This window comes from Monodelphis domestica, chromosome 4 (genome assembly GCF_027887165.1).
Source record: "Monodelphis domestica isolate mMonDom1 chromosome 4, mMonDom1.pri, whole genome shotgun sequence".
NCBI lineage: Eukaryota > Metazoa > Chordata > Mammalia > Didelphimorphia > Didelphidae > Monodelphis > Monodelphis domestica.
This window is the reverse complement of record NC_077230.1, coordinates 310,734,331-310,806,419: the sequence shown is the minus strand read 5'-3', so window position 1 is coordinate 310,806,419 and position 72,089 is coordinate 310,734,331. Positions and strand designations below refer to the sequence as shown.

General features: G+C 37.6%; 1 protein-coding gene, 1 non-coding gene and 1 pseudogene across 2 annotated transcripts; 1 reads left to right on the top strand and 2 right to left on the bottom strand.

The window, feature by feature from the left end:
- Positions 1-8,172: 8,172 nt before the first annotated feature.
- Positions 8,173-8,279, bottom strand: LOC130454251 (U6 spliceosomal RNA). The gene has a single exon (XR_008911914.1). It is a non-coding gene; the product is annotated as a U6 spliceosomal RNA (small nuclear RNA).
- A 22,717-nt stretch (positions 8,280-30,996) lies between these two features.
- On the bottom strand, positions 30,997-68,900 carry SERTM1 (serine rich and transmembrane domain containing 1). The gene is made up of 2 exons (XM_007495345.3): positions 68,368-68,900; positions 30,997-33,822 (listed from the first exon to the last, which is right to left on the bottom strand). The coding sequence occupies exon 2, from the start codon at positions 33,632-33,634 to the stop codon at positions 33,311-33,313; it is 324 nt and encodes a 107-aa protein (XP_007495407.1). The 5' UTR covers positions 33,635-33,822; positions 68,368-68,900; the 3' UTR covers positions 30,997-33,310.
- LOC100027202 (14-3-3 protein zeta/delta-like) lies at positions 36,656-37,367 on the top strand (annotated as a pseudogene).
- Positions 68,901-72,089: the final 3,189 nt, after the last annotated feature.

Below are 72,089 nucleotides of genomic sequence, written 5' to 3'. Positions count from 1 at the left end.
CAATCTGTTCCCATTCTATTTTCCCCTCTTCCTTGCCACCTTAACCCATAATTTTGTTCTAACCAAGACCCCCAATCTCTCAATCTTAGTTCATTCCCAGACTATCATCCTTGCAATGACTCCACTCTTTTCTCTTCCCCATCTTGATCCCTCCTTGATGAACCAGTTTAAATATGCACTGTTGTCTTCTTTTGAATTCTCTGCATTTAATCCTACAGCCAATCTCTCTCTGCCAGTCTTCAGCCTTGGATTACTCCTATGATTTGTTGCCTTTATTCTCCTCATATACAGCCAAAAGGAACTGGAGAAAATCATAAAGCCATGCTGACTGTATACATTACAAGTTTATGTTGTGTGATCTTAACTGGGCCCTCACTGCAGTAAAGCAATTCTCTTCTTAATTGATTCATCATCTCAATCACCACAGATGCTTTTCAAAATATTTTTATCACTGGTCAAACCTTCCATGACTCCTTTTTCCTACTCCCTAAGCTGAGAAGCCTGCCTTTTCATTGAAAAAACTGAAGACATTCAGATAGTTTTCTCTTCTCACCTTTGATCTCAAATTGCCCATATGCCTTCTGCCACAATTGCCACTTTTACTCCTGTTTCATATAATGAAGTGATCCTTTTCCTTGTTAAAGTAAACCCCTCTCCATACACAAGTGATTGCATTTCATACCATTTTCTTCAGCAGATTTCTCCTCTAATCATCCGTACTAGCTCCTTTATCTTCAGTCTTTCCTTATCTACTGGATACTTTCTACTGTTAACAAACACACCTATGTCTTCTCCATCCTGAAAAACCTCAGTTACATTTTAGGAAGTGTGTCCATCACTTTTAACTATTGTCCTATATTTTCCCTCGCTTTTGTGGCTAAACTTCTTGAGAAGGTCATCTATAATTATTACCTCCACTTCCATTCCTCCTATTCTCATTTTACCTCTACAGTTTGATTTCTGACTTCATTATTCAAATGAAACTTCTCTCTCTAAAGTTATCAATGATCTCTTTATTGCCAAATCTTTTTTTTAATTCTCATCCTACTGGACCTCTACAGATTTTGATATTGTCCATAATATTTTTTCCTTAATACTCATTTCTTTCTAGTTTCTGGGACACTAGTGATTCTCTTCCTTCCTTTCTGATAGCTCCCCAGTTTCTTTGGTTGGATCTTCATTCAAGTCATATTCATTAACCATGGATTCCTGTGGCTCTGTCCAGAGTCCTCTTTTCTCTCTATACCATTTCATCTAGTGACCTCGTCAGCTTCTAAGGATTCAACTACTATCTCTATGTAGATGATTGTTAGATCTATTTGTTTAGCCTTAACCCTCTCCAGATCTGTAACTTTTCAGCTCTAACTGCCTAGTGAATATTTCAAACTGGACATCTTGCAGGCATCTTAAACTCAATATATCCAAACTGAACTCACTATCTTTCTCTTCAAACTTCCTAATTTCCTGTAACTGCAGAGGATAACAATATCCTCCCAGTAAGCCTGGGAACCTGTCTGTAATCCTAGATGATATTATCCTTTATTGATCACTTTCTCTCACCTCTATATTCAATCAGCTGTCAAATCTTATCACTATATCTTCACAAAAATTCATCACATACAGTCCCTTCTCTTCTCTGATTCTGCCACAATGCTGGTGAAGGCCCACATCATCTCACCTAGATTATTTCAATAGCCTGCTGACTGGTCTTCCTACCTCAAGTTTCTCCCCACTCCAGTACATTCCCTACTTAGAATGAAGTAGCAATTGTATCTGGTTTTATGGAGCTTTAAAGTTTGTAAAGTTTTGTTGTTATTCAGTTGTTTCAGTCATGTCTAACTCTTAATGACTCCATTTGGGAATTTCTTGGAAAAGATATTGGAGTTAGTTTGCCATTTCCTTCTCCAGATTATTTTTTAGAAGAGGCAAGTGAGGTAAACAGTGACTTGACCAGGGTTATACAACTAGTAAGTGTCTGATGCCAGATTTGAACTCAGGAAGATGAGTTATTCTGCTTCAAGGCCTGACACTTTATCTACTGTATCACCACTCATCCTTTGAAGAGCTTTATATACATTGGCTTAATTGAGATAATACAATTTTTATATTTTTAGTAATTTCCCTTTTTGTTTTACTTAGAAATTGATACCCAAGAACTTTCAAAACTGAGTTTCCTGTAGCATTGATTCTGTTCCCATTTCTGAATTATTTTTCTTGTCTGCTATTTCTACATCCTCAGAATATAGAAGGCTGAAGTATTTGCTTGGTGATTTCATCATCATATATTAAGAAAATAGTGTGCTTTAGAAGGCACAGTAGTCCTATTCTATCTCATACCTATTTGTTGTCTTTATAATTTTGTGTATAAATGCTCTTGGGGACATCTGCAGTAGTTTGTTCTCACTCCCAGCCTTTCTCATACTAATTTCCTCCTCAACTGCTTTTTTACTAACTTGTGAGGCAATAGAGCTCATCATAATCTTCCATCACACTTTTATGTAATATTTTTTTTCTTCCTCCATAATGTTTTCACAAGTAAGCTTTATTCTAAATAAGTTTTTCCATTGACTTTCAGACTTCTCTGGCAATAAGATCAAGGGTTTGTTGGCTGAGATGATTTCTGGACTCTTGATTTTCTATAGATTTGTGAAAATTGTTTTACAATGGTTAAAGGTTTCCAAGGAACAGCATTAATTCAAATAAATATCCATTGAACTTTATTTACCACTTTTTGAGTGAACAAACTATTTAAATACATCAGGGTGGAGCTGTTGTAGCTGTACAGTGTCTTCTTTTCCACTTTATCTTTTTTCTAATTTGGTATTAATTTTTGCTGTAATCACTTGATGGTCTGACTGCACAGACAGCTGATTCTGAAATGGCTCACACATCGCCAACTAGACATTTTGTGTTTTTGAAGATATGGTCAATTTCATCCCCCTCCCCAGTAATTTGATGTTTGACCCATCCCAATCAGACACCCTAAAATACCAGTTTGAACTTATCACTATTGCTCAGAAACTATTCATAGGTTCTTATTGTCATGGGAGAAAGTCCAAACTCCTCAAACAGGCATTTAAGATCTTCTCTGATGCATTCACAACCAATGTGTTTATCTATTTGGGATAAATCAATCCCCTTTTTTAAGCATACTATTCCCAGTATCACTTATAATCTGTGTGAGGTCTTTTCTTATGCTATTCTCTATATGTAGTACCTTCTCTACATATAGAAAAAAATTCAAACAAAAAAACAAAAAAACAACCTCTAAATCCTAGCCTCCCTTAAAGGCTCAGTTCAAGGATGTAAGGAAGTTTAGAATCTTCTGACCTCCTCTGCCTTTGGCCATCTTTCTCTTCTCTAAATTCCTACCATACTCATTTTGAATTAGCATTGATCACTTTTTATTTTTGGTCACCATTTAATATATATTCTGTATCCTTCCTCAAAGTGCAATCTCTACAGGGAAGAGACTATGTCTTATACTGTGTCTTTGCATTTCCAGCTCCTAGGATGGTGCCCAAAGCACACTAGACTAAGCAGTAGATTTTTGTTGATGATGATGATGGCAAAGAACAACCTTATATGTAACAAACTCAAATCAAATTTCTGCCTATTGGGCTTCATTCCTAGATGCAATGATCCACAAGCCAGCTCCCTAGACTCTAACATTTATTTTCCTGTTCTACCTTCTATGTTATTCAAAGCTCAAATTGTATGAAAAACCAAAGTCAGAATGATTACATGGATATGCAGACCTTATTCATGAAGTGTCAGAGGTCATATATGAACCCAAGTCCACCTAACTCTAGGCCTGGCTCTCTTTCCACTGAGCTACCTAGCTTTCCAAATTCAACTTAATTTCATAAATGTTCATTCAAAGTCTACAATGTTTCAAGCACTGTGCCAGGCATTGGGAATATAATGGAAACAACTACAATAACAGAATAGTCCCTGCCCTCAGGGAGATTACATTCTATGGGACTCTTCCTTCTTCATATTATAAAACAGAATCCATTTTTATTCTATGACATATAACAAGAATTCCTATACACGAGTAGTTATTTTTCAAAATGGTAAGTTTGTCATTGGTTCCAAAGTACTACTTGCTGTGCGCTTAACCTCCATGAAAATTCATGAGCATCTATTCGCACTAAAGCCAAATTGCTGTTGAAGTAATTACTTAACAGGTCTTTTACATTTTGTTAGTTCAGACACAAATTAGACCCAGTTTTACAATCAGAATCCTGATTCAGTCTGGGATGCAGCATAGAAATTCTTGCTTCAGACTCTTACTAGAGTGTAACCCCTTTCCACTCCCCCCCCCCCCCAATGAGGACAATCAAAGCATCTACCTCTCAGGATAGTTGTGAGAATCAAATTAGATGACATTTGTACAACATTTTGTAAACATCAAAGCACTATGTAAATGCTAGCTATTGTTATCATTATTATGAACAATCCTTAAGGCTTTTGATATAGCCATGGAGAGTTATAATAAAATTTACCATTGTCTTGAAATTGTGAAACTTCTATGCCAATAACAGAGGTTAATACTATTGATAAATACTTTCTTGGTGCTATTTTAGAAAGAATTCTGAAATCCTGCTAACGAGCTTATATCAGGTCAGAGAATACTCCTTCCCACTATGCATAATCCATCAATAAACATTTAATAAATGCCTCCAATGTGCCAGGAATTGTGCTAAGAATAGTGAACTGAGACTTCAGTGTGACTCTGAGAAAGAACTTGATGCATTAAAATCCAACAGGGCAGCCCACTCTGCAAAACCACAATTGCCTTTTGCCAAGGGATAGACAAAGAACTGTGGAATCAGAGTTCCAATATCCCCTTGGGTACTTACTATTTGTGTTACATTGGGCAAGTCACTTCTTTTTTCTGGGCCTCAATTTCCTCTTGTGTAAAATTAGGGACTTGAACTAAGTGACCCCTGGTGTCCCTTCCAGCTGTAGAGTTATGATCCTATGAAGTCCTTCTTGGGGTTTGGGCTGCTTTCCTCCAGGAAGATGTCTCATAGTTGCTATTAAAAAAAAGAGACAATATTGTTGATCAAAATATGGCCTTCTTGCTCATAGTCACTGATACAGCCAATCCCAGGTGCCTCATTCATTGCTTCAGTGGGTGAGAGAATTCCCTCAATATGCATAGTGTATAATTAGAATTGATTACCCTAAAAATTATGATCCTCAGCAAAACTATGATTCCCAGCAAAACTATGATTCCCAGAACCCCACTCACTTCCTGTGATCATCTACATCGTGCTGATGTAGACAGGATATAAATTGGGTGGAGGTCTCTCTCCCTCTTTCCTTCCTGTCTTGGTTTTGATGGAGCAGGGAATTTTGAGCAGGTAGACAATTACAGAGGTAAAGTATAGGGCTAGTTTCCGAAAAATAAGATTCATTTTCTCTTTGACTTACCGTGATCCTCAGTGTGAGTGCAAATAAGGCAGATAAAATGATGTGAGTGCAAATGAGGTAGATAAAGCAATAATACATTCAAGAAAATCCAAAAAAATGTAGTAGAGGCACAAAATGTTACAAAAGGCACATCAGGTCAATATAGGTCACTAATACAGATTTTCTTCTTTGAGGTAGTACATGTGTTGCCCTACAAGGCAACTTGTACAAATAGAAGGATCAACCAAATAAAGTGCAACAAAATAGTACAAATCCAGCAATAAAGAAGTTTAAGCACAATCAATAGTCATATACAAGCAGTGCAACCAATTATTCATCATCAACAGAAGGTACTTGCTTTACATGGCTACAATGAATCCATGAGTCCCTCTCTCCAATTTTTATGGTTGTTGGTATAGTTAGTAGGATGTGGAATGGCCCATCATAAGCAGGTTCAGTTGACCCAGTATGTTTGAAATTCTTTATGTACACACTATCACCTGGGTCTAAATCATGAAGCGAGAAATCTATGGAGCCTGCTTGAACAGCAGCTTCAGAGTCATGGAGTTCTATCAATTTTGTTTGTAATTGTCTGATATATGTAGCAATGGTTGTATCCCCTCCTAACAGTGAGGTATAGGCAGGGGCAAATGGTTGTACCTGAATAGGTGGATGTCCAAATAGCATCTCAAATGGTGAGATGTACAAATCACCTCTGAGTCTGCTTCTGAGATAAAATAGAGCCAGAGATAGAATTGCAGGCCACTTTAAATGAGTTTCCGTGCACAATTTGCCAATCATGGTTTTAAGTTCTTTATTCATTTGTTCAACTTGGCTTGAGCTCTGAGGATGAGCACTTAGCTGGGGTTTGGCCAAGCTGCTGGTAGGAATGGCTGATCAGGCTGATTCGGGCTGCTCTCCAGGCCATGGACTGGGAGCAGCTTCTCCACCAAATTCCCCAAATTAAGGCAGCTGGGCCAGTAGGAGAATAGCCAGCAGGTCTGGCGGGGTGGAAAATACAGCTGCTGGAGGCAGCAGCTCCTGGAAGTGAGGGAACTAGCTTCAGCTGGGTGGCTGGGATGGACGTTTGAAAACTCCCAGCAGAGAAGTCCTTAAAAAAGTTCTCAGTTCAACCCCTTTGTAGTGAGCCAAAAATGTAAGGAACAAAATTAATATTCAATACTCCAAGTATTATTTTAATACTATTTATTAAAAATTTACTTAGAGCAAAGGGAAAAGTAAAACTAGAGAAAAAACCCAGCAACTCTCTCTGGGAGAGAGAGTGAAAAAACTTGCACAAAACTGAAACTGAATACAAAATTAACCCATGATGTACAACAGGAAAAAGGAAAAGGGGATTGTGGGAAATGTAGTCTCTAGGGTTCAAGATTCTAAATCAATACATCTCTATATTAATTATGTAATGTGAACACTAGCCCAGTCCTTTAGCATGTACAATAGACTCTGCCCACTGCCAGTCCATGCGGAGCCTTGGTAAGACTGCTTTCAAAAATTCTTGATGGAGAAGACCTTCTCTTCCATCTCTACCTCCTTCACAACATATTTAGGTATCCTCATTTTACTAAATGGGGGAGAAAATCATTTTAATTAACTGCTGAACTGAAGATGAGTGTGCATACAAAAGACTCAAATTACTTATTTTCACTGTGGATTAACAGAGCTGTGAGCCTGGTTTGGGGGCGAGGTAGCAGCTAGGAAGTAGCAGAAGGCTTGGATGCCTTTCAGTTTCTCTAACCAAGCTACTATGTCCTCATCATGGTGCCACTGTTCTGATTGAGTTTATTCTTTCAGGCTTTAAGCTGAGAATCAGGGAAAGAATGACCCATGATCTTACGAACTTCAAAAGGTCAGAAGAACCATCAAAAGTCTCCTCAACAATTAGAATGGGCAGCAAAATTAGATAAGTCTTGTAAGGAGTTGATCTAAAAGATCAGCCACTTCACCCAGCCCAGAAGTGAATGAACCAACTCAGCTACCAAAACTATGCAAAAGTGGCAGCCATCCATTGGCTAGTGTCCTACAAGAAAGTGATAGAAGCATCCATTAACTATGCCATGCCCAGGAGTGAAGTAGAGAGGTGGGGAGGAACATGTTTCACAATCACCATTTTAAGTTGGAGCCTGCTCTCTCCAGAGATCAAGGTGGTAGAGGGAGTTTGCTCCTGGTTTTCATTGTACTTCGGTTCTGACTATGCCCTTTCAGTACATTTCCTTTTAAAAAACCTAGTTGATGCTAACTGCATAAATGAACCAGGGGAGATATTATCTGGTTATATAGAGAGGAAAATTCTTGATGGAGGCTCATGAGTGACTATATTAGAACCTCTTCTGTACCCCCTGCCTCCATAAGGATTATTCTAGATCCCCTAAGGGGTGGGGTAGCCAGCCACTTCCATATTACTTCCATATGGAAGTCTCTGTATCAGGACTAGAAGTTGAGGGAAGGTGTGAGTCCATAATAGGAGATTTCTAAAATGGGAGTTGTATGTAGCCACTGTAGTTGGTCAAAAGCCTTGTCCAATCAGCAACTACAGTCATTTATTTATTTTTATTTTATTTTTAAAATTAATTAATTTATTTATTTTTCCCTTTTAAACATTATTTTATTTGGTCATTTTCAAACATTATTCATTGGAAACAAAGATCATTTTCTTTTCCTCCCCCCCTCCCACCACCCCTCCCATAGCTGACACACGATTCTACTGGGTATCACATGTGTCCTTGATTTGAAAAAAATATGGAACGCTTTATGAATTTGCATGTCATCCTTGTGCACGGGCCATGCTAATCTTCTCTGTATCATTCCAATTTTAGTATATGTGCTGCTGAAGCAAGCACAACTGCAATCATTTATATGTTTGATATAAGGTCAAAATAAGTCAGGGCAGTGAGAAGCAGCTGGATGTCTCAGTGGATAGAGAGTCAGACTTGGAGATGGGAGATTCTGGTTTCAAATCTCAGATATTTCTTAGCTGGGTGATCCTGGACAAGTCACTTATTGCCCATTGCTCAGCCCTTACAGCTCTTCTGCTTTGGAATTGATATTCAGGATCAATTCTAATATAGAAAGTAAAAGTTAAAAAAAGTCACCATGATTGAAAAATATAGGCTGTCATGACATATATCTATTGTCATTAATTACTCAGGCACTTAGCTTAAGTTATTATTCATAACAACATTAAACCATATTTTTCTCAAGTCACAATTGTTACAGATAGAGCAGTGTGTGTGTGTGTGTGTGTGTGTGTGAATTTTTATGCCTAGGTATGGTAAAGTATATTATATGGTAAAACGGGAAAAAACTCTTGACTTTGCAGTCAGAGCACCTGGTTTTGAATCCAGATGCTACCGTTTCTTATCTTTAAGATCTTGGACAAGTTGGTTGACCTTCCTGGGCTTCATCTGTAATACGAAGAGACTGTATGCAGTGGCCATAGCTCAGACTCCCATCCTTCATAAGCTCAGCTCATCCTCTGACCAAAGGACCTTACATCAACTTTGTCTATATTTTGTAAATACTCCTTGTAGGACATATTGTTTCTCCCTGTTGAATGGAAGGCAGGAACCATTTGGCTTCCAGACAGCTCAATGGGTAGAGCCCTGGACTTAGGTTCAGGTAGCTCTGAGTTCAAAACTGGCCTCAGAAATTTCTTGGCTATATGATCCTGGGCAACTCCATTTCTGGCTATCTCAGTTTCCTTTTCTATAAAAATGGGGATAATAATAGTATCTTCCTCTCTCCCTCCCAAGATTATTGTAAAAAATAAATACTATTTGTAAAACATTTTTGCAAACTCTAACATACTTTATAAATTCTACAGCTATTTTTATTTTGAATCCCCAACCCTTAGCACTGTGTCTGGAACATAAGGAATTCTTTTAAAATGCTCACTGATTGACAGTCATTTATTTTTTTATTTGGACATATATACATCTTCTGAACTATAGGAGCTAAGGCACATTCATATATTTATATATATATATATATTAGATATATATATATAATATATATCTAATATATATATATAATATATATATGTAAAGTCACACAGTTAGGAAGTGTCTGAGGTTAGATTTGAACCCATGACCTCTCATCTCTAGGTGTGGCTCTCAAGCTACTGAGCCACTTAACTGCCCCCTCAAGTGAAGATTCTTTTTTTTTTTTAATTCTTATCTTCCATCTTAAAATTAATACTATAAACAGTGAAAATTTTTTAAAAATTAATACTGCATTTTGATTCCAAGGCAGAAGAATGGTAAGGAATAGGCAATGGGGGTGAAGTGACTTGCCCAGGGTCACACAACTAATAAGTGCCTGAAGTCAGATTTGAACCTAGGACTTCCCATCTTCAGGTCTGGCTCTCTATCCACTGAACCACCTAGTTGCCCTCCAATTTAATTTTTAAATGATCATTTCTCAGGTTCCTATACAGACAATTCTAAGCAAGACATTTCTAAATGACACCTTTATATTATCTATAATCCCTCCACTGGAGGGTGGGCTGGTGGTGGTGTTCAGAGAAGTTGGTGCTTAGCCACCTCGTCTTTATTTTTCAAAAGGGGTTGGGAGTTGTTTGATTTGGGTGTTCACGGTTAGTTGTCAGTAGCACCTTGCTTCAGCAAACAGGGAATGGGGAGTTAATTGTTTTTGATGACACTGGAGCACAAGTTACTGTAGCGGATAGTCTTTATCACAGCCTCCAAATGTGTATTTAATGAATACTGATGAGCAGAATGTCAGAGAGGCCCTCAGTCACACTTTAGCATCTCTTGGAATCTTTCCCAAGTCACTGCAGGTGCTATTAGCAAACCTATCAAGCCAGTCTTTCTTCATTTTGAGCTCAAAAATGGAGTCCTTTAGAAAAATGATTACAGGAAATATGGTTGGACCCAGTTGGCCCTGAGTACACCTGTAGAATGAATATCACATATGAGAATTACAGAGGAAAGGCTAGAATATCTATATTTTAAAATTGATCCTGATCCATAAGCCATCGAATCTATGCTTTCATATTTGCAAAGCTAGTGTTAGTTGTAGGATGTGTTTTTGGGAAGTATAAAGAAGGGAGAATCTGGGATCACTACTATGCAAAAATTATAATGGATAGTCATTAAGTACTTGAATGCAACATGAAAATTGTGTAATAAATCCAAGGAACATTTATTAATGTTCCTATATCTACTCTGTGAAGAATTTTGTGCCAGGTACATGGGAAGATATTAAGATTAAATAAGACATGTTTCTTTTTCTTTTCAATCCAAGTGAATAAAGCACACCCAGGAAGAGAGATCATAAAATAGGATAGAGTGAGCAAGGCTTTTCTTGGGGCACTAAAATTCAGAGGATTATAATTGTACTTGTACTCTTTCAATAGGAAGAAACAACTAAACGTAGAAACTAGTTTGTAGGAATCATTAGCTAAAATAGGAAGCCATCAGATAGCTGGCCTCCTTTCTTCTGGCTCCATTCCAGGTGAGCATCTCCTATCTTGCTCCCTTCCCAAGTGGCAGCCTCTTCAGGGCCCTTCATGAGGGCTCAGGGTTCTTGTATATTCTTCCCCAAAGGTGATATCTTTGGATCCATATCTGCCATGCATGAACTTCTGTGCTCCAAGGTCCAAGTTCTCCCTCAAGTCGCTTCCACCCCAAATTAATTTGCCTTGAAAACACTGATTTGAGATGTTATATACTCTAGGTTTCAAAGTTTCTAGTTCAGATTCTATCATAGAAGGACACAAGATAGATTCAAAAGGAAAGGGTCCTGGAAAAACCTAAGCTGCCATGGGTGTGCTGACTTTCTCTGCTAGAGGATCTTCCTACCTTGGGCTTCTATCTAATTCATCATCCTTTGTCCAAAGTAGGACAGCATCACTCTAGCACATTGCTGACTCATCATTGCCCCTTCCTGCATTAACAATCTGCTGAATTCTATCACTACATCTTTCCACCTCCAAGACAGGGAGTGATTCTGCCCTTAAAATTATGTTACTGTTGTTCAGTCATTTTTCAGTTGTATATGACTTTTTTGGTGACTCCATTGGGGATTTTCTTGGCAATGATGCTGGAGTGGTTTGTCATTTACTTCTCCAGCTCATTATACAGATGAGAAAACTTTGGCATAGTCACTCATTGGATGTCTAAGGAACTTTGATGTCAGGAAGATCCATTTTCCTAACTTCAGACCCAACTATCTACCACACCATCTAGCTGCCCCTAAAAGCTCTGTAGCTCCCAATTTACTATTTGTTCTAATAATGAAGCAGAACATTGAATTGTGACATTCCTATTTATTGGCTGGAATTATGGTGTATTCCTTAGCATGAAATTAACTACTTAGAAGGGGGAGTAGTAATAATTATAATAAACATTTATATAGCACTTATTATGTGCCAGGGACCATTTTCAGTGCTTTTCAAATATTATCTAATTTGATCCTCACAACAACCCTTTGGAGTAGGTGCTATAATTATTTCCATTTTACAGTTGAGGATACTGAGGCAGAGAGCAGCTAAGTGACTTGCTAGGGTCACCCAGCTAGGAAGTGTCTGAGGCTGGATTTGACCTCAGGTCTTCCTGACTCCAGGCCCAGTACTCTATTCACTATGCAACCAATTGCCTCGCTTTAGGGTACCCTCTGACTTGCAAGCACATCTTTAACTGTGACAGGAAATCATATTCATTGCCTGCCTCATTGGTAAAACTGAAAGGGAAATGTTTGAAGTGGAGATAATTCAAGGGGAGAGAGAGAGAGAGAGAGAGAGAGAGAGAGAGAGAGAGAGAGAGAGAGAGAGAGAGAGAGAGAGAGAGAGAGAGAGAGAGAGAGAGAGAGATGCTAAGAACAGCTTTCTAATACCCCTCTTCTCCCACTGCACTTCTCTCCCCTGACCACTCACTTGGGAAAGTTAGTAGCCACTGAAGGAACAAAAACAAGCTGAAGGTCTTATTCACCCTAACAACAGTTTAAACATTCCTATCTACGGAAGTGCTCATAATGAAAAATGCTTAGAATATACATACTGATGTCTTAGATAATCTTCCTCCTCTAACATCTTCCTTTGGTATTAGAACTGGAAACATTATCTCAAAGAAAAAGCATGAATAGATTGCAGTACAGAATTCCCCCAGGATTTAGCTTCACCAACATTACAAGTCTAGACAGCATTGAGTAGTCTGAGAGAATAAGAGCAGTCTAGGCTGCTTCACTGGTCCTGCTCGAGCAGGGTACAACAAACTGAAGGACCCCAAGTTTAGAGGGAGCTTGTTAAGGGAGAATTAAAGAGGCAAACACAATCCCTTCAGAGAAGAAAAGCCTTTAGGGTGAATGAAGAAGGAAAGCATCAGAATGAAGGAGGGAAACTGATAAGAAGAGTTAAAATAAATTATCCGTGGAAGTGAAGGGGTCCTGTTCTAGGGGGCAATGGCATGTCTGAAGGGAAGAAGAGAATTCAAGCAGAACCATGAGATTTGGTTCAGAATCCTAAAGAGTGTAGGATAAATTGCCTTTAAGGTCACTGAAGCAAATAGAACAAATAAGCTTGAAATGCCTAGATGTTGATATAGAAACAGCTGATTGAGAGCTTCAGGAGCAGAGTAAGGAGGATGGGTTTAAAATTTTCTAAGAGGGTAAAGTCACTGGACCAGATAAATACCTTTTCCCACTCCTGCTATCCTTTCTGTTCTTTGACTTATTATCATTTTCCTTCTGAACATCTGCTGGGCATCTCAGACACCTATTTCCGTCTTTATGCAATTACCACATTGCACTGACACTCCTTAAGCCCAGTCACAGTCATGCATTTCCAGTCTGAGCTTTTCTATTCCTTTCCTCTACTAGACACTATTTCCTTGGATGGTTGATATGGCCCCCAATGAACTGTGGACAGACAGAACTGTGGTTGTGCTCGGAACTCATTCAATCAGTTCCTTAGGTTGGTTGTACTAATATCATACTGAAATTGTGCCTAATGGTTTCAGTTCTCCTTCCATTCTTAAGGCTTCTAACTTTCAAGGACCGGAGCAGAACAGTTTTCATTAGTCACCTCATGTATTTCCTAGCATGGCAGGACTTAGGACTAGTCGTCAGAGTAGCTGTCAAATTCCAGAGCCTGTTGGTCCTGAGATGGGGCTAGCATGACAAAGATCAAAAGGTATGCAGTCAACATCCCAACCACCACCTGGAGGTGCTAATGGACATGACCCCCAGAGTCTCTCATTTCCTGTCCCTTACCAGGACTGGACCACCAAATCCCTTTCTGGCCTTTCCTAAACTTGGCTACATGATTAGAGCTCACTGCCATGCCATGTCTACTGCAAAACTGATTGTATCTGTGTAGCTGGGAGCTATTTTCCCCACCACATATTGATCCCAAGATGGAAGGCTGCCTATGTTTGATCAGGAGATTATGGAGAATCCCCTAAAGAAACATGGTTTTGTCCCTTTGCGAAGCCAAGGAGACGCTCTGTTCCCTTCTCTTTTTTCTCAATTCTCCACATCTATTCTGACCTGGATCTTGGTACACCACATACTAATCATATTTTCACAGACAAAAATGAATGGATCTCAGTTGAAAATGATATTGTGAGGCAGTTAGATGGCTAAGTGGATTGAGAATCAAGCCTGGAGATGGAAGGTCCGGAGTTATACTTCCTAGCTGTGTGATCCTGGGCAAGTCACTTAACCCTAATTGTCTAAACCTTACTGTTCTTTTGCTTTGGAACCCATACTTAGTATCAATTCTAAGACAGAAGGTAAGGGCAATTTTAAAAAATGGTATTAAAACAGTGGGAATAAATAACTTTGCACAGGATGTTTAATATGCCATTTTTTTACCCTTACCTTCCATCTTAGAATCAATAGTGAATATTGGTTCCAAGGCAAAAGAGTGGTATGGGCTAGGCAATGCAGTTTGTGACTTGCCTAGGGTCACACAGCTAGGAAGTGTGAGACCAGATTTGAATCTCAGGACTTTCTGTCTCCAGGTCTTGCTCTCAATCCACTGAGCCACCCAGCTGCCTCCATAATGTGGTCTTTAAGAAGTTGGAATGAAACTGAACAACTAATGGATATGGAACTTTGGAATGTGTGAAAGCTTCCGGTAAACTCCATTCTCCACTAAGGAGAGGTAACTGGAATTAATGTGGCTCTTGTAAAAGATCCAATAGTCATCAACAAATCTTGTTGACTGATCCAGAGAAGCTGAGCAACCCTTCAGAACTTGATGGATTGAGGATGTATGTGTGAGATATAGAAAACCAGTTGAGGAGTGAAAGTCAGATCTCAAAAGAAGTTAATATAAGAACACAGCCCAGCTTAGGTTTGTCCTAAATTAGCGGTTTATGGAAAGTCAGCAACTTTAACACTTCTGAAAAGAACACTGTGGCAGGAAAAAAATCCCTTAATTATTCATAAATGACTGGATAAAAACACTTACTATTTGTACTTTTGGCACTTCTTCCTAGTGATTTTATTAGATCAATGTCTGTCTGGTTCTGAATTCACTTCATCACGTGTGGTAAAAATGAGTTCTGAGATCATATATGGCAAAGAGAACATTGTTATCTGTAAAAAGCCTTCAATCACTGTTGTAGAGGCTGCTCATACCCATCCATCACCATAATGTGCATTTGGTTTTCTGCCCATGGGAATAATTATGAGTACTGAGATTGTTTGGCTGTCTGGTGTCAGATGATGAGGAATATCATCTTAACTTTTGAATAAACTGTTTTGCTAAAGGTATTTGATTCAAAGGAGATTCATCTTGTAGAAGAATAATTAACAGATTTTAAAGTATTTTTAAAAGGATATGAGGAATGAAGGGCAGAATTAAGCTTGTTATAGGACTGGAAAACAGGGATTTTAAGAGGTAATCATATGATTTCAAATTAGTGCAAACCTGATTATTGGAAGGCAATTTTATTTCTTAATTTAAGAAAGGTTTAAATATACTCCATTAGTGACCAACTTTAAGCATTCTTGACTGAATAATGTAGCATTCGTCTATTTCTTAATAAAATTAATTTCTATTAATACAATTTCTGAAAAGCTTTGCAAGATCATGAGCCTTCAAGAGCCAATGGCAAATGTATATGTGCTTTTACTTTCAGATGTTTTTACGTTTTACTTTCAGATATCTTTTTTTCCATTGCATCTGCTTACCTGAGGCTGTGTTGGTATAACATCAAAACATATCACCAATTTGAATGAGTGAAAAAGAAAAATCAAAACTGTTTTTTTCCCAGATAGTCAAAACAACTGGCTGGCACCATTTTTCAACTAGTAGCCTTAGCATTTAGTCACAGCATCTGAGTATATACACAATTTGAATACGAAGGATAAAATAATGAGATCCAAATACAGTATTAAATGACTCACTTTTTTTCTTCTTTGACAACCAGATAAAATTTTGAAACTAATTCATTTCTTCTGTGGCATTGCTTTGACTAGACCATTGGGCACAGATTTGGCTAAAATGTCCAGGAGAGCTTCTGCTTGTTTAACCTACGGTTTCCTAAAGATCTTAATTTATTTTGCATTGCAGTTGCTATTTGCAGAACCTTTTGCTCCATGTGGTCCTGTCTCTAAGCCTCTCAGCCAACTTATTCTGTGCTGAGAAGAGGCATGAGGAGGTGCAATTTAGATGTGAATTTGAGTAGCTGGGTTCTCTTCATTGCCCTAAAGAGATGGTGGGTCTGAGAATTAGACCAAAGAAGTCTCTCATTTTGGCACACTCACCATTGTTTTTCACTGGATTATCAAAAGGAACCATGAGATAATCTCTTCTGACCTCATCTCACCAATGGGGAAACGGAGGTCCAATGAAGTTAAAAGACTTGCTGAAGATCATATATGTAGTGAGCAGCAGAACATGGCTTCAAAATAAGTCTTTTGACTCCAAGTCCTTGGATAAGACTGAAGTACCTATTGTCAAGCCTACCCTACACAGTAGCAAAACTTGGACTGAAGTATTCTTCATGCCATAATATCCACACTTGCTGACTCATTATCTTCATACTTGGGCAAGCAACATACTGAAACTGGCACATTTATGCTGTGTACTTAACATGCAAGGTTGCTGTTGAGAAATATTTGGCCTGGTCTGCATTTGTGAACTCATATTATTTTTTTCCATATGAATCTCACTAAAAACCATCAGAATGAATGATTATCATTTGGACAACCTTCCCTAGCTGACATATTCTAAATGAAACCAGATTGTCATCAAAAGCATGCCATTCAAGCAGATATCAGAACTCCCATGGCCAAAAATGTTAAAGAGAAAATCAACCCCAAGAGCAATGGGAAGCTTTTAAAAATAAAATTCTAAAGTCACATATAAAAGCATTTCTAGAAGAAGAAAAGGAAGCTATCTAGAGAGACTGATGTGGTTTAATGGGGAATTTATTGACTGACTTAGATTTTAAAAGAAATGCAAAGATGATGGAAGGATGAATAGGTAGAAGATGAATGGAGAATGAGGATTTGGTTCTATGAGAATGGTGTTTGGGATGCCAAAGCCCCAAGTGAGCTGGGGCCCGTGATGAATGTTAACAACAATAACAACAGCAAAACAAAGCCAAAACCCCCCAAAAGCTTATGTTGGGGGAACAGAAGGAGATTAAAAAAAACAAGAAGGACCACTGTTCAGGGTGGATGGGGTAATGATAACAGCACTTAGCATAGTGCCTATTTAATAAATGTTGATTGATTGATAGAGGAAAGGCAGAAATATTCATTTCTTACTATTATCCTGAATTTTCTAGCATTGAGAGTTATCTTTGAACTAGAAAGGACAGAGTAAATATGGTTAAAAGTAAATTGAAAGTTGACATATTCAAGAAGATAACCATAATTAGTTCAAGGTCCCAGGCCTATTTATTTTCAAAGGTACAAGAGAGTTCCAAACAACTATAGGATTTGGTTGCAAATTTAAGAGTCATGGAGAATGGTAGGCATTTGGTAGGACTGGAAAAAGGTGAATGTTTTATTGATTAAAAAAAGGGAGAGGGAGAAATTAAAGTCTGCAAACTATAATCTAGTGAATATGTTTTTGATTTTTGGAAAAAAATTCTGTGTTATTTTAGTGAACATCAAGAAAAGGAAGTAGTAATCCCAAAGCTTTAGCAAGAATTTACAAGAACAGATCATAACGGGGTAGATATATGATTACTAAATAAAACTAATGGGGTAAAGAATTTACCTACATTTTAACAAGGGCAGCTAGGGATGCAGTGGCTAGAGTGCCAGGCCTGGAGTCAGGTAGATTAGAGTTCAAATCTAGCGTCAGATATTTACTAGCTATGTGACGTTAGGCAAGTCATTTAACTCTTGTTTGCCTTGATTTTCTCATCTATAAAAAACTGGAGAAGGAAATGGCAAACCACTTCAGTATCTTTACCAAGAAAATCCCCAAAGGGGTCATGAAGAATTGTACTTGACTGAAACAACTCAGCATCAACAACAAACTTTTGACAAAGCATTTTATAAAATCACTTCTGCTCTCCTTGTGGACAAGATATAGAGCCATTTGAGCCAGCTAAATGATATAAGAGTTAGGTGGATTTGGTACTGTATTAATGGCTGGTTTCAAAAAGTAGCCATCAAATGGCTTAATGTCAATTTGGAAATTGGAATGGTAGAGGATCTTTGCTTTACTAGGATTCTTTGACATTTTTGTTGATAATTAGGATAAAGGTATAGATGACTTAAGTATCAAATTTGTTAGATACCACAAAATTGTGTTGAGGCAGCTAACAAATTGAATGACAAAGTCTGGGTCCAAAAAGATCTCAAGTGGCTAGAAAAATATAGAATCCAATGTTGTGCTGCTAAGTACTTAATAACCAGCTCCCCAAATATATATACAGACACCCACGGCATTCTTCTCAATGTAATCTACATTATTAATATTTCGTTCACTACTTTCTTAAGTCTGGGTAATCAGCAAAACATAAATCAAGCTGATTTGTACTGTTTGCCAATTTCCAAGGTGTAAATGCTCACATTAAAAATTTAACAATCAGCTATCATGAGCTGATTGATATGGGCTGGCTCCAGCACACCTCTGGCTGAAACTAATAAGATGCAATTTTAAAGAGATAAATATAAAGTTTTAACTTCAGCTTTAAAAAATTAGCTTGACTAATAAAAGATGGAAAGGCACAGCTTGACAACAGTATGATAAGGTGATCCAGAAAGGCCATCAGATCCCAGGCCACCTTGAGAGAGGGATGGTGAGCAGAACATAGGAGATGACAGTCCCACTGTGCTCAGCACCATGTTTATCTCCTCTCGATACTACATCTCCTGCCTTCTTTCAAAGCCCATATCAGACACCACTTCCTACAGCAGTCTTCTTATCTCCCTATTTTTTAGTGCTTTTTGGCCAAAATTTTACTTTGTATTTTTGCCAATATTTTGCCAAAAAGTTATTTTGTATTTATTCTGAATGGATTCTGTATATGCTTATTGGTAGTCATATTGTTTGTTCTCAGTAAAACCCAAGTTAATAAATGTAAGGTACTTTTTTTTTACTTGATATTCTCAATGCCTAGTACAGTGGCTCACATAGAGTAGGAATTAAATAAATTCTTGTTGGACTGATCTGAAGCTGAACAGGCTGCCTTGCGAGGTAATGAATTGCTTCTTAACGAAGGTTTCCAACCAAAACTTACATGGTCACTCCGGAAATTCTTGTTGAGATGCCCAGTGGGTTAGATAGCCCCTTCAGGCTTGGAGGATTGTTTAAATTTTGTTGTTTTTGTTTAGTTATTCCTGATTCTTCAAGACCCCATTTGAGGTTTTCTTGGCAAAGATACTGGAGTAGTTTGCCATTTCCTTCTCAGTTTATTTTACCGATGAGGAAATTAAGGCAAAATGGAGTCATTCCCAGGGTCATTCAGCTAGTGAGCTTATAAGGACAATGAGTCTTTTTGATTCTAGACTCAGTATTCTCTCCACTACACCACCTCACTGACCCTTGCTTCAATGGGTTTTACAATACACTCTTCTATCTGGCATTCTAATAATCAAAACTGTGTATTAGTTTCTCATCAATAATGACATATCCCATCCTTTCTCTGGACCTCAATTTTCTCATCTGTAAAATAAAAAAGTTGGATTAGATGACTGTTAACCAATATTTCTGCAGTACCTTGCTAAATCATGTTCACAAAGATGACCCAGGAAAATTCTACAGTGCTGTTTGACTCATTAGTAGAAAATTAAATGATGTTCAGTTCAGTTTCAGTGTTTTGTGACTTGAGTTCTTTAAAATTTGGTCATCCATGTATGATATATAGAGTAACCTTTAATTAACCAGAATATTTAATTAACTGGAACAATGCCTTCACTAACAGTCCTAGAGAATAATGTTTATGCCATTAGAGTTCAATAAATAGTGCCATAATTTTCCACAATTATTGAGAAAGCAGAGGCAGCAACGGTATAGGAAGAATGCTGTGGATAATGTCAAAACAAACTAAGGCTCTCCTGCTTTTTCTTTTAGGTTTATTAAGAAATATATATTTCTCCATTCTTAAGTCTTTAATCCACTTGAAGGAAAAACCCTATAAATAATCAAACTTCTGGGAAACAATATTCTATACTAAATCCCCTTTCCCTTAATCAAAGACTCAACTATTTTTTTTTGAGAAAACTTGGTAATATTTTAGGGAGGAGCTTGATTCTCTCTTAGAATAAAAAGAGAGATATAACCACAGAGGCCAGAGATTTCTGACTGAGCAACTTAATCTTTTACTTTTCCCCCAAGTCTTGATCACATTGAGGTAATAATCAAACTAAGAGAAGGAAGACATCTTTAATTCCTTTAGGTAATTGAAGTATTTCTAAAGTTCACCTTTGGGAAATGTTGAAAGGAGACTCCTGAGAGTAGAGTTTCTCAATTTTTGCATGTGTAGCATAGACCTCTTTGACAATCTAGAGGATTTCTCAGGATAATGATTCTGGTCTCCATTCATAATTTTTTTATTTTTTGAAAATTTTTTCTAATTAGATGATTTAGAATATTTTTCAATTGTTCTAAGACTCATTGCTCTTTCCATGCCCCCTCCCCATTCCCTTTCTGTATCTGATGCACAGTTCCACTGGGTTTAACATGTGTCATTGATCAAGACTTATTTCCATATTATTAATATTTATACTAGAGTGATCTTTTAGAGTCTACATCCCAAGTCATATCCCCATCGACCTATGTGATCAAGCAGTTATTTTTCTTCTGTGTTTCTTTCCCCACAGTTCTTCCTCTGGATGTGGATAGTGTTCTTTCTCATAAGTCCCTCCAAATAGTTCTGGATCATTGCATTGCTACTAGTAGAGAAGCCCATTAAATTTGATTTTACCACAGTGTATCACTCTCGGTATACATTGTTCTCTTGGTTCTGCTCCTTTCACTTTGCATCAATTACTGGAGGTTATTCCAGTTCACATGGAATTCCTCCAGTTTATTATTCCTTTGATCACAATAGTATTCCATCATCATCAGATACCACAATTTGTTCAGCCATTCCCCAATTGAAGGGCATTCCCCTCATTTACCAATTTTTTGCTACCACAAAGAGGGAAGTTATGAATATTCTTGTACAAGTCTTTTTCCTTATTATCTCTTTGGGGTACAAACCCACCAGTGCTATTACTGGATCAAAAGGCAGACAGTTTTTTTAGTGCCCTTTGGGTATAGTTCCAAATTGACTTCCAGAATGGTTGGATCAATTCACAACTTCACCAGCAATGCATTAATGTCCCAATTTTGCCACATCCCCTCCAGCATTCATCTTTCCTTTGCTGTCTTGTTAGCCAATCTGCTAGGTGTGAGGTGATACCTCAGAGTTGTATTGATTTGCATTTCTCCGATTTTAAGAGATTTAGAACATTTTTATGTGCTTATTAATAGTTTTGATTTCTTTATCTGAAAATTGCCTATTTGTGTCCCTTGCCCATTTATCAATTGGAGAATGGCTTGATTTTTTGTAAAATTGATTTAGCTCCTTATAAATTTGACTGATCAGAACTTTGTCAGTTTTTTGTTATAAAGATTTTTTCCCAATTTCTTGCTTCTCTTCTAATTTTGATTGCATTGCTTTTGTTTGTAGAAAACCTTTTTAATTTAATGTAATCAAAATTATTTATTTTGCATTTTGTAATTTTTTCTAACTCTTACTTTGTCTTAAAGTCTTTCCTTTCCCCTAGATATGACAGGTAAACTATTTTATGTTAACTTAATTAACTAATAGTTTCCTTCTTTATGTTCAAGTCATTCACCCATTCTGAGTTTATCTTGGTGTAGGGTGTGAGATGTTGATCTAAACCTAATCTCTCCCATACTGGTTTCCAATTTTCCGAGCATTTTTTGTCAAATAGTGGATTTTTGTCCCCAAAGCTGGGATCTTTGGGTTTATTATAGACTGTCTTGTTGAAGTCACTTACTCCAAGTCTATTCCACTGATCCTCCCTTCTGTCTCTTAGCCAGTACTATATTGTTTTGATAACCACTGCTTTATAGTACAGTTTAAGATCTGGTGCTGCTAGGCCACCTTCCTTCATATTTTTTTCGTTATTTTCCTTGATATTCTTCTTCTTTTTTTTTTTTAATAAATCCTTACCTTCTGTCTTGGAATCAATACTGTGTATTGGTTTCAAGGCAGAAGAGTGGTAAGGGTGAGGCAATGGGGGTTAAGTGACTTGCCTAGAGTCACATAGTTGGGAGGTGTCTGAGGCCATGTTTGAACCTAGGCCCTCTCATCTCTGGCCCTGGTTCTCAATCCACTGAGCTACCCCACTGACCCACTCCCTTGATATTCTTGATCTTTTATTCTTCCAAATAAACTTTGTTATTGTTTTTTCTAATTCAGTAAAAAAGTCTTTTGGTAGTTTGATGGGTATGGCACTAAATAAGTAAATTAGTTTGGGTAGGATTGTCATTTTTATTATGTTAGCTTGTTCTACCCATGAGCCATCGATGTTTCCCCAATTGTTTAGATCTAGTTTTAATTGTGTGGAGAGTGTTTTGTAGTTGTGTTCATATAGTTCCCGTATTTGTCTTGGCAGATAGATTCCTAAGTATTTTATATTGTCTAGGGTGATTTTAAAGGGAATTTCTCTTTCTAATTCTTGCTGCTGGGGTGAGTTGGAAGTATATAGAAATGCTGATGATTTATGTAGGTTTATGTTGTATCCTGCATCCTGCACCCTGTTGTATCCTGGCCCCAGGAGAGTGGAATCTGGAGGAGGAGAAGATTCTGACTGGTGGAGGAATTGCTCTTAGTCTTGAGAAGCTGAAGACAGAAGGTAGGAAAAGGGTTACCCACTCTCTCATAAGGGTTACCCACTTTTCCTGCTGGTGACTGGAAATCTTTCCCCCCAACACTTCCCAATTGAAGGGACTTGCTGAAAAGAAACCTGAGCAGACTTTACTTCAGTTCTTGTTGCCCAGGGGTGAGTCAGTCTAACTTTCTCTCAGGGGGCTTAGGCTGTCAAGGCCTGAGTTCCCCCCAAACTTGAGGAAGGAGGAAAAGGGTTTTAGATAGAGACAGGGACCCCCTTTTCCCACATTCTTTTCCCATTCTTTCTGTGTTAGTTATTCCTTTGTATTACCTTGATTGAGTTGACATTAAAAGAGTTAACCTTACCCCAGGTGGTATGTGAGTGAACAGATCAAGAGGAGACCCTTTAGTCTCAAGTAGTGGAGGATAATTGGATAATAATAGTGAATACCATTTTTGAGAGTTACAAATAACATTTTTCCAAATAGGAATATAAACAATTTGGTCGTATTGAGGTCCTTAAAGAAAAAAAATAAGACCCCTCCTATTTCTTATTTACCTTTTCATGTTTCTCTTGGTTTTTGTATTTCAATGTCATATTTTCTGTTTAGTTCTGGTCTTTTCTTTACAAATATTTGGAAGTCTTCTATTTTGTTGAATGCCCATACTTTCCCCTGGAAGTATGATGGGTAGGTGATTCTTGGTTGTAGACCCAATTGCCTTTTTGAATATCATATTCCAAACCTTGTAGTCTTTTGGTGTAGAGGCCTCCAGATCTTGTGTAATACTGATTGGTGCTCCTTGATATCTGAATTGTCTTTCTGGCTTCTTGTAATATTTTCTCCTTAGGATGGAAGCTCTTGAATTTGGCAATTACATTCCTGGGGGTTGTCTTTTGAGGATTTAGTGTAGTGGGTGATCTATGGACTCTTTCAATGTTTATTTTGCCCTTTTGTTGAAGAACCTCAGGGTAGTTTTCTTGGATAATTTCTTGTAGTATGATGTCAAGGTTTCTTGAACCTTGAAAACATACAGGTTTTCAGGTAGGCCTATGATTCTCATATTGTCTTCTGAGGTCTGTTTTCCAGGTCAACCACCCTCTCAATGAGATATTTTATGTTGCCTTCTAATCTGTTATTCTTTTGACTTTGCTTTATTAATTCTTTCTGCCTTGTGAGATTATTGGCTTCTCCTTGCCCAATTCTAGTTTTTAATGACTGATTTTCAGCTAAGATCTTTTGATTTTCCTTTTGGTTTGATCTATCCTGCTTTTCATGACTTCCAGCAGGTCATTTCTGGTCTTTAATTTGCTTATTATTTCATTTGATTTGTGGGCTTCAATTTCCAAGTGGTAGATTCTGTCTTTTAAACTGTTGTTTTCTTTTTGAACTATTTCCCACTTTTTGCCATATTTCTTCCATTTTTCTCACAATCTCAGATTTAAAGTCTTCAAGAACTTGTGACCAATTTCCATTTTTTTTTTAAGGTTTGGGTGTCTTTAATTGTCATCTTCTGCTGTCTCTTCTTTAGTCTGGGTTTTTTTCTGCATAAAAATTATCAATTTTTTAAAGCTTTCTTCTTGGTTTTTTGGTGTTTGTGGATTTTAGTTCCTGAGATTTGGTGGTGTGGCCATTGCCTTGTTCCTTTCTGGTCAGATGTCTAAATGAGGAATATGAATGATCTTTGTACTGGGCTCTGGAGAGGTTTTTGCCCTGAGGATATTTTTCCCAGTTCTCAACAGTGTCCAATTGCTCCTAGTGGCAGGTACAACCCTTAAGAACTTAAAGATTGTCTGGATGTGGAGTGTAGGCAAGTCTGTATATTGAGAGCTGGAGAGGTTTTCACCTGAAACCTTTTTTTGGTTCTCTGTGGCATTTTGCTGTGAACCACTCCTGTGCAAGCTCCTCATTCTATCTCAACATTTCCTCAGCTTCCTAGAGTCCAGAGTCTAGTTTCTCTAAGGGGTAAGTCTGTGTTGACCTCTACCAGCTTCCCTCCTAGAACTTAAAAGTTTGTCCTGGACTTGGACTCTGGAAAGGTAGGTGAAGTGGGGGAGGAGTGGTGAGCTCCCCCTTGGTGGGGGAAATTTCACCTCCTTTGAGCATGGAAATGCCCTATCTTTGCCTAGCTACTGTGCTGTGTCCTCCCATGGAACTCCTTCGCTTGTTTGACTTTGGTTTTGTTGTTTTGAGGCACTGTGTCTTGATCAGTGGAGCGGAGGAGAAGAAGAGCTCTGCTTCTACTATGAAGTCATCTTGTTCCGGAAGTTCTTCATTCATAATTTAAAAAAATGCTAAGTTTCAGCTAGAGGTTTGTGAAAATAAAAATGTAAATTTTTTTTTCATCCAAGTTCATGAGTTCCTTGAAATTCATCCATGGACCCCTTGGGGAAAGGGTGTGTCCATGGACTTCAGATTAAGAACCCCTGTTTGGAGGACATAGTCAAAGATGAATTGAATAATTTAGAAAAAAAAATTCTTCCCTAAGATCATCCAACATTTTAAGTTACTATTATTCTAAGCTCATTATTTAACCTCAGAACCATTTCTTAATCTTTGTTACAGACAAAAGAGTGGTTGCCATAAACTGTGACCATGAAAATATGGGTTCAAGACTTTGAATTGCCAAAAGCATAAAGATAATTTTTAGTGTCTTGATTTTATATTAAAAATAAAGTGGTCGCCATGGGAAAAATTCCCAATTATGAAATACCCAAGTCAGCTGGGTTTTATGGAGATTTTAATTAATACAAATTAAGGAATTGAGAAAGAGACAGAGTAAGAGGAAATAATAGGAAGGCTAGGGCCTAGGCCATTGGCCTTTCTCTTTAGAGAGAAAACTAAGCCAGTCTTTAATCACTCACCACAAGATCCTTCCAAGCAAAACTCTAGTGTTCAGAGAGACCCTCCAGTTCAGCTCAGGAAGCTGACCCAAGTTCAGCCACTGAGAGAGAGAGCCCAGCTCTCAGCTTCTGACCTCCTTTTAAAGAGAATTTTCTCTTATGTCACCTCCCCTAAATTTTCACATCTATGAATCACAGTAGATGCTTTCCACAGAACTGACCATACTTAATTCACACCTTGTTATCACCTTCTCTGGGTAGACTAAAACCTCACAACTCTTGCTAAGCTTGTTTGACCTTTTAGTGATTAATTTGACCTTCATAGGTACTTAGCACCTTTTTGTATTAGATCTAAAAATAGACCCAGCTTAAGGATTTTAGCTTTACTTTAAGTATGGGCTGGGTATCTTTCCATTGTTCAGTAAGGCGTTTTACAACTTTATCTTCCCCTAAAATATGCCTAAGTATGGGTGGAGTAATGTTAGAAGTCCCCACATTCCTGATCAAGTACCTTCATTGTTTAACATGGGTTCAGCTTGATCAAATCTTCTGAAGTAGAGTCTGAGAAAGTTTAAGATTCACATCTTGATTATGGAATTTTGTCTTGTTATAAAAATCATAAACAGTATGTCTAAAGTGTCTTGTGATAGATTTGCAAATGCAAGTGGAAATTCAATCTCTCTCTTTCCCTTTCTATGTCTTTAGAATTCTATGTCTTTAGAATTAATTTAATCTAAATGAATAGTTTTTGTATGGATTGTAGTTTATATGAAAAATACAGACTTTTCTTCCATATATACTATCTATATGACCTTGGGCAAATTACTTAACCTCTTAATGACTCAGACAATTTTCTAAGTACCAATCTTCATTGGTAGATGGAATTTCCTAATTAATGAAATCACATTTGCTAAAAATACTTGTATACAATGTTTTGCTAGTAGGTTACTAATAATATTTCAAATTAAAGAATCTAGCAGTGGATACAATACTCCAAACATTTTGGCTTTCTGGTACACTTAGACTCTGGAAATTGTCTACTATATACAGTTGTAGATAATATATATATGTTTAATATTATATATAGTACTATATACAACTCATATACCAACATAATGCTTTCCTACCAAAAGCATTGTGCCCAACATTTTGCTGCACTAAATAACAATTAATTAACAGTAAGATTTATAGATATTCATGACCAAAAAATAAAAGGTTACATTATTTAAAAGGTAGAGAATAAAAGGAGATACTATTCACAACTATGAATTGAGTAAAGCAATTGTTTTCCAAACAAGGTTGTAATAAAAGAAGTAATCATAAAAAGTAGAAGAGAAAATTTCAGCTACATAAACTTAAAAGCTTTTGTATAGACAAAATCAATAAAGCTAGATCATGAAGAGAAATGTTCAAATAAGAAAAACATATTTTCTTAAAGAGTATATTCAAAATATGTACAGAATTGATGCAAATACACATGACCAAAAGCCATTCCTTTTTAAAATGTTTTTTTAGTCTTAAAAATTTCATTTATTTAATTTAGAATATTTTTCCATGGTTACATGATTCGTGTTCTTTATCTTCCCTCCTTCCACCCCCTCCTGTAGCCAAACATGCAATTCCACTGGGTTTTACATCCAAAAGCCATTCCTGAGGAGATAAGTGGCTAAAAGATATGACCAAATTTTTAAGAATAGTTGTAAACTATTAATGATGAAAATTATTCTTCATTGCTAACAATAGTAGCATTGTACATTCAAATGACTGCAAGGTTGACCTTAGAATGGCAAAAATAATAAAAGAAGGAAGTATTCAATTATGGAGATAGTAACATTTAATAAATTATTGGAATTGTGAATTAGTCCAACTTTTCTGAAGAGGATTGGGAATTGTGGAAGCAAAGTCACTCAAATCAAATGTTCACACTCTGTAACCTATCTGCCCTAATACTTACTGCAAATATACCTTGAGCATTTCAAAGACAGAAACAAAGGCCCCCAAATTCCAAAATATTCATGATAGTAGTTTTGTTGTAGCAAAAATCTGGAAAAAAGTAGGTGTTTATTAACTGGGGAGGCGGGGGATAAATAAGTTGTGGTATATACTCATAATGGTTGCAGAGTACAGAAAGAAGGAACAGAAAACCATCTATAAAGACTATGGTAATGGACATGAATACTGCAATTTGAAACAGTTAAACTGAGATGAAATGTAATGTTCAGTTTGCATCCTAGAGAACTGATGATGAAATACATTTCCTCTTGGTTGTTCCTCCTTTGTTTTCCAAGAGGACCAATGACATCACAAAAGTGATATTTTGACTTGTGAGTGAATTGGATTTAAGTGAGGCAGGGTTCCACAAAGTGGTCACCCTCATTCTCTCTTTCAGTCATTAAGTTCTAGTGGCAGGACAAAAGTCTGCTGATAACCTGGGATTCAGTGGATAACTTTGGCATCTTCAAACTCTAAGGTCTTCATAATACCTTCTTCAGCTGCCTTCATGGCTGGTGGAACAAATTGTTCTCATTCACCCTTTCTGCTGGGAGAAATCTGCACATTCTTGGGGTAGATATGCCCACTGGTGGGTTTGAGGTCTGTTGGTTTCCTTCAATCTGATTTAGTCTACCTGATGAGCCAGGTTTATGAGGATGAGGTCACTATGCATGCTACAGTTTCTTGAAGCCACAGGTGAGAGTCAGGGGACAAGCAAACACCAAAAGCTAATGAGCAGTCGTGAAAAGGGTTTGGCAAGCCCTCAATCAGAGTGCTAGTCCTCTCTGAACATATACTTCCTCTTGGTAGACTGGCCATATGATCATAGCTTTAGAGCTGGAAAGGACCTTAGCAGACACTTTGTCTAACCCCTTCATTTTAACAGATAAGAAAACCGAGGCCAAGAGAGATGAAGTGATTTGTTAAATATCAGGAAGTTGCTCTTTCCCTGGCACAGGTGTGGAACTGTTAAACACAATTTCTATGTATATATGTTGGTTTTGTCTAAACATTTCTTTGATACAAGAGAGTTTAAGGAGGGTTGCTTAAAACGAATTGACTAAGGTGTGCTCTAAAGAGAGATAAATAAGGGAAGCTTTGGGGGCATAAGAGAGGCTCTGTACAGTAGTATAGCAAATACTAGAATTATAACAATTCAATATGCCTAGGATTGGATTCTCTCCAGGACACTGGGGCAAATGCCAAAAAGCCTCAGTATGGCAAATTTAGATTTACACTCATAGCCTAGTGCCACTACCACCTGGCATTCCCAGGAACTTGCCATCCTTGCCAGAATATGAGTTGAAGAAAGAATGAGTAGAAAGGGGAATGAAATATGTATATGACAGAAAAAAATAGGGAAATGGATGAAATAAATGAGTGAAATAAAATTGGCATGTATTTAAATCTGGAAATCTAAATGATATTGGTCTCAAAAATTTCAGAGAATTATGGAGGGGTGAAATAGAAGATTGGAAGAAAACTACCAACATATGGTAACTCTTCAAAAGAAAATAGGACCATAAGTAGAAAGCTATTTAGTTTCATAAAGAATACATGCCAGATATCTCTGAAAGTTTTCTAGGGGATAATATTTTAAGAGAAACAAATATCTAATCCTTAAATTTTAATATAGTAGCATCTGACTTCATTTGAAATATTACTTGAATTTGTGGGAGATATACCTGCACAGTCAATTCTCAACTTTTCATGCAAGAAAGTAAAAAATGGAAATGCTATTATAGTGAACCTATGGGAAACAGGGGGTTAGGTTCTTGCCACCATCAAAAACTATAGCCTTAACTAGAGATGATGGAAAAAAAATTCTTTTCTGCATATAGTTCTTTTTAACAAAACAACAATTTTGGTAAAATGCACTTTTCCTAATGCAGTAACCATGAAATAATCCATAAAAAGCAAGGGAGATAATACTTATCAGGAAAGGGAGGGACACTATGTCAGAAGAACCTCAAGGTAAAAATGGGACAAAGGGCAACCTGATATCTCTAATCTTCCTATTAAGTCTATGGTTGTATTGTTTCTGGATGGAGAGTGCCTTCCTGAGGCATGAACATGGACATGGCCCAGGTCAGGAATCCCTTTGTAGGCACTTCTGCTCCTCACTGGCCTGGATGCTTGGGAGTCCTGTGGCATGGGTAGCAGAGAGAGGCAAGACTCTCTTTTGTATTTTTTTAATTCCCTCATCTCACCCGTAAGAGGTTACCTTGGCACTTTCTGGAGTGGATTCACAAACACTTTACAAATACTTTCCTTTTTTTCCTGTGGATATAAACTTGTGCATCACACATCTTATTTTTTCTCTACCACATATAGCCTTGAATGTGCTAGGTTGGTAATGAGAAAATGAAAATGAGGTTACTAATAAAATAAGAGGAAAGTTAAATGTTTGAATGTTAAGGACTGACTGCATATGTGGGAATGTGTGAATATAAATATATTATACATGTATATACTTGTATATATATGTTTATAGAGAGAACAAGAGGGAGAAATATAGAGGTTGTATATATGCAAATGTGTTATGTATAAATATATGTGTGTATGTGTCATAGAGAAATGTGTATATAAATACACACATGCCTTCTCTGACTCTGTGTTTGATCTAGACTCGTGATTGCATCAGTGTTGGTAGCTGGGCAGCTAGGTGGCACAGTAGATGAAGTGCCAAGTCTGAAGTAAAATCTGAATTCAAATGTCCTCAAACACTTACTGACACTGGAGAAATAACAGAATTATAAACTATTATGAATTCTTTCAGTGTTTTCTGCATTTGTTTCTGGGCTCCTTTGAGTTCTTTGAATTTTCTGTATTTTCTTGGAGGGGAAGAAGTCATGTTGTACCCAATAACTATACTGTTATCTTCAGTGCTTGTATGTGATCTGGGGAGGAATTTTCCATATTTGTAAGTCCCCAGATTTGAAGAATCTACCTAAGAAGTAGAATGAGATTCCACTGAATAAAACCCAGGTAAGTGAATATAAAAAGCAAAAATTTAGTGATTTTTTTTATGGCACCCTCCCTTTTCAAATGGATGTAGTAGCAGTGGTAGTAGCAGGAGCAGTTAGTAGGCAGCTAGATGGTATACTAGATAGAGCCAAGCCTGAAATTAGGAAGAATCATTTTTCTGATTTCAAATCTAGCCTCAGATACTTCCTAGCTGTGTGATCCTAGCTTACTTAACCCTGTTTGCCTTAGTTTCATCTGTTTCATCTGTAAGGATGAAAGATACTGGAGGTGGGTTGCCAGGTCCTAAAGGATCTCCAGTATCTTTACCAGGAAAACCTCAAAATGAGACCATAAAGAATTGGGTACAACTGGAAAACAATAAAGTAGTAATGGTAATGGTGGTAATAATAGTCATGGTAGTCATAGCAATATTCATGTCATAGTCGAAGTAATAAACAAAATAAACCAGACTTTGGATGGGCTTCATTTTTTTTTTTATTTATCATTTAAACTCCCAACTCTTTTGAACACCTCCAATACTCTGAAAACAAACCCATCTCAAGTTGTACAGGTGCCTTGGCAAATTTGGGGAGAAAAAATAGAATTTATCTTCTACTAATTGCACACAAATATGCTGCTAATTATCACACATGAAGTTGAGCGTAATGGACCATCAGGTCTTTTAGGATGTGTGGTGGCAATTCAATACTTCCTTTGAATTTTTTTTCCTTCTTCTTCTGTGACTAGCTCTTCTGATGGAGGACTTTTATATCTTTTAGAAGAAAAAAGTCATCATATATTACTTTCAAATGACCCAGAAAAAATTAAAAGCCACTTTTTCTAATATTATTTCTCAGTAACTAAAACTGTCCCTTTGAAATCTGCACAATCCTATGCCATAAAGATGACATTGCCATATTGTAAACACATATGTCTGGGTGTTTCATTCAATTAAGAGGCATTCATAAAAGGAGAGAAGCAGCAACAATGGATAAAAAGCATGTCTCTATTTCATTTTTTGAATGAATTTATGAATTGGACTTTCTGCACAAGCTCACAAAACCTAAGATATGTACAATTAGGTACAACTCCTAGACCAGTTACGAATTTGTAGTCAATCAAAGATGGCATTGGGCTGATTTATCCTTAGCTATATTTAAAATGAAGAATCTTATGGCTCTCTATTTTTACAAGTCCTCTAAGTTTCCTGTTCTTACCCACATAAATGGTATGTCCTATGCCATGAAAAATCTTGAATTGAATGATCACTTTTTGGGGTTGTTCTTGTGACTGAATAGGTTTGACTAGACAATCAAGCAAATAGTTGTGCTATATTACAAAGGTGCCTTTCAGATTTGTCTCATAAATCTTTAAATGGACAGGAATTGGCCTAGAATTGTAAGAATTATACATTAAATAAGAAATGACCATTTGGGTTGCCATGTGTACACACATGTCCTTGGCAATGAAGCATCTGATGGTATTGAGTAGTGGTAGTCTTACTTTTACGCTGTGGGTACTGTTTTATTTAAACAGAAAATTCTTAATCTCCTAGAGCCAGATATCTTTTTGGAGAGTTTAATTTCTTTAATGTATTAGGCCTGTGCTCATATGCAAGCAGGCCTCAGGAACAGGTCTTGGATCCTAGCTATACCTGGTCTGACCATCACATCCTACTCTTACTTACTATTATAACCTACATTTATAGAAATGTCAACTTTAGACCTCATGCTGTAATTCTAATTCCCAGGAGTAGAGAACATATGATAACAGAAAAAAGGAGGTATTAGAGCTTTGAATGAAATATATAGCTTTCGCATTTCAGTTTCTAACACTTTCAACTTAACGTGAGTCAACATGTCTGATGTCTTGTCATCTTCACAGAATTCTACATTAAGGTGTAAAGAGTATGAAACTGAATACATGAGCACATTTCAATGATATGGTATGATGCTTAGTCTAGTCTCTATGTGCTTGAGTTCCACTGGTAGGAAATCATAGATATAAAATAAGAGTCCAGTTTTTTAACTTGTGCTGGAATATGTCTGAAATTAATAATTATCAACACAAAGAATGACAAAACTATGGAGCATTTGATCTGGGGTGAAAAAACTCCAAAAGACTGAATATATTGAGAATCTGATGCATGGCTCACAGTTGTCTCTGTCTTACTCTATTATTAATATTAATTTCTTCCCAATCCTGGTCAGATATAATTGTGACTTGTTAAACTTAAATGAAGTATTTGGAGCCTTTATTCAAAAATTTAGGATTCTACCTAGGAGATTCAAACTGAAATTGCTTTAAAATTATTTGTTTCATGGGAAATGCTCTTTCATATATAAGGTGGGAAATGGAATAATTCTCAATAGCAAAAAAAAGCGTAATTTTCACCAGAAGTTTGGCCATTGGCCTAATGGTTTCTCAGAAGAGATGAAGTCCAGAAGCACAGTCCAATATCACACAGATGAAGTGAATTTAATTTAGAATGCAAATGCCCAATGCCATGGAATTAATGGATCCCTTTACTAAGAGGCAGATCTAGGTCTACCAGGCAGGTGTGAAACTCTATCACTCCTAGATGCTTAAAGCTGTTTGTTTTAGCATTATGTTCAGAGATGAAAAGCGCTGCTAATTAAAAGGGAAATTGAGACTAAAGGATGAGGGTTAGTCTAAGAGCTCAAAAAGTCACCTCTTCCAGGTTAGCCTCATACAGTCACCTCCTCCAAGAGGCAACAAATAGCATGCAACTAAGCCCTTCCAGCACCAAATTGTTCTCTTGCATTTTTCTTCAGGAAGAAAGGTTGGAGAAAGTAGATCTCTGAGAGGAGATGCTACAGACTTCCAAGTTAGTGAATGAACTCCCAGCATCACTAGGGTACTCAGGGTAGGAGGAACTGGATGAGATGATGTTTTTAAGCCTCTGCAGAGCAATGATCAAGAGTAAGAGCAGAAATGCTAGAAGGCTTAGAAATATTGAAACATAAATGTAGACGTTGGACAAATGGCCAGAAGATGAATCCACAGAGGTGGAAAGAGAGGTGGGAAAGAGCTCCAGGAAAGTTCCATTCTCCATACTGCCCACAAGTCCAGATGAAGGATCAGGGTCTGACATCTTTGAGGGTTGAGAGACAGAAAAAATGTATTGAAGCTCAAAGTTATAGTCAGACAAAGGTTAAAATGGACAGATGTTATAGTTTTTCATTTTTCCATGGAAATGTTGGCCAAAATAGCAGGCTTTTATCTAAGATGAGGATCTTGCTTTCCAGACAAGCACAGTTCAGGATCTGGTGTCCACTGGAACTGTAAAAGAAAACAGAAGTAATTGAGTACACTGTTCAGAAAATATCTGAAGTAATTCTGGATTTTTGGTGTGTGTGTGTGTGATGTAAAACATGATTATTAAATCAAGTGGGAGAAAACCCAAAACTTCCCTGGGAGCAAGTATCATTTACCACATTATGAATAACGACATGACAATGAACTTTTATTATCTCTCCACAGTACACTAGGTGCTAGGTTTCTCCAAGTTGCTAAAGATAAAATTAAAATGCATTTCTTATGTGTTCCATCTGTTGCAATTTCAACACATGCTCCAGTATGAGGCTTTGTGCACAGGCCTCCCAAGATTCAAATCAAGGTCTACCTCCTCCAGAAAATTCAAATTTCACCAATTCTGAAATCCATCAACCCACCCCCAGACCAACTCTCCCCTCCCTGCAAACTTCAAGAATAATACATTTGTAGTTTTTATTGGAATCATATTTGCCTATCTTGGTTCTCCCATTAGGTGGTAATCTTCTTGAAGACAATGTCTAATGTCACTATGCTTTAATATGTATGTGATTAAGATGTCCAAAGTAGTACCTGTTGATTGATTTTAGAAAGAAGACAGTTAAAATTCCCTTTGTCATATATCGGTTCTTCTAAACTCAAGCTATCCAAATCATTCAATTTCCCATCTTTTCCACGAATCAGTTTGTTAGTTGTCAATTTAAACTACACAAAATGAATACATTTTTGTCTTTTCTTTGAATTCATTCTCTATCTTTCTCTTCTTTACCTTCCATACTTTAAAGAGAAAATGGGTTGATATTGGTGGGAAGGTTTGAGCTAAGTGTGGTGGAAATAAGTGAACTCAATCTTTCTACAGGAACGGAGAGATGGTATATGCAATGTTTCTTCATTTTACATCTTGATCTCCCCTAGGACAGGACAGGGATGCTATAGAGTTAAAGCTAGAAAAGACCTTAGCGGCCATTGAGTGCAACTTCATTTTATGAATGAGGCAAATGATTCCAGAAGGTATAAAGTGATTTGCCCAGTGTTACATAGATAGTAAATTTTTGAGGTGAGATTTTAAGTGAGGTCTTTCTGACTTCAAGTTCAGTGCTCTATGCAGAGTGCAATGGGGCAGAGTTGGTAATTATCTGGGATACTGCTGGGATATAGTCTGGAAAGGTCTGATATTTCTTAAAAGAGGGTACAAGAAACTTTCTTTTTAGGGCATTTGTTCATTAAGGCCACTGGGGCCAAGAGGATTAGACTTAATATGCAAAGAGATACCTCTAAAGAGGATCAGTAGAAGTCTCTCCTTTTCATGTCCACAGGAGACACCGATGAGCTAGAATAAATCCCAAGGAGAGGAAATATGAACATAGTGAGATTTGAAACCATGCCAAAGAATTATCTGAGGGAACCAAGATGTTTGGTTTAGAAAAAAGAAGGCAATCTGATGAGCCACCCAGAAATATGGACCTATTGGACATCTGCATAGCTAATAAGCTGAAGAATCAAATATATCTCTGATATTTTGCAAATTGAGAAAAATGTAGTTTGGAGTATGTTGAGGGAAAATAAAAAGAAGTAGAAATGAGAAGCGTAGAATACAGGAAAGCAGGAGATTTTTATTGATTCCTTCTTACCCAGAAGAATATGGTTACATTAGATAGAAACCTGGGTAAAAAGCTATAGAATACAAGAACAGAAATTAAATGAGGAGCTCACATGAGATGATGCAAAAGTTTAAGCAATGAATATGGTCTCTTAGATGTCACTATGTGCTGGTGTCAGTTGAAGGTGACAACATAAGCATGTGAATCAATAAAGGGTTTTGGATTAAGGTGGGATATGATGATACTTTCAAGTATTTGAAGGACTCTCATGTGGAAATGGAAATCAACTTATTTGGTTTGACCTCAGAAAGCAGAACTAGGAGAAACTAGTAGCAGATGCCAGGGCTGGGGGTAAATTTTATGGTTGATGGAGGGAAAATCTTCCTAACAAATTAGAATTGTCCAAAGGTAAAATAGGTTTCCTGGAAAGGTAATGACTTCCCTATCACTGGAGATTTTCACCTGGAAGCTGGAGGACCAGTGACTGGGAAGGAGAATCCTGCTTAGCTATGGATAGAGCTAGATAAGCACTGAATTCCTTTCCAAACTGGAGATTCTGTGGTCCAGTGAGGGTATTACTTCCTAATGCAAAGAGAAGAACTGAGCTCATTAGAGAATTATCATTTCCAAATAATTATCCCAATCTCATCCCCTCAGGACACAGTGCTAGTGGCATAACAGTTCCTATGGCACTGTTCATTTTCTCTCTGTCCTGTATTTTACCTTTAAATCTTGCATTTCCTCTCTGTTCCCCAAATCTAATTAAATATATGATTCTTCAAGAGTCTGACATTCACTGGTTATGACCAGAGCACAGCTGCACTAATGATTCCCAGGAAGGAGCAGCCTCTGAGGGGGCTGTCCCTGTCAGGGCAGGCTAATGAGTCCCAGCAAGTTTCTCCAGGAAGGCCAGTGACAACATCTTGGTAGTACCTAAAATAATTTGCCTTCTACAGCTCATTTTGCTTTGCCTGGTGACTTTAATTCTATTCGACCTCCAGCAGTCCTTAACAGTCCTAAATAAAGGAAGAATTATAGTTGGATATTGAGTGTAACACTGAGTTTTTGTTTGACAAGAATGCTTTACATGAGTGTAGCAGCCCAGTTCTCAGTCTACCTTACGCAGAACTGGGAAGAAACTTAGAAATCATTTTGCTGCCACTGCTGCTGCCCAGAGACCACTGACCCCCCCATTCATCCGGCCACCACTGCCACTCACTCCAGGCACAGAATATTCAGTCATGGATAAAAATGAGCTGGTGCAGAAGGCCAAATTGGCTGAGCAGGCTGAGACATACAATGCCATGGCATCCTGCATGAAGTCTGCAAGTGAGCCAGGAGCTGAATTATCCAAGGAGAGGAAGCTTCTCTCTGTTGCTTACAAAAATGTCAAAGGGGCCCAAAGGTCATTTTGGAGGGTCATTTCAAGTACTGAACCAAAGACAGAAGGTGCTGAGAAAAAAATAGCAGATGGCCCGAGAATACAGAGAGAAAACTGAGACCGAACTAAGAGATATCTGCAATGATGTGCTGTCTCTGTTGGACAAGTTCTTGATTCCTAAAGCTTCACAGGCAAAGCAAAGTTTTCTATTTGAAAATGAAAGGAGACTACTACCGTTACTCGACTGAGGTTGCTGCTGGTGATGACAAGAAAGGTAGAGTGGATCAGTCACAATAAGCAGATCAAGAAGCATTTGAAATCAGCAAAAAGGAGATGCAACCAGCATATCCTGGAACTTGTCTGTGTTCAATGATGAGATCCTGAACTCTCCAGAGAAAGCCTGCTCCCTTGCAAAGACAGCTTTTGATGAAGCCATGGCTGAACTTGATCCATTAAGTGAAGAATCATATAAAGAGAGCACATTGATAATGCAATTACTGAGAGACGACTTGACGTTGTGGACATCGGACATCCACGGAGGTGAAGCTGAAGCAGGAGGAGGAGAGAATTAACCCGCTTTCCAACTTTTGTCTGCCTCATTTGCCATTTGTCATCCATGCCGTCCCACAAATAGTTTTTGTTTACAGTTTATGTTACTTCTTTTTTGGATTTCTATCTTTTCTGTGGGGTTTTATGCTTAATATTAGGGGAGTAGAGCCAGTTATCATTTGGGGAGTTACCTGTTTTCAGCTGAGGTGGCCAATATGGGGAGATGGAATTTTTATATACGTTTTACATGTCTGGCATAGTACTTCTGGTACACTGTGATTTCACAAGGCCAGTGCCAAAAGAGCTTCCATGTCTAAGCCAAGAGAACTGCTTACATATTGGCTTGTCATGGTGGAGGGGAGAGGGGGGATAACTGGTTCCAGCCACAGGGGTAGTTATTGTGGGGTACTTTAGAGTTGGGGCACTCATAGCTGTGGTAGAAACAGAAGTCCCGTAGATACTGCCTGCCATTCCATGTATATCTGTGGAATACCCAAATCTCAATGTGTATACCTTTTTGATGGCAGTTACAAAATGTTCCTTAAGACAAAGTTTTAACCCAGTCAATTTACTCTGGAGAAGGGCAGAAACAGTTCACATTCCATTATTTGTAAAGCGGTAACAGCAGGTAATGCTGTTCGCTTTCATTATTTCTGCTACTCATTGTATTTGTATTTAAATGGTTTAGGCAACCTTAGAACAAATGTACAAGTAAGAGGCAGTAAAAATGAATTGCTTGATATTCATCAAGGCACTGTATGTCAAGCACAACAGTAAAACAAAAAACCCATGTATTTAACTTTTTTTAGATTTTTTGTTTTTGTAATTTTTTTGTTACTTGCCTAACATGCATGTATCATAAAAATCGTTAACAGGGAAATAACTGGAGATGATAGATAGCTTTGTTTAATGTCTTATGAGATGTTCATGAACAATCCAAGAATAATTGTTAAGAACATGTGTATTAAGTTGATGCAAGTGAAATAAAGTTTTATGAATAAAAAAAGAAATCATTTTGCCAAATGCCCTCACTTTCACTTTACAAATTTGAAAAATGGGGTCCTAGTAAGATGAAATTAGATGTTCAAGGTCATAATAGGTAGCAAGGATCTAAATCCTTTCTAATGACCCCAATCCATTATGCCATATTCTCCATTAATGTCATGCATTATGAGATTTACATACTATAAGATTTAAGATCAGAAGATCTAGCTTTAAGTCTTGGCTTAACCACTCATTACCTGTGTAAATTTGGGCAAATTATTTAACCTTTAAAAGTCTCAGTTTTCTTATCTGCAAAGCAAGATCAATTCAGCTTCCCTCATAGAGTTGTGTTGAAAGCAAATGAAAAATCTTAAAGAGGTACACAAATGTCCTTTTCCATATTATATTATTTGATACTCTATTATATCTTATTTTATTCTATACTATAGACTACTTATAATTATGCTGAATAGAAAACAGTATATACTATACTACACATGTTATTATTAGTCACTCAATTGTGTTCAACTCTTTGGGAACCTACATGGAGTTTTCTTGACAAGGATAATGGAATGATTTGACAATGGATTAAAGCAAACAGATTTTAAGTGACTTGGCCAGTGTTAGCTAGTGAGTATCTAAGGCCAGATTTGAATTCAAATCTTCTTGACTCTGGACTCAGCACTCTATCCACAGAGTAACTAAGCTACCATACTCAATATATTATTATATATTATATATAGTACAAGCACACACATTTTATATGTGTATATACAGCTCTCCCTATATATTATATGTACTATTATGCAGTCTTCTGTCATTTTTCACTGGTGTCTGACTCTTTGTGGCCCCATTTGGGTTTTTTTTTGGCAAAGATACTGGAATGGTCTGCCATTTCCTACTCTAGCTATTTTTACTGATGAAGAAATGGAAGCAAACAGGGTTAAATGACTTGTCAGAGGTCACATAATGAGAAAGTCTGGGGCCAGACTTGAATTCAGGAAGATGAGTCTTTCTGATTCCAAGGCTAGCATCTAGCTAACTACTATGTAAATAAATAACAAAACTCATAAACTTTAAAATTCAATATAAATATCAGTTATTATTTTACCTCATCATCTCTGTTATTAACTGGTGGGGAGGAACATTGCCATGCTATAAAGCAGCTGAATTGCAGAGAACAAAAGAGGCCTTATTATTTCTAGGTTCTAAGAAAACTGACTAAACCAGTGTTTTCTTCATAATAATAAAATCAAGAGAGCTTTTTTGCTTAACCTTCAAAGGTTTCTGAGAACAGTACATTTTGAGTTAATGCCACTCATTGAAATAGTATATAGGAAACTCAGAGTACAGGATGATTTCTGTAAAATGTCTCTTCTACCAGATAACCTTAATATGATGATACAGAATGAGCAAAGAAATATTGTGTCCTGGTTTTCCATTCTTCTCCTTAAATTACTTTAGAGAGAAAGGTTTGGAATTTAATATAATTTAAAAATCACTACTTAAATTTACAATGACAACAACATCAACTTCATTTTAATACTCTAATCTAGAAGAAAGGGGTTCATGTTTTGTGAAGCATACTTTTAATTTGGTAGAATTCAAAAACATTTTTTTCTGAAGTTGAAAATTGGATGTAGCTTCATTTTATTGTTCAAATATCTTATTCTGCAGTGTATGAGTAATAGTGATGTGCCAGAAATGAACAAAAACCTAATTTTCCATGTTTATGGGTAAGATGGTTATGGAGCATTGAGTATGAGGCAGTGGAGAGGTGAAATCTAATCAATCCCCAATTCCTCTGGGATAAAGGACTCTTCAGATTGATCCTTTCTGGATGGTTCCTCCCAAACAGACTGAATTTAAACCATAGATGAGACTTCATCTCAAATGCATACCCTCAACCTGTCTCTGGCCTGCCTCTCCAAATGCCTCTCCTCCCAGGTGACAGACACATAAAGGCTGTGGCAGCACAATTTCGGTGCTGTTTCCTAAGCAATCTTCAGAAACTCATTGTATGGGTGATTGGGAAGGAGACAGCTGCATCTCAACATAAAAATTGTAATCTGTGGAAATGATTCATTTTATGGTCAGTCAGCTTTACTCCCCTAACCCTCCCCACCCCATTCAAACAAACCTAACTTAGGAGAACATTGGGACAAAACAAATAAGGTGTGGAGGAAATCAAGATCCTTTACTAAATAAATTTAGCTGGAGTGGCAACAGAGATATGCTGCAACTGAGAGGAAATATGCAAAATAGGCAAAGGGGCTTCCACTGCTAGCCCTTCCTCTAACCAAGGGTCATTCAATGCCCCTCCAGGTTCAACTGCTGTACACATGAGACAGCAAATTCTGTCCTTTGGGAGCTATTAAGAGGAAAACGCTGAATTCCATGAAGAAAAGTTGTATCCTTTTAAGGGACTGAACCATGGAGAAGGATGGAGAATTATCAGCTCTGCTCCGGGTAAGAAGTTGTGACAAAATTGTGAGTCTGCTGACTAGGCTTTTCTGACCATCACTCAACTGCACAGAGATGGGAAAACAACCAAAAAAGACCACTTGCAGTTTTTCATACTGGGAGTATAGGCTGCCCTGAATACACTGCCCAAATCTTGACCATCAGCCTCAGGCTACTTTATCTAGATGTGTGATATAAGTGGGATGTGTGCAATGGAATTTAATAGAGTACCTGGGAAAGAGAATGATTTCCATGTCAAAGAACAGAAGGAGAAGATCTATATCAGGCAAAGCAGCAAACCAGCCACTATTTGATAGCTCAGCTTGATTTTGCAAGCCCATAGCTGGTTGTCTATAAGAAAGTAAAGCCAAATATTCTTCTATCACCAACTGAACAGAGAAGGATTGAATGGCTGTGCCTACTATGGAAAAGTGATTAGGCTCAGAAATACACCAGCCTGATTTTATGCAGCATCAACCAAGTCCAGGTGAAGGAATCAGATTGTGTTAACTGTAGGCAGCAGGGAATTCTCTTACACTATGGATGACTCTATTTTGTTCTTTTCTATTTTTGTTTATTCGGCATGTCCTCTGGGATGCTTTTCCCAGCTCCCACTCCTATTCCCTTAGCAATTTGGGGACTATAGAGAACAGCTCACTATATCTCTTCTCAGGGCTCTACCCTAAGAGATTTGGTTTTCTAGAACTGTTGCTCATAAACAATTACTTTTATGATTCCTTCTAATAATAAGCCAGTGGGAGAGTAAGAACAAACTGAGATACTCTAACACAGAAAAGCCTAATACACAAGTGCTTTCAGCAAGAGTGGGCTGATATTAGAATACAATGGTAGTGAGGTACATGAGTAGGATTACCTGTGTGGCAAAGGGGAAAGTCAAAATCTATGGCCCTATTTAGACTGAAGTTCCTTTCCTGAGCCCTGGACAGAATTCTTCTTAGATATAACAGGTCATGCTCCTTGAAACTGCTTTCTCCCTTGGACAACCATCTTTCTGTATTCCAAGTTTGTACTGTTTACATTAAAAATGTTGTCTGTGCCCTTACATTTCTAAGCATTTCCTTTCTGAGGGATGGATTGACTACCAATTAGTTTTACTTTGATATCAACATTTTTCCTCTCATATTTGCAAGAGAAAATACCTGTGGCCCAATAATTCAATAGCCTATTCAATTTCATTGATGAAACATGGGTAAAGATCCTACTGTATCCAAGGTACCTTGCTAAACTTTGGGGCCAAAGACAAAAAAGAAAAAAAAAGCTGGCTTTTAAGAAACTAATTTTCTATAATACAGGAAAGAGGATAATATAAGCCCTCTGCTCTCTTTCCCCCTAGTAGTAATAGATTTTTAGGATTCGTTCACATACTCTAATGCTATCCCTATATTGCATATATTCCCAGGATAGCCGAATGGAGTAAGGGGTACCATTTGCAGCTGTGAAACAGAATGAAGCTAAATGATCCATATGGAAATTGACTCTGACCCTGGTCAGAACACTCTTGTATGCTATTCTAAAAGACAAAGCCAATATACACATCCTATCCTTACATTATCACAGTAAACCTCTTAGTTTGTGAGCCTTATTTCTGCCTGTTGTTTTTTTTTCTCTTCAGTAGGGACTTGAATGCTTTTTTATTTTTTCAAAAGGAAATTTGGATGGATAGTTTGGAAAGTCATTTAATGAAAGAGTCTATCCCAATAGATCTTCATAAAATGTCCCTTATACTCAAGTCTTGTTGCATCATTCTCCAAATGTGTGTTTCCAGGAATATAGAATATAAGTAAAGGTATATTGAAGTTGAAAGAGATTAGATTGTATGTATTTCAACATGACATTAATAAAATGTGTTCTCCAGAAAAACAAGTGACACACTAAAGATACTGCAATTTTGGTATTTTAGTTCACATATTACAGTGATGGTGAATGTTTGGAGTGCCCAAACTGAAACCCTCATGCCTCATGTGAGCTACCCCCTTAGCCCACACAGGGGAAGAAGGAAGCACTCCAATTGGGCTGCTGGGCAGAGGGGCAGGTGATCAGAGAAATTTCTTCTCACCCAGTATGGAGAGGGGGAAGGGAGCAGCTTGCTCTCTGGCATGCTCCGACACACATGCAATAGGTTCACCAACACAGATATATTAGATTTCTTATTCTGCAGAATTCAAAAAAGCAAATACTTGAAGCTTAGTTGCTTACAGGGTCCAGAAACCTTGTTCAATGTATGTGAGCATTCCTGAGTTTTGAGCAAAAATGTAAAAAAATCAAATCCAATTTGTCTTCTAGGAAGTTCATTTATCATTTGGTTTCTGATGCCACACAAAAATATCTTTTGTGGGCTTACTGAGATTTTTTTGTTGGTGAATGGACTCTGAAGGAACATGAGCTAAAGGAGCCATCATACTGATAACTCATTCCATCCCTCCTTTTTCTAAACATTCAACTTCATGCAACTCAGCAGCATTCATTTAGCATCTCCTCCATGCATAGGGCTGGGCTAAATGCTGCAATACAGATGCTTTAGTTACAACCCTAACCCTAAAAGAGCTTGCAATTTGATGGGCAAATAACACGAATACACAAAAAACTATAACACAAGGAATTATGACTAGGTAGGAAGACCACAGGAAGTTAGGAAGAGTCAGGAGTTTACACCTCACGTCAAATGCTTATTAACTGTGAGACCATAGGTAAATCCTCTTTGTCTCATTTCTCATCTGTTAAATGGGCATAATAATGCTGACTTCTCAGGGTTGTTGTGAGGATCAAATGAAATCTTAAAATACCAGGTAAGGGTTAACCATAATTATTAAGTATACCAAGAAACCTCAAATGATGTGTATTCATAAGAATAAGAGATCACTTCTCTCTGAAGAGAAAGGAGAACCCACATGCAGGAGATAACCTGAGCAAAGGCATAGAGACATGAGAATATATCAGGAATATTTGGAATATGAAATAGTAAATAGTAGTGGAGTTTGACCAGAATATATGTTTCTTCACAGAAGAAAAATAATTGCTTTATCACATGGTTTGATTGGGATATGATTGGGGATGTAGACCCTAAACAACAACTCTAGTGTAAATATTAATAATATGGAAATAGGTCTTGATCCTCTTTTACACATGTAAAATCCAGGGGAATTGCTCTTTGGCTTCAGGAGGGGGGTGGAAGGGGGGAAGGGAAAGAACATGAATCATGTAACCATGGAAAAATATTCTAAATTCATTAAATAAATAAATAAAATTTAAATATTAAAAAAGAATGTATGTTTCTTTTATAAACCATCCATGATTCCCCCCCCCCTGAAACTTAGCTGACGTGCTTGAATGACTTCCCTAAAGCATAAGGTAGGCAGACCACAATGGGAGCTAATCTGGTAGGATAGGTTGGTGCCCCTTGATTGCTAAACTAAGGATCTGGAGTTAATTCAGTGGCATTAAAAGCCTTTGAAGGTCAATGGAAGAGTTACATGATTAGAATTGGGATTTTAGGATGCTTAATCTGTCAGCAATGTGGATGATCAATGAGAGGGTTGGGAGAATGGAGAAGAAACAACTAGCTAATCTCAGTAAGAACTATTGTAGACCCAAACTAGGGGGTGGCTTTGGGAATGGAAAAGAGCGGATAGAAGTAATAGACATTTCCAAAGTAGAAAATATAGGACTTGGCAACAAACTAAGTCAGTCAGTGAGGGATAAGAAGGAGTCTCCAGTGAACCTAAGGTTTCTAGTCAACTGTGTTAGTGGGAGAATAGGAAATATTTTGAAGAGATAATCACAGAATCACAGAATTTTAGAGAATGATCAACAAGCCAACCCATATCTATCTCGTCTACAATTCACCATGAAGTGGGTAGCCATTACCTCCCAAGGCAGTCCACTCAGCTTTTAAAGAGAATTAAGGACTTTTTCTCACACCAAAAAACTGGCCTCTTTGTTCTTGGCCCTACCCTTTGAGGTCAAGCAGAATAAATTTAACCCCTCTTCCACAAATTTAACTCCTCTAAGTCTTTTCATCCCCAGTCTAGACATTCCATCGGTCCTTTTATGACATTTATTCATTGGTATTATGGTGCCCTGATTTCTCTTCTCTGGATACATATCAATGTTCTTCCTAAGATGTGGAGCCCAGAAATGAATACAAAATTCATGATGTGTTCTGATCAAGTCAAAGTACAGTAAGACCTTGCCTTCCTTATTTCAGGATGCTATGTTTTCTTCTTCATTTTTTTTCCCAGCATCAAGGACTTTTGTCAGTCTTTTGGAATCCTGACTTTCTCATCCATCTATTAGCTTTCCTTTTCTTGCTTTGTGTCATCTGTAAGTTTGTAAAAGTATGCATGCTACTTACACCTTTTCCCATGTATTTAAAAAATATTAAATAACATAGGGTCAATCACAAATTCCTAAGTTATTCCATTGAACACTTCCATGAACCAGGTTGCTGCTGATCTATTTAATGATTACTCTGGATCTGGCTATGTGGCCAGTTCTGAATTCAACTAACTATACTATCTCCTAATTCATATCTGTTCAACCGCATCAGCAAAAATATCATGAGAGACTTTAACGAATGCTTTGCTAGAAATCAAGGGAAACCTAAGGCATTCCTTTGATCTATCATTCTAACAACACTGCTTAAAAAGATTTAAGGTTAGCCTGCTGTGACCTGAGCTTTAGGAAATCACCAGGCCTCCGTGATCACTGCTGCCTTTTTAGATGTTTGATAACTATTTCTTCCAAGAATTCCACAAGAAATTTCTATCACGCAATCTGATTTATAATTTACAGAATCCATTCTCTCCTCCGTTTAGAAAAGTGGGACATTTACCCTTCCCCAGTCTTGTAATAACTCATCCCCCTTCACAATATTTCAAAGATCACTGATATTGGCTCAGCAATCACATCTACTGGATGCATTAATACTCCAGCATATTCTTCACTTGAGCCAATTCATTATCATCTCAACTATCAACTTCCCATTAACCATTTTTGTTATGTCCTTTCTAGTCCAAAGATCCCAATTTATTCAGTGGAAACAAAATTAAGCAACTCTGTCTTCTCTCTGTCAATTTTCCATCTGAGCAGTAGTCTGATCAATTTTTTTTGATCCTCATTTTCCCAATAGCACTAAAACCAAACAAAAACAACAAAAATTCCCATTCCTTTTGTTGTGTTTAGCTCCTTGTCACATTTAGCTTATTCTGGGATCAGGTAATACTACTATTCTCACAGAATAGGATTTTGTCTTCATCCTCTATCACCTGTCCTTGATTCCACCTTTTTTTATGCCTTAAAAAAAACAACTGAAGTTGGCTGGTGATTTCACTATATTTTCATATCTGTTTCTTTAAGTCTTAGGAAATTATTATCTTTTCCATCTTCCCTGAAATAGTTTCCTCATTTTTCATTGAGAATTTCATTCTTGAAGACTTCTCATCTACCCTCTTCTATCTTCCATTATACAATTTTAGCACAATAAATCCTTCCTACCTTTTATGGGAACCCTTTGAAATGTGCCTTTTCAAAATTTAGCACTTATGTCTTACTATTTCCTGCCTTTCTCTCCTCTATCACAAACTCCAAGATGCAATTATCTCACAAGATGACCATCATATCCTATCAGCAATTGTTTACTCCCTGTTAGTGAGAATCAGGTCCTAAACAGAATTTCCCTTCATTGCTTCCCTCACTTTTTGAAAAATTAAATTATCAATAAAGCAAGTTAATAAGTTGTTAGCATCTTTGCTTTGAGAAGAAATAAGAGCTCCTAAAAAAAGAAATGAGCTCCTGTAGGTGTCTGGATAATTAAAGTCTTCTATAATGATCATTACTATACAATGACTCTGTACTGGGCTTCTGATACAAAATTACCATATATATGTACTAATATATGTACTAATTTATATTTATTTCTTTAAAACCCTTACCTTCTGCCTTAGAATAATAAATATTGGTTTCAATGCAGAAGAGTAGTAAGGGCTAGGTAACTGGTGTTAAGTGACTTGCCCAGGATCATACAGCTAGGAAGTGTCTGATGCCAAATTTGAACTCAGGATTCCTGCCTCTAAGCTCAGCTTTCTATCTACCCAGCCACCTAGCTGCCCCTGTATATACTAATTTGTGTACAAATTGTATATTAACACCCCCTCCAGAAAGAATGTAATTTACTTGAGGTTATTTTTGTCTTTTATACCTACCAAACCTATTACAGCACATGTCATGTAGGAGGTACTTAACAGATGCTTTTGATTGATTGTAATGTGTATTTTGAACAGTTTATCTAATCAGATAGTCTTTTGTATGCTCCATCATCATCATCATTTCTGCTTCTGCCACCTCTGACCTTTACTCAAGCTTTCTCAAACATGCTTCTGTCTTCCTACCCTGGTTCCTGAATTTTCTCTACATGAGAATATCTTCTCCTTATATATTATTACAACCTATCCCTTTCATTGTGTCATTTAAAATAAAATAAGGCATATCCTTCTAGAGCTAAGACTCATTCTACCAAGTCATTTTCAAAGTCAAATTTCCTTCCTTTCACTTAGGATTTTTAGGTTACTTGCTTGAATTTTTATTGCTTTATTTTTTCTTGAATTTGTTTCCTGTAAACACTTGGGTATTCAATTGCTATCCTTCTTCAGTACATGTTCCATGGCTACACTCTGTGGTAGCCAGCTTGGTGGATACACAGAGAGAGTTCTTCCTCTGCTACTTTTTCGTTAAAACAAAACAAAACAAAACAAAACAAACAAACCTTCTTGATTCAATTTCCAAGACAGTTGAATTCTGGACATACTGATTTGGAGATGCCAGTGGGACATCGAAGTTAAGCAGTTTAGGCTGTGATTGGAAATGAGGTCCTAGAGACTCTAATTTTAGATATGTCTTTGGCAAAAGATGACATTTGAAGCAAAGGATGTGGATGAGATCACTTTGGACTAAGAGAAAAGAAGCAAAGATGGAGCCTTTAAGAAATGCTTACATTTAAGGGGCAGAGAAAGAAAAAGAATCCAGAAAAAGAGATAGATTTGTAACATAACAAGAACCATGAAAATACAGTGTAACTTGGAAACCAAGAAAACCTGTGTTAAGGAAGAGTCACTGTGAAATGCTACAGTGAGGTTAAAGAGGACATGGAATACTGAGAAATATCTCTTGGATTAGGTGATAAGGAGGTCAATAAAACAAGAACATATTGCTTATGGGATTATAATAATAATTATTATCATAGTACCTTACATTTATATGGTGTTTGCAAAGCTTTTTACAAATATCTCATTTTATTCTTACAACTCTAGGAGATAGTTACTATTATTAACCTCATTTTACAGGTGAGGAAATTAAGGCAGGCAGTTTAAATGACTTGCCCAGAATCACCTAGCTGATGTTCAGACATTTTTCAGTTGTATCTGACTCTTTGTGGCCCCATTTAAGGTTATCATGACAGAGATACTAAAATGGTTTTCCATTTCTTTCCCCAGCTCATCTTAAAGATGAGGAAATTGAGGCAAACAGACTTAAATGACTTGTCCAGGTCACCCAGCTATTAAGTGTCTAAGGTTGAATTTGAACTTTGGTCTTTTGGACTCCAAATATAGCATTCTAGCCACCATGCCACCCTGCCGCCCCAATTCCTCAAAATAGCCTTATAAGTATTGTAAATATATTATTTGTTTGCTTATTTCATGTACTATACTTTTTCAGTGGTGGTAGTGCTGTCCATACCCACTTATGCCTCTCCAGTCTAGTTAACACTTTTTCCTTGATCTGTAAACTTTCAGAGTTCAGCATAATGCAAAAGGAGATTTGGGCCTGCCAATTCTCCTTCATTATGATTTGTTAGATGATTTCAGAGGAATAATTCTGAATAAAAATTTATAGGTGATCTCAAAAGAGCCAACATTTACCTAGCTTCGCCTCTCAAACACCCTCCAGGAGAACTGCTCCGTCAGCTGGAATGATGTCTTCCATAGTTCCTGAAGTTGGCTTAAATGGGTATGAAAGTGGGAAAACCCTATAAAAGGCTCATTTACTGGAATTTAAAAAAATCCAAGTGTCCAATAACAGCCCACTTTCCAGAATATAAGGCTGTTATCCTGGAAATGAAATTAAACACTCTTAAACTTTCCAGAATGATCATGGGATAACAGATTTGGAGCCAGATGGATCTTCTGAGGTCATGTAGAGCAGAGTGGTCTAACACTGCAGCTGGAGTAAAGTGTAATTGGGAAATATTTAACAACACAAATAAAGTACAATAGACCATAGACAATGTTAACATGAGGTTTTCGAAGCCAATATGCAGCTATTTCTATTTGAGTTTGATATCACTGATCTGGGGCAGCAAGGTGGTACCATGGAGAAGGTGCTGGCACTGGAGGCAGGAAAACTCCTCTTCCCGAGTTCAAATCTGGTGAAACTCCTCTTCCCGAGTTCAAATCTGGCCTCCAACACTTACTAGCTGAGTAACTCTGGGCAAGTCAGTTAACCCTGGTTGCCTCAGTTTCCTCATTAATGAACTAAGCTGTAGAAGGAAATGGTAAACTACTCCAGTATCTTTGCAGAGAAAATCCCATATAGGAACACAAAGAATTGAATCTATTCAGTTTTTAAATATTTTTAATTTAAAATATTTAATATTTTTAATAACTGAACACTAATATAGTCCAATCTGCTCATGTCAGATGAGTAGAGATTAAATAGCTTGTCAACTGTAAGATAGTATGTAGTAAAGCCTGGTTTTGAATCTAGGTCTTTTGACTCCAAATCTAGCCTGTTTTTCATTGTATAAAGCTACCTCTAAAGTATAATAAATGATGTACAAAGTGATGAACAATAGGAGAAAGTACTATAATGGATAAAATGTTAGATTTGTGATCTTGAAGGAAGATTTGAGTCTTGAATAGTTCAGTTGATGAGTGATATTGGGCAAATTATTTAACACTTTTGGCATTTAACTTCAGTTTTCTCATCTATAAAATGGGTGTGAGGAGATGTGTGTGACCTTGATGACTTCTGAGGTCCCTTCTACCTCTAAATATCTATGATCCTATGACCCTTTTTCATTGCAAAACTTTCATTCATTAAAGAAGGATTAAACAACATTCAGCATAGTTGGTCTCAAATGCACTATATTAAATTTTAATTTTTAAAAATTAATAGCACTCCTAATTATTTTAAAATCAAAATTAATATATCAATAAGTACGATATGAAATTAATATATTTTTACCAACACTGCATTTCCTAGAATTCTGAATAAGGTGTTGATAATACTAATATGAACAGGATATTTGCAGGTGTAAGATTCCAGAGAAGCTGGGAACCTGACAGTTTTCCATACAGTCTTAACAATTACAAAACCAATAGTAATTCTAGTCATTTGTTAACACATGAGCATAACACCTGCTGAGAAGATGAAAGTATCAATTTCAATTTTGGTAAAACTATAGAGTTCTCTGTCTACATCACTGATCTGGGGGGAAATTATGGGGAATATTGGAAATTTGGACCAAATATGAGCAATTAAAATCCTACTACTTAAAGAGTTTTAAAATCTGACATTGTGAATTTCAGCAGCTCATATTCAGATTTTAGATAAGCAATCTTTTACTGTTTTATTTTTTAAATGGCTTCCCTTGGTTGAGAATCAACAGGATTGAAAGGTAGATAGAAATGACAGCCTGTGTGTGTATGTGTGTGTAAGCATGCACAGTACAGGACTAGATGACTTTTAAAGTCTCTTCCAGATCTAAATCTAGAATCCTGTGGTACATGGAATTTATTTATCATTTTGGAAAGATCAAAGAATGCTTTCTGCTTCAATTCAGGGTAAGACTACCTGGTCTGGCTAATATGATTACAATGACCTAAATGAGAAATAAAATAGGAAGCAACATGAAGCTTACAGAAAAATATAAGGCTGTCAGGAGGAGGATGGAATGATAATGATCACCTTTGGGCAGGAAAAAACAAGGTTGCTCACTAAGCACTTGAAAAACTGTAAAAAGAAAATAGCTCTAAAAATATGACGTGAAGATTTGTGGGCGAAAGCTATAATGAGTTTGTGGAAAGAGAAGGTAGGAAATACAATTGGTCTTTTAAGATGTTATAGCATTTTTAATGAGAGCTTCCAGGCTCAATTTCCCCTTAGTTCTGAATCATACTTAATAATTTAGGAAGTGTATAAAGAAAAAAATTTCTAATTTCTTAGCAATGAAATCTGATTATACAATAGCATAGTCTTCAAAGGGAAGTGTGATTACTTTGAACAAGACTAGACAAGTTCATGGACTGGTATTTTTCCCCTGACATCCCTTGTCTCTACTGCTTACCATTCAGGCTCACAATGAAAAGTGAAATAACTTACACCAGTCACTGTATCTAGCAGCTCCATAACCAGGAGTTATAACTACTGTGTCAGGTGTCGAGCTAAGAACTTTACAAATGTTAAGTTTCCAATCCAATCCAACTGTTTTATTTAATAAATGCCCAATATGCTGTATATCAAAAGGCAGTTCAATTTTTAAAAAATCTTTACCTGTCTTAGTATCAATTATAAGACAGAAGAGCCCTAAAGAGGCAAAAGGGGCTAAGGAACTTGCCCAGAATCATGAAGCTAGGATGTGTCTGAAGCCATATTTGAACCCAGGTCCTCCTGACTTTAGGCTTGGTGCTCTATCTGCCGTGCTAGCTATTTACCCTTGACAGTTCAGTTTTAAACTTTGCTTTCTAATCAAGGATTTCCCAGTGTGGAACTAGGAAAAATTTTTATTTTATTTTTTAGTAATGAAAAATTTTATTTAACTAATTTAGAATATTTTTCCATGGTTACATGATTCATGTTCTCCCCACCCACCCATCCCATAGCCAATAAGCAATTCCACTGGGTTTTACTTGTGTCATTGATCAAGACCTATTTTCATATTATTGACAATTGCACTAGGGTGGTCATTTAGTCTACATCTCCAATCATATCCCCATAGAACCATGTTTCAAGCAGTTGTTTTTCTTCTGTGTTTCTACTCCCACGGTTCTTCCTCTGAATGTGGATGCCATTCTTTTTCAAGAGTTCCTCAGAATTGTCCTAGGAATCAGGAAACATTCATAACATCCTCCCTAGTACTATGTTTAAAGGGCACTAAACCAGTCAACTTTTCTGGAGAACCTTAAGACTCTCAGCTGCTCGAGGCTAGTTATGGCTGTTTAATAGCAGTCCTCTGATCATTTATTGCTTTAGAATGTATTTTTTTATCCTTTGGGCATCTGCAGCCCATAACTCCAAAATCCATGGAAGCTTCATGGCCTTTTTTAAACTTCCTTGGGGGAAAGACAATAGAAATCCTCTAATTTGTGGCTACACCATGAGGTCTACCCTGAGGAAGAACAGCAATCATTGATATGCTGCTTTATGGTTGATAAGGTATTCTATATACATTATTGGTTTTTAAACAATCCTCACAAGAACTCTTTGAGGAAGGTAACACATATACTATGATACCTATTATACAAATAAGAAAACTGAAATGATTTGCCCAAACTAACAAATGTCAGAGTTAAGATTAGAACCCAGATTTTCTGATTCTAAATACAATGCCCTCTCCACTATATTACAGCTGCCTTTGAAGCTAGGCTCAGAATTTTAATCTAATTTTAAATAGGCAATATAGGGCATAGGCACCCACATGTGTTGTTGCTGGTCAGTTGTTTCAATTGTACCTCACTCTTTGTGACCTCATCTGGAGTTTTCTTGGCAAGGATATTGGAGTGATTTGCCATTTCCTTTTCCAGATCATTTTACAGCATAGGAAAACCGGGTTAAGTGACTTGCCTAGGGTCACACAGCTAGGAAGAATCTGAACTCAGATTTTGACTTTAAGCCTGGCATCTACATCATCACTTAGTTGCCCATCAATATGTGTTCCCTGATGGGATTTGTCTTCCCATGGTCAGTATCACTACTACATTTTTAGAACTCTGTGTCATTTTTCAATTAGTAGAACAAAATTCTAATTTGTTTAAGATTCCATATTCCAAAGAATCATCAAATCACAAACTGGAAGTGATAATTTGCTTCTCCCTGCATATATGCATATAGACATATATATATAATACACATACATACACATATAAACAATCCATTCATTCATCTATCCATATACATGATATCCCAAAAGTCTTAGCACCATTTAAAATATATAATCTTATATATATATATATATATACACACACACATGTGTATATTATCTTATGTGTAAGATGATATATTCTTTAATATACATGTTTACATGGAAAGGAACTTTTAGGTATATTATATGACATATTTACATGTCATACAGTATATATGTTACATAATATAACACTTAAATAGTATGTGTTCTCTATTGTAATACATTAAATATATTTAAATCTATGCTAAATAGATAATAATATATTATTTATAACATATGAATTTTATCACATATATGTGTCTTTTGTTATGTTTTTTCTCTTTCTTCCTCTTCTCTTCTTTCCTTTCTTACTGTCTTTATTCTTTCCTATTTTTTCTTCTCCCCTACTTACACTTTATGAGAACTCAATGGTACTCATGGCCATTTGCTAGCCTTTTGGTATTTAGGGTTCAATGTCTTAATCCCTAACATAGAGGATCCCTCTGAGGGTGGACTATTCTAGTGGTTTTCTTTGTGGTTCACATCATTCCAGAATAGTCTCAGAAAATCTAAATAATTTAATACAAAAACACTTATTAAGTAACTACGATATGCAAGTTATGTTCCAGCATTAAGTGCTTGGGGGATGCAAAGGCAAAAAAGGAATAGTCTCTCTCCCTAATAAACATCCATGTGATGGGTGGAAATAACATGTGTGTGCATAATTAAATATAAAATCTATACCAAAGCAATTTTCATGGTGTGGGGACAGCACTAACAAAGGCAAGGGGAGGGAGAGGAAAAGGATCAGAAAAAGTGAATCTTGAAAGGAGCTAGGTAGGATTCAAATGATCAGAAGGAATATTCATTCTAGGATTGGGAGACAACCTGCACAAAGGTGCAGAGGTGGGATCCTATGCATGGGAAAAAGTAAGTAGTGCTTGGCTGTTATGAAAACAAGGAAGACATAGCAGCAATAACATTGATCTTGGAGTCAGAAGAACACAATTGCAGTCCTGACAGACATTTATTATATATGTGAACCTGGCAAGTCACATAACCACCTCTCTCAGTTTCTTCATCTGTAAAATGGGAAAAATAATACACTACTTAGGCAGCAATTTGGCTCAGTGGATGGAGAACCACACCTGGAGTTAGGAAGACCCGAATTCAAATGTGACCTGATTAGCTGTGTGATTTTGAGCAAGTCACTTAACTCTGTTTCCCTCAGTTTCTTCCTCTGTCAAATGAGCTGGAGAAGGAAATGACAAACAACTCCAGTATCTTTGCCAAGAAAACCTCAAATGAGGTCACAAGGAGTGGAACACAACTGAAAAGATTCAAAAACAAATACTACCTACTTTAGATGGGCTTTGTAAGGAAACAGCTCTGTAAAATACTAAATGGGGGAATGGGGAAGGATTCATAGAGAAAGTACCATCATGAAGAACATTACATTCAATAGAATGTCAACTCCTTGAGGGAAGGGATTGTTTTATTTTTGTCTTTGTATTACCAATACCTAGTATATAGTGAGCACTTAATAACTACTTTTGATTGCTGTACAAATCAAGACATGATTATATACACAATCTTAATTAAGTGCCAATTATCCCAAAGATCCAAACAAACAAATAAAAAAAATGCTTCTACCTGAAACATTCAGATAACTGTGGTTAAACATGGGGGTTGGGAGTGATGAATAATCTAAAATAATTTTCTTAAATCTCTATTGTGCTTTCTGTTGGTAGAGCCAAAGAAAAGTCTATAAACTGGGAATGGTATATATTAGTAAGCTATATATCAAGTTATTGTTTGATTGAGAGAAATTACCTCCATAGAGATACTGGAGTACTTTGGTAGGATAAGGAAAGGAGTGTGATTAAAAGTAGGATGCCATCTTCATCAGTCTAGAAATACTTTAGGTATAATTCTGCCCGAAGATATTTTCAGCCCGTTAATTGCATGAATCTGAATGGTATGCAAAAATAAATAGATATAAATACCTACCTAAAAATATGCTATGTATTCACAAAATATGCTTCAGCTTAAGATTTGAATTTGGGATAATATCAATCACCAAGGAAGAACTATTAGTGTATTAATTAAATAGGGTGTTATTTACATCTTTATTTTCAACTTAAACATTTGTTTGTTTAAACTAGGTCTTCTTTCAATACAGGATAGACTCTCTTAACTAGAGTGAATTAATAAAACTAGTATTTCCCAGGAGAGATTCAGATCATTAAATAATTTCACTTAATGGTAGTTGTGTCCAAGGTTAAAGAAGAGGGTGCATAACAGAACCACCAACTGCACTCCAATGAAGGTGTTAGTTTTCTTCTCTCCTGGATATTAGACCAATTTTTAGCATAACATATACAGACAAATGGTGCTCAATACATTCTCCTTTTCTCTCAATCTTCCATGATGACTGATAGACAAAGTATGGTGATCAACTGTCCATTATCAGGGAAAATTAGGCTCTCCAAAAAAAAAAAGGACACTTTAAGCATCAGCTATGCGGGCAGGCAGAGTATCTGTACGGTTTGGGGATGCCAGATTTAGTATCTGATATTTAGCAGAATACTCATGAAAGGAAAATAGGATCTAAACTTCCAAGTTTGTCCCTTATGGATACCAAAAATATATACTGGAAATACTCTGGAATAAGTCAGTAAAAGTCTAACCAGCTGCTAATGGTCCATAGAAACTGCAGCCTGATTCATTAAGAAGGATGGATAGCCAAGTGCAGACATTCACTGCCAAGGTAAGTCCATGCTAGTTCTCAAGTCTTGGGGAAGAAGCTTTAAGGACTATGAACTGTAGAAAGTTCAGTTTGCCCAGGAAACTGATTAAATGGCTGTGGGAGATGTGCTTGGAGACTGTGGACAGACAGGTGACTGACTCATTAGCCCTCCAGGCAGCCTTATTACTCACTACTGCCTCTGCCAAGGGTAACTAAATCCTGGTCTGAATTCAGGGTTTGGGACATTTGCTTGCATTCACTAGGAATCAACCAGTGCTCTTCAGAAGACACCAGATGCATATTTCTTCTCTACTTTCCTTTTATATTCTGGGTAGAAAAACCCTACCAGGCCACCAAAGTAGCAGCTTCTCTGTATGCTGGTAAATGATAGACAGGCTCTCTGAAAAAAAAAAATTGTAGATATACAGGCTTTTCAGTTTAATTGATGTTATTAACATTTTCTCCATTGTGTTCTTAAATCCAGACACCTACAAAACAATACAGCAAGTCCTGATTTGTAGCATTTGCTGATTTTCAATGTGTAAATGCTCACAATGAAAATTCAATAATCCTAGCTCATTTCTGTGAGCATCTTGACTTGTTTGGTGGAGGCAGTGGTTCTAATAGAGACTAATTACTGAATGCTCTAGAACCATCTTATGGGGCTGGGTGAGGTAGGGGATAGCAACCTGGCCTTAGGGATGGGAAGAATTGAGTTCAAATTTTGCCCCAGAAACTTATTGTGTATCTTTGTGAAAGTCGCTTAACTTTTTTTTTTTTGCATCTCAGTCCCTTTATCTAGGAGGAAGTTGGATTTCTAGCTCTAAATATCTGGTTTTTCTACCCCTTTCCCCACCTTGGATTCGCACATATTTGATGTTCTACCTCTGACATATCCTGCCTGTATGACTATAGGTAAATCATAGAAACTCTCAGTGCTCCTAGGCAGTTCTCTAAAATTATCTACTGTGAAGTAAGTGAAGTTTTACTTCGGTAGGCATTTCCCTTTTGAAGACCTCTATACTAAAGAAATTACAGGACCTCCCCCCACCTCCTTGATGTACATGAACAGGTACCCTTTGATGCAAAAGACTGTAAGGTCCCTGAAAGCAGAATTGTTTCATTTTTTTTTTTATCTCTAGTTTCTCCCACAGTTCCTGGAGCAGAGCAGGGTCCCAAATAAAAATGTCTGATTAGCCTCCACAAAAACTAGCTTTTTTCATATAGCAATTTGAGGGTTGCAAAACACATACAAATATCTCATCTAATTCTTGTGGCAATAATCTGGGCCAATAATGCTTATCTGGAAAGTAGGTGTGATTATTATCCCCAATTTGCAGATGAGAAAACTGAAGCAAAGATGAAGTGACTTGCCCAGGGTCACCCTGCTATTAGTTTTCTGAGTCTGGTTTTGAGCCAGATTAGTCTCCCTGAATCCAGGACCAGTATTCTATTATGCCTTCTAGCTGCCAAGGGAGAAAAGAGGGATGAGGAGAAGATCTACCAAGATGGCACCCAGAAAGCAGTCAAGGAGATTTGCTGAGATCTTATGGTGTAGTTCTCCCTCTAATGCTGGAGATTACAAGGTACCCTCAGCCATGCCTGACCATCCTGTGAAACTCTTCCACCATGTCCTCATGTAAAGCCACCACAAGAGGTCTATTTACGGTGCTTTCTCTAAATATCTTGACATTGGGTGGATACCCAAGGATCACCTGACCTATTTATCACTTATTCTTGGGTCTTCCTTTGTGACTGGGCCATCTTCTTTTTCCTCCCAAGTCAGGGATAAGGTAGCTTATTTAAGAAAATTTAATGGCAATATGTTATAGAAGATATAGGGCCAGCCATGGTACTGAGGCACATATATCCTACCTCTGACACATACTGCCTCTGTGAACTTGAGCAAACACTTAACAAGAGCCTCAGGAAACTATAAAACCACCAGTGGATGAGTTGATAATCTGTACTGGGGAGATGAGTTTAATCACCAGGAGTTCCCAACACCAATAAAATCATGGGTTGAGTATAGGTTCTGCAAGTAAATATCTGTTCTTCTGTTTAAGTCAATGGCTACCAGCATTGGACATTTATTTAGGGCTAGAGTTGGCATCCTTGAAATCACTTCCAATTTGAGATTTAATGATTCTTAAAATAGTTGATAAGGTCAACAATTTAGCATTTTGTCTCACTAATTGATGAATGCCCACAAATGCTAAAAATCTGGAGCAAATGCATCAGTAATACTTCCCTGGTGGTGATCTTCTATCCCAACAGTCTTGTGCACAAATGTGGAAGAGACAAAAGGTACCACTTCCATAATAAGAAGTCTACTGTCTGGTTCTGTAATAGCCCAAGTCTATGAGCACAAACTAAGTCAGAATCTATCAAGAACCATATAGAAACTAAACTAACTATAGGATGAAATCCCTCAGAGAGTTCGGCTTTTGCCAAACACATAATTATAATGAATACTAGGAGAGGACAGGATGCACCTCATCAGGAAAATATGTTCCCATTTGGGGTTTCCCATGATTCTGCTAATCCCTGGCCAGTGTTCCAGCTCTTCTTGCTTGCTCTCGAGAAGCTGGCACAGGGATGGCAAATATCTGGCAGATAAAGATCCTGTCTACATGTTCCTTGTAACATGGAACAAAATGATATGCCAGGCTATCAAGAGTAGGAGGAAATCAAGGTCTCAACAGTCTGTTGTTAGTTCAGATAACAGCTCGGGGCCAGAATGTGTCAGAGGCAATACAAAACAATTTGTAGGTTCAAGTTCACCATAAATGTATTTCAAATGTAAAAAAGGAGAGTGGTGAGGGGGCAGAAAGTCAGAGGTGATCTGCAAAATACAAGCTCTATGAACTTGTATAAAACCAAATAATCACAATCTAGGAAACAAAGCTGTGAAATCTTGGGAGAGGTACAGACCTTTAATTTCATGTGGTTGGAAGCTCCCTTCATTGGCAGAGACTAAGAAAGCATCTGTAGCTTTAGTTTTGGCTCTTCTGGGGTTGCCAGTGCTCACACAGTTTTTATGTGTCCAAGTTAAAGGCTGACTCCTCTCTCTACTCTATCATGCTACCTTGGCTGTGATTTTTATTCATAGTAAAATCATGAGTACTTTTACATTGCAGGGCAGTCTTTGACTCTAGTTCATCCTTCTTTAGAAGGAGGAATTTCTGTCTCTCTAGACTATGTGTAATTTAGGCTTTTGTCGACTTATACATCTCCTAGGCTTTTTAATCCCCAGCCCACCTTTTTGCCCATGTTTGTCTCAAACTGGGCTCTTCCCGAGCCTTTCCCTTGATGTACTGCTGATTGGGAATAGACACAAGGAGCTTTATATCTCTGGGATCATATGTGTTGACTCTTCCTTTAACATGATCAAGCACTACAATTGGAACAAACATTTGTTTTGTCCTTTGAAGTATTATTTATTCTTAAATTCTGGTCCTTCCTGTGTTAAATCCTCTGTAACTTTCACATCCTTTACACCTCCCCACAGTGACCTTTAATAATGTGAGCTAACATTTCCTTTCTTAAGCATAAATTCCATTCTTGGTTATGCATACTAAGAGAGAAAGACTGAATGATTGGGGTGGGGGCGGTGTGGTACATCTGGGGGACTTGAGCACACAGCTATTTATTCATAAACTCATACTCAGGCTATATTGCAAATGAGATACAAACATCAAACCTGTTGAAAAGGGAAAAATTCATCAATTGCTTGTTCCCTCTGCACAAAACTGAAGAATCATTTTGACTGATCTTTTCATTGGATTGAATGAATTGATAGAACTCTCTGGTTATTTGGCATCATGTAATCAACAGACCCAGTGAGGAATCACACTGACATGTCTAGCCCCTTTGTGCTTTGAATCTCTCCAAGCTCGGTGACTCAGGTCAGGAAGTGAGGGATGCCTGGCTAGAAGAGTGGAAGAGAACAGGAACTAAGAGTTCTGAAGATGCTTAGGAGCATCAGAACCCAGCCCAAGGATCAGTAGTACAATTGCCTAAGCTGCATTGGTGAAGTATTGGCACACATGCCCAGCTGGCACTTGGGGGGCTGCTCCGTTCCCCCTCTTCCCAGTGCTGAGGACATTTTTGCATGCCCCACCCCTATATCCAGCTGCCCAAAGAAATAAATTCCTCCCTCAGCTCTCTCAGGTGATGTGGGGGTCAGGAGTGAGTGAGAGGAGAGCTAAAAGACACCTTGAATTTGCCCTCCAAGCTCTCATACTTGAAAATCTTTGCAAATGCTGGCACTAAGGTATAGTGGCTTTATGATGATATATTGGCATATAATGATTTAATTTAAAATATTAAGTTTATAAAAGTATATGTTAACACAGAAAAGGAACAAGATCATCCAAAATCTTGACTTATTTTATATTACTCCCATTGTGGAGTCAAGGTTCTAGACAAAGCATTTTAGAACTAGCTATTTTTGGAACCTGATTCTCCCATGTCCTTGTACAAGCCTTTCTCATGTCTAGAAGGTGCTCCTGTCACTTCTCTGTGTCTCAGTAAATCTTAACTTCCTTAAATGCTAAACTCAGTTGTCACCTCCTCAATTAAGCCCTCTCTCATCCAACCTCTCAGCTAATGTATTCTGCCTCTTCAGTTTCCTTTGCATTAGGTTTATGTTGAGAGCATTTGCCCCCCAATAGGATGTAAATTCTTCAAGGGGCTGCAGCTGTTTTGATATTGCCTTTATATCTCTAGTACTTTGAATGCAGTAGATAGCTGAAAATGTCTGTTGAATGGAATTGCTTGAGAGTGTCCCAAATGCTGGAAGAGGAATCTCTTTAGGGAATGCAAAATGGGAGACCTACATGTTGCCAGAAAATCCAGACAAGCTAGTTTACATGACATAATGAATGGGCATAGGATTGGAACTGGGATCTTGGTAATTGTCAGGGTCAGTGTATTCTCTAATAATTGCATTATTATAATAATTCAGAATTAAGAATTGTTTTAAGTGCCCATGTTCACTGGAATCCCTTTTAAACACCAATACAATAATAGAATTTAAATGGTTTAAGGACAGGGGCTATTTCCATTTTTATCTTCATGTCTGTCATTTAGCAGAATGCCTTGGATATGGCACATTAATAAATTTTGTTAAACTCAATTGGAGAAGGGGATTCAACTGACTTAAAGTTCTTCTGTCTTTCATTATATAGATTCAAGGGCTTAATATTTGGCCATTGGTATATATGGTATATAATAGCAATCTGGGTAGTCAAGAGGTCTTATTATACAGGTACTATTATGTAATGGGGGATAGTGGTTATAAGAAACAATCACTCCATAAACATTTATTAAGTGCTTACTATATGCCAGGCAATTTGCTAAGTGCCGAGGATTCAAAAAGAGCTCATAATCTAATGGGGAGGCAACATGCAAACAACACATACAAGCAAGCTAAATACAAGATAAATATACAAAAAAAAGCATCAGTATATTTTAATTACAACTAGAAAAAAAGAAAAAGTTCAACCATAGCCTATAGAGTACTTGTACTAGAAGTAAGATGTTAATTGCATATCCCCATTATCATCCTAGAACTCTTCTGTCATTTGTAGCTAAACCCCTGGAAAATGCCATCTGTAGGACTTGCCTCCACTACTTCACTTGGGGATCTTTTCAACTCCCATGGATTTAATTTCCATCTCTATGTTGATGATTTGCAAATCTACCTCTGCTGTCTCAGTGTTTCTGCTGATCTCCAGTCTTGTGTCTCCAAACGTCTTCCAGACATCTTGAACTAGATGCTTGGTAGACATGTTAAACTCAATCTGTTAAAAAAAAAATCTTTTCCTCTAAGCCATTCCCCCTCCCTTCTAACTTCCCTATTACTGTACACATCCTCCCAGTCACCAAGGTTTGCCACCCAGGAGCCATCCTGGTTTTCTTACTCTCTTCCCTCTCCCTGGATTTCACCTAAACAACCTTTTTTGAAAATAGCCCCTTCTCTTTTTTGATACTGCCAGAATTCTAGTGCAGGCATGATTGGATGACTGGGATAGCCTGCTGGTGGATCTACCTGACTTGATTTTCTTCCTATTACAATCCACCCTCTATTCAACCATTAAAGTAATTTCCCTAAAGAACAGATCTGATGATATCCCATCCTTCTTCTCTCCCTCCCCCCTGCAGCCCAATCAAGAAACTTCAGAGGCTTCCTCACATTTCCAGGAAAAAATATAAAATGTTCTGTTTGGCAACCAAAGCCCTTCATAACCTAGCTCCCTCTTGCCTTTCTAGTCTTCTTATCCATTACTCCCTGGACAATCACTCTTCAATCCAGTGATATTACTCTCTTATCTGTTTTGTGGACAAGACACTCCAGATTCTTGGCATTTTCTCTGGCTGTGCCCCAAGCCTGGAAGGCTTAATTCTAACTGCCAATCTTCCTGGCTTCCTTTAAGTATCAATTAAAATCCCATTTTCTTAAAGAAGCCTTTTCCAACCCTCTTAATTCCAGTGCTTTTCCTCTTAAATTATTTCCTATACATTCAGTATATAGCTTTCTTTGTATATATTTATTTGCATGTTTTCTCTACCCCCCCCCCCCCAATTATATGGGAAGCTCCTTATGGACAGGCCTGCTTTTTCTCTTTTCTTGTTTTCTTAGTGCTTAGTAAAATTTCTGGCACATAGTAGGCTCTTAATAAATGTTTACTGATTGATTGGTATCCATTCATTCAGCATGTATTCAGTGAACATCCACTGAGTTCGGGTTACTGTCAAAGAAGTTCTCCATCTCATCTCGCTTTTGTTTATTTGAGCATGTTGAGTAAGAAAATGAAATAATTTTGATAAAGGCTAATGCATTTCAATAATGCCAAGTTAATTAGCTAATAATAAATAATTAGGATGAATTCATATTGAGTTTAAACTCTCATTTACCAGTTGTGGAAAATGAGGTAAATAAGGGTAAAAAAGAATAATAAAAGAACAGTTATATAGGTCCAATCTGTATCTGAGAACGTATCTTTCTCTGCAAGATACAGTGACAAATACTCGCCCAGCCTTTGCTTGAAGATCTCCAAGGAAGGGTGGCAAACTGCCTCCTGCAGCAGGTTGGTTGGAGTCCTGGGGGGTGGGGGGGCTTACAAATGAAAAACAGAACTCAGTGGTTCTGAGCATATAAACCTTTCATAAGTGCTAAGGCTGCCCTCATGATATTCTGAGGTGTCCAGATTTCATTGGAGTGACAAATATCTGCACAGAGATGTCCATTCTGGAAGGTGGGAAAAGGGCAGTGAGAATTTGGCTATAAATATTCTCAATGGCATTCTTTTAAAGTGATTTATGAAAGTAAACCTGAGGTTGTAATAGATGGGCAGATTCATCTTTAAACATGAGCTGAGGGATCTCTTTGGACAGCATTACGGACTGTGTAATCAGAATAGAATCTAGCTTTGGCAAAGCAGCATGGAGCTGGTTAGACCAACTGTGCATGAGACAGATGGAAATAGTCTCATGAGGATGAACATTTTAATTAAAAATTAAAAAAAAATTAAGGTCCTGGATGATCCTCCCCTTTTGGGGGAGGGAGAGCAATTATAGAGGAAGCCCGGTATAGTGGTGCCAAAGGACAAGATATGTCTAATATATCTAGAGAAAGGAAATTAGTGATAAACCTAGCATTGCTATCACAGGATACCAAAGGATTCTTTCAAAAACCACAGCTTCTTAGAAAAATTCCCAAGAGGAAAGAATCCAGAAAAACAGAAATATGGTAAAAATATTTTCTTTTAAAGTCTTATTCACCTTGTAGCTACCACTGGATATTATCTATTCCAGCAAAATTCTTAATTAGAATGAACCATTTTTCTTCAAAATAGCAAATCTGTTGGTAATTTCTAGTCAGCAAGATCTGAGTTCAAATTCTGCCTCAGGCACATAAGCTGTACTACCTTGAGCAAGCCACTGTAACCTTTCTCAGCCTTAGTTAGCTTATCTGTAAAATAGGGATAATAATGTCTACCTCACAGGGTTGTTGTGAAGGTCACTAGATAGATAGATCTAAAGATATGTATGCATATGCATAATGTTGTGCAGATCGTAAAAGTGATATAAAATGTTAAAATAGGAATAATTTACAAATATTGAACCTCTCCATAGTAAAATGTGAATAATGGTGCATTTCTTAGATTTCTTGTTATCTTTGTCATGTCCACATATTTTTCCTCAGAGATGAAAACAGAAAAATGCAGTTATTCGATTATTTTTTAAAAATCCAAATGTGCTTGTATCAAATATCCAGAAATTTGCATTTTTCCATCTGTATCTAATTGTTTGGCCTCTTGTAGACCTAACCTGTGTTGGGTTGAAGAGTAGAAACTTGTATTTATGTCACATAAAATAATTCTATTACTATTGAGATAAGGAAAGCCAATCTATCTAATTTTGTGGGGCTCTCTACAATTCTTGTCTTTTAGAGGAAGTATAAGCCATGGTAGGTGCAGAACCCAGACCCAGATGGCAAGGACAAATGAGTTCTGGCAAGATAGTTTTGAATCTGTTGGGGAATCGCATTCTTAGTTGCCCACCCCAGCCACCCCTTACAACCTGAAGGTGTTCCTAGCCTATGGTGAAGCTCCTTTCTCTCCTACCATCTTACAAGGTCTTGTTCAGAAGCATCAAGATACTTGAACTACAACCAGGAGCAAATCATGATTTCTCTTCACTCCCACATCCTGCTTATAAAAATGGCAGCACATTCATTCAAGGTCACTTCAAAAGTTAGTATTATAGAGCTAACATTTACAAAATGTTTGACCTGATTGAATAGTACAAAGTACTAAATGCAGAGTGTATTCAAATCTTTAAGATAGTCCCAGGGAGATAGTCTCTAAGACTCTAAGAGAAATGAGTTACCTGTCACTGAGAGATGACTGAAAATTAGACACAAAGTAGCCCCAAACTGGGCACCAAGGGTACAAAGAAACCACTATAGTGCCAAGTGCCTGAGAATTAAGCCTATTTAACTGGCAAAGTCAACAGATTAACAGGTACTTCTAATCAGTGCAGGACTCATGTGACAAATTAATTAGAAGGGCTACTATTTCATCTTCCCTGGAGAACTGAATCTATATATTGATTGCTCCCTAAATGAATTCCGTTTAGCTTCTGAACTGATGCTGTCATAGGAGTTACCTGAATACAACACAAATTTTCACAGTTATGTGCTTTTGCTATCTCCATCAAGTTTGTACACAACTCTCTAACATTCTTAAGGAACCTCCTTTACACAAAGTAGATACTTCGTTTTTCCAAGTCTTTTGAACACTAAAAATGGTGAAGAAAAGTGATTAAAAGAGAATATAAACAGAGACTTCTATTTTCATATCTTTAACATAATTTGAAAATGTTTAGAGCTTAGGAAACATTTATGATAATCTTAACCATCTCTCTCTCGATAAGTTCAGATGTTTTGCAATGCTGGAAATGTTTTGGCTGGTTCTTGCAGTGATTTCACATTTGCATAGTGAAGAACTACTTGTTCAAAACCTCCTTTTTGACCTATCTAAATGGAACATTCAATTTAAAGTATTTCATATTTGTCGGTCTCAGTTGGTGAACATGATCATATACCACATTCATATTCCAAAGAATTCTAGCAGAAGAATTTTTGTCATATGTCATGGTGCACTGTGGAGAAATAAATTTGATCAACGCAAATGCTACAATAGAGAATTACAGATAAAATGAGTCTGGAGTCATGTATTGTGGAGCTTGTCACTGCACCTCAAGCAGCTTAATGAACACAGAGATTAATGATTTTCATCAGCCTCATAGACTTTATCATGTGTTCAAGAATATTACATGCACTTATCAGTCTTAGCAACCAAGACCCTGGCAGCCTAGATTATGAATTAGAAAGAGGCATCTCTTTTTTTCTACTTTCCAGATTCCCACAGTTCAGTTATTGGCAAATTTAAGCATTTATAGCTGTTTGCTGCCACTACCCTGACCTTCCTTGTGTTTTCTACTAGAAAGTTTTTGAAGGTACTTGAATACACACTCCCATTTGTTATAAGCTAAAGACTATTTCCTCTAAAATATGAACATCAGGAAATTGAGAATGTAGCATTCTATTATAGAGTATTACTCTACTTTACTGATTTCATTTTTCATAAACATATTGACTCAGGTTCTTGAATGATCACTTTAAGCCCCACAGAACAGAACCTATGATTATGTGTAGTAATTACTTTGTTTTGTTTACATATCCGGCCTAATGACACTTAAATCATGTCTACTGGAACCACTTAAGAGACTTAAATGAAGCATTTAATTTTGTTGTGTCTTAAACTAAATGTAGAGTACTGAGTTACAATCCTTGACTCAGGAGGGAAGTGAGACATTTTGGAATAGAGAGAGGAGACATACTGGGATGCTTTTGAGATAGAGTTGATAAAAATGATAGGAGAAAGCTAGAATTTTTATTTTAGGGATCAATCTTTCTTTCTCATAATAGTGACCTTAAAAAGGGTAATTTAATTATGACTAACAATTTCATTAAGCATCTTTGTTCTCCCAAAAGAAACCAAGAAATAAAGCAATAAGTTGGAGGAAAGAGAAAGGGAAGATGGTAGTAATAATTAAATTACCATGGGATCTGATGATAGTTTTGGAACTATTAAGATCAGAGCAAAAAGATAATCTTCATATTCTGTTGTGCCTCTTTGATGATGCAGTCACCAAAATTTATCAAATATTTATATGAAATATTATGGGCATATATTTTGCACAGGATCAAAGAACTATCCAGTTGTTAAAGGCTATCATTCCTGGAATACTTCTATGATCCTCAAAGACTAAATATCAGAAAATAGCTTTAGAATGCAGTATATTCCAAAGTTGGGGTATTTGCAAAGATCCCCACCAAATACATTGCCATTATTGATTTTTGCAATTAAGTGTGTGGTGAGGAATGTAGTGAACCAGAGAGGACAGAAAAGATTTTCCTTCTGAGCCTAAAGCAGGATTTTTAGTGAACAAAAACAATAAGTATTCTTGTATGGCCTCATGAACCACAATAGCTGATGAAACTGAATTATAGAATGTAGAATTTTAAAATACTGCTGCTTATTACTAAAAAAATCTTTAAAAATGAAGGAATCACAAGCAATTTCAGTGTTAAGGCAATATTATGTTTTTTCCCCCCTGTTGATCTATTTACAAAAGAGTTAGAGAAAATTCAAGTGAAAAGCACTTGAAGACATCTAGGAGAGATTGTAGTAAACCCTCCCAAAGACCTATATAAATTAGGTACTCATATTTCTTCACTGACAGAGTTAGAAACCTGTCAAAAGAAACAAGCCCCCACCAGATGACCTCTACAAACCTCTACCTATCCCAATACCTACTTTTATTTAGTTACAACTCCACTACCTCCATAAGATACATTTCCCTAAGAAAATTAAGCAGAAAAAAGAAATTAAGAGGTTGATCTTGTTTCACCGTTTTGCTAGCAATCAGGCAAGAGTTACAGGGATAGACACCAAAACCAAGTTCCCAATGGTCTTTTTAAAAGAATGGTAGCCTAGTTTCCTCTCCCCTAAAACCAATATGCTCGGATTCTAAGCATTTCGAAAAGGAAACGTATGTTTACAGCTCTTGAGTTAAAGGACTGGGAACAAGGGGCTGCTGGCTCTGGGAATGGGGATTGTTTCCAATCGGGTCCTCCTGGAACCTCCACACACTACTGCAGGGAACCCAAAGCATCCAGGAACCAATAAAACTTCCTACTAACGGGAGCAGCCCTACTAGCTTTTTAAAGCCCTGCCTGAGAGATTCCTCCACCTTGCAAAGCAGGCGGTGAGTGTGAGTACAGGTGGGGAAGTTTTCCTGAGAAAGAGATGGGGAAAAATGTGGGCAAAAGTAGTGAAATAACGCACATAAGGGGCTTAGAGAAGTAGAAAGCACTCTACAAATGCGATGTGTTATTAATTAACATATTGATCCATTTTAGAATATTGGAAAGGAGGGACAAATCTCTCCATTCTATTTTCCTCTTACTCTGATGTGAATAAGAACATATCCTGGGATGACCAGTCCTGCCCAAGTCCAACCCCTCACACCCAGTGCCCGACCCCTGAACTGCCGCCTCCAACTGTGATGTCTGCGACAAAGGGGGCTCAGGGATGCTTAGACATCCCTTCCCCTTCCTCCATTGACTGGGGGATGAACGAATAGGCAGTTTTCTAAAATACGCTGAGAGGAAAGGATCTGGGGTCTGGCGGCTAGTGGGATCAGAGGAGGGCTGATGGGTGCAGGGCAAGGTACACTTACGACAGGTCTCCCAGAGTGGGAAGCCACACCTCTACCCTTGGCTTGTTTTTAGAAAAGCCCGGAGATGAGTTTTCCTCCTGCAATCAGGTGAGGAGGGAAGAAAGGGTTTAGGTGTGCGATGGTCACTTGGGAAAGAGGCTGATCGAAAGAGAGGGATAGGATCTTCTAAGCACGACGGATGCTTATGTCTTGACCTGGGGATGTATGCAGTGCCCAGCTGGCCAGATTTCCATTTAACCTGCTTCTCACAGTACCCTCCCCTCCTCCCTCTCAGCTCTCACTCTCCGGCTCAGGATTCCCTTGGGAGGTTAGGGTGGGGGGACCTCGCACTAACCTGCAATCCGGACACCCTGCGGGGAAGATCGGGGGGGGAAGGGCACCCACGGGGTCGACTTGGGAGAGAACTGCAGCTTGTCCACTCTATCCTTCCGCTACAAGCTGAGGAACCTTCCTCTGGAAGAGTGTGGTACGTTGGGCGGAGTGAGACGCTTAGAGAGTAAATCAGCGGGGCAGTTCCCGGTCTGGTCTGGTCTGGTCCGGTCCGGTCCGCCCTCCTGTAGGTACAGGAACTGGAGCAGCAGTAGGCAAAGAGCTGTGTTGCCCTAAGTCTAAGAGACCGAGGGAGGAGTTTCCCCCGCCCACTCTACAACCCCCACAACCAATGGCCCCAAGCCTCGATGCTCCCCCCTTCCTGCTAGCTCCTTCTACTGAATGCCAGGCTCTCACAATGCTAGGGACCGAGATGAGCGCACCTAGCAATGTCCCTGATCTGGAGTACCGCAGGGGGTGGGATGGAGATGGGGAAGAACCTTTCTTTTATCCACCCCCAGGTTGGAAAAGCCCAGAGAACACAGAGGCGTCTGCCCATAAAACCCCATCTGGGAGAAGCAGGTTGTGGAGGAACTTGGGTGGGGGTGGAAAAGGGTGGGTGGGGAGCAGAGAGGCTTGGGGTGGGGGCGGGGGGGATGGCAGGGCTCCTCCTTGCACGCTAAATCCTCACCACCTGGTTTCTTCCCCTAACCCATGCCTTAACTCCCCAGAAACATTCTGTTCCTACCACAGGTGCGCGCTACGTGGTGGACTCAGCTCTGTCTGAATGAAGGATACAGCCTTCATTCTGTTCATTATATTACAGTATTTTGTCCAGTGAAACTCTGTCCTAGAAACTGCTCTTTGAATTTCCCTTGTAGGGCTTCTCTTGTAATTCTTCTTGGTATCATGGAATATTTAGGGAAAACCAAACCTAACTATGTGCTGTGCTAGACGTTTCCATTGCTGTGTCTTCATCGTTGTGAGGCTCTGTTCTCTGTATGCATATACCTGCTCAGCCCATGTCTATGGGCAGTTAGAAAAGCAGACCGTCAGAAAGCAAATATGGTTTGCTGCTGCCACCAAGTCTTGATGATCAATACAGCAATCTCTATAAACCTCTGTGGATAATTCTTTTTGTATGTACTTTAGCCTCTTTGTTGACCTTATTTTTGTCTTTCTGGGAGTTTGGAGTTGAGGAGTCCCTCAACTTCAGGACCCTGTTGTAGATTGGTGAAAGAGCTTTCTTACTCCTTTTTCCTGGGGTCTCTTTCCACAGTGGAATTGGGGTGTTTGTGTTTTCTCTAGTTGGCCTAAATTGTCAAAGGGTAGATTTGCCAGAATTACAATGAGGTTATCCTAGAGCAGGTTTTTAGGGTTTCTGAGAAAATAGGTTCATAGGTCGAGCTGGAATGAACTATATGGCAAAGTAGGATAGATAATCTGTATAGTTTACAGTTTTTAGAGAAGGGAGAGGAAATGGGGCATTACAGAAACCAAGGAATTGACTATTTGGCCTGCAGACCTCAAAATGCGCAGTTGAACTAGCTGGACATATGACTTACACTTGGCTTTGGAAAAGGGTCTCTTCTCCCCATTACTGTTGCACTTTCAAGCCTCTCATCTCTACACACTTGTTTGTAGGGGAGGGAGAATTCATTTCTAGGTTTTTCTATAAGTGTCACAAGGACTGAGATTTGACTTCTCACTCTGGTAGACCTGCCAAAAGTGTCCCTTGTCCTATACCCTTCAAGTCTCTTCCCATTTATGTTTTTGACTGCTGGGAAAAGAGCTTCCCTGAGTATTTGCCAACTTAAAAAAATGATATAGACTAGCCTTGCTCATGTAGCCTATCCATCCCTTCATCTTTATGCTCTTAACTTCCCTGAGCCTTACTTCATCTATTTACTCTTTGTGAGACCTTAGGCAAGTCACTTAACTTCCCTGGTGCCCTAGTTTTGTCATCTATGAAAGGAAGGGATTAAACTAGATAATCACTAAGGTTCTTCTTAGATAATCACCTTCCTTATCACCTCAATCACCACCTGTGATATCTACTGTGTAGATATCTGCTTGGTCAATCTCTAATTTTTGACAGACATTCTTTTTCTGGGCAAGAGTTGTGCTGTCTTCCCAGGAATAGCCTGAGTCCCTTTCCTCCCCCCATAGGTATTAATTGCTTTCTAATTCCCTGGAAAACTGTGCATTACTCTACACATTACTAAGAGAATGTTTGTATGCCATTTGGAGGTAGTCCAATTTGATTGTATTCAGGATCATTTTTATGTGGGGCAACCATATTTCAATGATTTCTTCAGTGATTACTTCAATGATTTCATTGATTGCTATGATCCTTCTTTTGGAATTGCTACAAAGATTTCTTCACTGCATGTTGAATGTTGAAAGTATAATGTATAATTAAGGCAATTCCTGGATGACAAAAGCAGAATATTTTAATCTCAGTTATCTGGATATTTCAGACTGAAATTAGTCAGGTGATTTTAGTTCTTAATTTTGCTTGTATGGAAATTCTTTAAATGGTAGCATTTTTTTCAAACAATTTTTGGAATTTCAGACATTTTTTAAAAAAACTGAAGGTTTTTAGGCAGGGGTCCAAGAAATTTTATTCTTTGCTGAATATTTTTTCTAAATTCTTTCTTTTCCTTCTGTTTTCCCATACATATGATCAGTGCACAGAAATACATTTATCCACTTTCCAGTTCTTCTCAGCCATAGAATTTCAATTCAATCAAATACAGTTTATATAGTGTTGTTTTTATTTTCAGGACCATGGGGAATACAAAAACGAACAATAGCTATTTCCCTTAAGGAGTTGACAGTCTAATTGAAGGATAAGACAATTAAACAATTACTAAGTACTTCTTATACTCAGAAGAATCTAAAGTTATAGAAAGAACAATAGAAGCATGCATAATAGGTCTGAAAAGGCTGCAATATATTACCAGTAATGGCTTGCATGCAGACATGCACATAGGAAGTGATATTTAAGAATAAATTGACCTTTTTAAGCCTTCTAATCTTTGCTCTTCATTCTGCACTCTGGAGCCACCTGGGGCCAATACAGTAATTCAAATCTCTTTACCATGAGATAATCCTTCAAATGCTTAATGATTTCTCCACCCTTTCCTACCCCACCCAATCTTCTGGTCCTCAGGTAAAACATGGTAATTTTCTTCAACCAATATTCAAATGAAATGGACTTTAAGCTCTTTACCATCCTGACTGCCTAACTTATCAATGGCTTTTGTTTGTGGGCATAGACTAGGTGAATAAGGGTACAAATACATGAGACAGTAAGGAGTATCCCGAGTTTCTTGAAGCCCCTGGGCAGTCCCAGAAGGTAGTCAGGAACTGTATGAGTAAGAAGGTTTAAATCTATACTCTGTGGGATGTTTAGGAAGAAAAGGAGGCAATATAAGTGAATTAGACTAGGGATGATAGATAGATGAGAGCCTCTAACAAGGTAGGATACAACAATGATTTCTCAATGAAGGTTATATCCAAACAGTGGTGAGGGGAACCAAGAGCAAATTCCATCATTTTCCAGTTTTGCCTAGAGCCAGCCTTTAGACATGAACTTGTACAAATTCCATTGTTTATCTTGTATTTATCTAATGGAGAATGATGGTGGAAAAGTGTTTGAGGACTTTGAGATCCTTGGAGAAGCGGCAAACAATAATTATTTCCTTGGATTACTTGCATGAATCTTTTGCCCTTCTCACTTTA

Bases quoted from the DNA above. Each gene is read 5' to 3' on its own strand.
- SERTM1 (XM_007495345.3), bottom strand. From the start codon at position 33,634: ATGTCAGACCCTGATCCTTCATCTGGACTTGTGGGCAGTATGGAGAAT.